The 72,089-nt window shown below is 39.3% G+C and overlaps 2 protein-coding genes across 2 annotated transcripts; one reads left to right on the top strand and one right to left on the bottom strand.

Moving 5' to 3' along the window:
- The first annotated feature begins 40,696 nt into the window (after nt 1–40,696).
- Nucleotides 40,697–42,426, top strand: LOC129808533 (uncharacterized). Its single transcript, XM_055858312.1, has 3 exons — nt 40,697–41,393; nt 41,457–41,591; nt 42,314–42,426. Exons 1-3 carry the CDS (start codon nt 40,697–40,699, stop codon nt 42,424–42,426), a joined length of 945 nt encoding a protein of 314 aa, XP_055714287.1.
- Nucleotides 42,427–43,225: 799 nt separating this feature from the next.
- Nucleotides 43,226–48,445, bottom strand: LOC129808532 (uncharacterized). The gene is made up of 3 exons (XM_055858311.1): nt 48,067–48,445; nt 47,341–47,817; nt 43,226–46,677 (listed from the first exon to the last, which is right to left on the bottom strand). Exons 1-3 carry the CDS (start codon nt 48,443–48,445, stop codon nt 43,226–43,228), a joined length of 4,308 nt encoding a protein of 1,435 aa, XP_055714286.1.
- Between the last annotated feature and the right edge of the window lie 23,644 nt (nt 48,446–72,089).

Raw genomic sequence — 72,089 nt, 5'->3', positions numbered from 1 at the left:
TATTAAATGAATTTACAATATTTTGCACTACTAATATTGAACATTATTCGCGATCTTTTCTTGGGTATCTCGGGCACTTCTGGGACAGCACACACTTTTTCCTTGGGGCGCTATGGCCTCTTCGGGGCTCCTTCCAGCGTCGGTGATGGGGTAATCGTGGGCTCCTGTGGGGCGATATGGACACTCTTAGAGTTGGGCACTGACTGACTAAATTCCTGGTCCATCGTGTGCTCTCCCATCACACAACGGGACATTTACTTCGACACGGAAGTCACACAAAATTGTTACCCTCGATTAACATATTTTGCGGCGCGAGTAATTATAGAGATAAGGAGGGAAAATTTTCAAAATTTTGAATTTACTCGCAACATCTCCCCTTACTTGGAAAAAGAAAAAAATGAAAAAAAAAGAAAAATGGAGTCACGTGGACTAAGGAAAAAAAAATGAAAATATGGGCGCCATAAAAATATAATTGAAAAACTAAAACTAGAACCGAAACCATATATTTCGAACTTCCGATTCGACTTCGATGACATCATCAGATAAAGCCTTTGGCAATTCTTCCTTTTATAGTACTCACTTGATTCCCAGTACTTTCCCAGCAAGTAGATACTTGAATTTAACCCTGGTATATGGTATAGCATCCCCCCTACCGGGTCACCTGGAATCACCACCAGCCAAACCATCAAACCTCCTCACTCACGAAATTCCGCAACCCCTTCACGAGGCACTTTGAGGAAAGGGGTAGGCTATTTGGCATAGAGGAATGCACCTGTATTGCTACTATTTCGGATCGTATGATCTTGAGTGGAACCAAGCAAACCTTGATCTTACGGAAAAATCGCATTGGAATGAATTCCAGCTTTACGTGACCAATAAGTCCTCTCCTCACAAAGTTAAGTCTAATGTCCTATTGAGATTTTAATTAAATTTTGAAATGGAATGTAATGAATGTGGCCTGTTATCTAGAACTGGATGGCTACCATCCGATGGCGTTAGACCATAGGGGCCCCGCATTGTTGATAATAAAGTTGCAGGCTCACTATGAGAAAAATGTTTAAAGAGTTCGTCTATGCGAAACTCTGATAATATTGGCAGAAATTGTCAATACTTTAAATTGACTGAGAGCGCCACCACATAGTGGGATGCTTCTTCCGTTGCCCCCTTTACTAAAGTAAAGTTGTTGCCACTGCTGTATTTGTAACTGAGTTACCAATGGGAACTTTCAAGCAGCTTCGACTGTTATATATTTTTGATTTGAAAATTTTAATAAAGTTCGATGCTAAATTTGCATTGTCTTCATGCCTGAGCATGATAACGAAGATATATTTATATATATTTAAATAGATTTTTTTTATATAGGGATTTAAATTTTTTTGTTCAAGATGGAAAAATAGAAAAATAGATACATTTTGTAATAGAAAAAACCTACTGGAGAGTGGTAAATTACAATTAATTCCGCGAAAATATGTTTCTGACATAGGCTCAAACACTCTTGACCACATCCTCGATCTAGATTGAATACTTGTGCTGGCTTTTGACAGAAATTTCTAGGGTTGGATTGGGGAAAAGACAAATGGAAGGATAGGACAGCTACCTAGTGAATGGAAAGAAGAAAGTATAAGTCAGGATACAGGAGGCACTTCCTTCCAAGAAGAAAAGAGTGATGATACCGGCCCCACTGCATCCCAAAAACCTCCATCCCAATTCCCCAGGGTACGCTTGTCCTCGTCCCTTGCGTCCCTAATTCTCACATTGAGGTCACTGTAGCGGCCGACTACAGCGAAAGGATACTCAAGACGATTTCCCTCATTAAATACATCCCAATTTTAAACCACAAGAAGATCGAGAATTATGAAGATTTCACATGTCTCAAACAAGAGATCATCTCGACGTCCAACCCTTTTCAAGGATAGATTCTGTAAAATACATTAGATTTCCCTGATCTTCATTATTGGCTTATCCTTCCGATACATAGTCATCAAATCGAAAGACGAATTACAAAACAATGAATAGAACCTCAATCCGGTTTAATGTCCTTTTTATGATACTTTCCAATTTTATTGCTATCTAAATCGCGTAACTGGTAAGTATTACCGTGCACAGAAATTACCTGGCATTTAATCCAACGAAAGAATTTATGCTGGGTTCCCTTAGCCGCGTCAGATGGTAGGAAGTTACGGCGCCAGACAAGATCTCCCACAGAGAACTGATGGTCACGTGTACGCAAATTATAATTACGCGCAGAATCTTCGTGCGCTTTACGCAAACGCGGGCCAACAGCCCCACGAGCACTCGCTAGCTCCCCCATCCGAACATCGACGGGTAAAGGTGGGTTAACATCGATTGTATCATACTGATCGCCAGAGGTAACCATATTTTGGCCGAAATTAAGATAATACGGCGAGAATTTTGATGCCTCATGGACGGATGAATTAATGGCTGCCTGAATTTCATGGAGATGTTCTGCCCATTCTTTGTGTTCGCGCTGTATGAAAGCACGTATAGATGAAATGATCGTGCGATTGACCCGTTCAGTCGGATTTGATTGCGGATGATAGTAAGGGGTTTTGTAATGCGTTACTTTACATTTTTCAAGAAAGGTTTTAAACTCCCTCGATTCGAACTGTACTTCGTTATCCGTCAATATGCAACGAGGGTAACCAAACACATTAAACACATGGTCATTAAGGACCCGTACTAACGCCGGAGTCTTAGCGTTTCGCAACGGAAACAGTAAGACAAACTTTGTAAATTTGTCTAATAGGACCAAAATGTTAGTATACCCATGGGAAGAGCGCACTAATGGACCAATATAATCCGCACTAATAAATTCCCACGGCCGTTTGGCCTCCACGTGTTTTCCCATTGATGGGGCAAGAGTGGTGTTCGGAGCTTTACAGCCTTTACACACATAACACTTCTTAATCCATTTCTTAACATCCTGCCGCATCTTGGGCCATTAACAGAACTCAGCGAGTCTGTTAAAGGTTTTGAAAAACCCAAAATGTCCTGCAACAGGTTCGTTGTGATATTTTCGCAACAAATCTTCTCTATCCTCACGTGGAACTACCAACTTCAATTTATGCTCAATAACACGCAAAGGATTTTTGATTCGACAATTTTTGTACAACCTCCCATTTTCTATACGGAACTCAGGGTGATCGCTAGGATTATCGGTAACTTGGTGAAAAGAGAAGTATACCATTTATCCTGCAGTTGAACCACCGAATTCAAATCAAAACAACGAGATAGGGCATCAGGGACTACATTTTCTCGTCCGGGCCTATGAGTGACTTCAAAGTCGTACTCTTGGAGACTTAAAATCCATCTTGCTAATCTCCCTTTAGCATCCTTTAATCTAAGTAACCAGATCAACGCTGAATGATCGGTTTCTAGATGAAACTGAGCCCCAACAAGATACTGACGAAATTTTTCAATACTGTAGATTACCCCAAGTAACTCCTTCTCGGTTGTTGTATAATTACGTTCGGCTGACGTAAACTTCCGAGACATACAAGCTATGACTCTTTCTTGGTCACCTTCACCTTGAACCAACACACCACCATATCCAAAATCGCTAGCGTCTGTTTTAACGCGAAAAGGAAGGTCATAATTAGGCGTCGCAAGAATGGGAGCTGAAGCTAAAAGTTGCTTTAAACGCGAAAACGCCTCATCCGCTTCTGTAGTCGAATTAAGATTTGTAGGCTTTCCCTTCAACAAGTTAGGTAATGGTGCGATAACTGTCGCAAAATCAGGAATGAACTTGCGATACCAGGAAAGCATCCCAATTACTTGCCTCAAACCTTTGATACTATTGGGAATAGGGAGTTGAAGGATGGCATCAACCTTTGCTGTATTCGTCGATACACCTTCAGATGAAAGATCGTACCCCAAATACGTGAGTTTCCCCACACAAAACCGGGACTTGGACAGATTAACTGTCAAATTGGCTTCCCTAAGCCTTCGAGCGACTTCCTTCAGCATAGCCACGTGAGTAGTGAAATCCTCAGTGACTATCAAAATGTCATCCAAATAGTGGTAGACATTATTTTCCAAGTCATGGCCCAAAACTACTGCCATCAACCTTGCCATGGTCATCGGGGAGTTGACGAGCCCAAATGGGGTTCGCTAAAAGCAATAAAGCTTCCTCCCAGGAAGAGCAAAAGCGGTTTTGCATTGAGATTCTGGGTCAAGAGGAATTTGGAAAAACGCCTCTGAAAGGTCAATCGAAGAAGGATACCTTGTACCGGTTAATTGTGAAAGAATGGACTCAATATGAGGTAGGGGAAAAGTATCACGGGTTGTGACTGAATTTAAACGCCGAGCGTCTAAACAGAATCTAATTCTCTTATCCTTTTTAATCCTTACGGTCACGGGATTTAACCACGGAGTTGGCTCACATTCCCTCAACACACCCAACTGAAGTAACCTATCCAGTTCTTCATCGACAGGTCCCATCAAATGCGTAGGCACAGGATAACACCTCTCGTGGACAGGACTATTATCTCCTGTATCGATAGTGTGGGTAATCTTGGAAGTACACCCAAAAGAAGTCAAGGTTGTGATAGGCAAGGACCTTATGGCTTCGTCTAAGATTATTTTCTGTTCTTGAGATAAGTGAATAAGATCTGACGATGACCCCACCTCACTAACAACCGGAGTCGTCATAGGTTTAATCATTTTCAACCCGAATGCTCTCCAAAAATTCATTCCCAATATCAATGCCGATGCCAAATCAGGGACCAACAGAGCAGAAAGAAGATGAGTCTCATTATTATACTGGAATGGAACATCTACCAATTCTTCACAATGGTGCATAACACCATCAGCAGTCCTTACAAAGACAGGATTAGAACTTAAACGGATTGAAATTTGAAATTCACTAAGAATTCCCCCCAAACCTTTCCCAAAACATGTTTGTGTTGCCCCTGTATTCATTAAAGCCACTACTTCACGATCGAAAACCTTAACCGTTAGATAGGGACGAGGATCACCTTGAAAGGGAGTTCCTTCAGAAGTATCATTGACCTCAAACACCATGGGTTCGCAGGATAACACGGAAGATTTCAAAGTGGATACATTTTCTGGACTTTCGGAAAAATCGATCATAAGCCCCCCATCCCCCCTTACCACCCCTATGTCCGCTAAATCAATTAGTGGAGGGTCTTCATTTGAACACTATTTTAACGGAACTATACTCTCTGGGGTGGAAAGATCGGTAGGATTCCCAGCGGAAGAAAAAAGATCATTACGATCTATAACATCAACACTATCATCTAATACCAACACCTGAGGTACAGAAATTGAAGATACTTTAGGAGGGATTGTCCCTCTCAATCCTCCCTTCTCGCTTCCCCCGATGATCCACAATTAGGACAATTGGGATAGGTTACATTCTCAGCACCACAACCATAACATAACAACTGAGCACGGCGTGGCTGACTACAATTTTCCACTGAATGGTAGCCCAGATAACAATTCACGCATAAGGGCGCACGTCCCGAATTTTGACGAGAATTGTTTTGGTTTCGAGGTTTGAATTGGCGAGAATTTTGGCTTGATTGAGAAGATCGAGTGGATTGGGATTTCGAAACACTTGCAACTTGGGGAACAGTTTCAACCGAATTGACTTGAACCTTCTTAGGGCGATCAGTAGCAGCGAGGAGAATATTTTGTTCGACCTTATGGAGCGCATACTCCAACTCATCAAGGGCGGTGAAGTCTCGCAATAGAATTGCATCGCGAAATTGAGGTGTTAAGTTCCTACGAACTAATTGCATTTCTGTGAATTCGTCGAGTCTTATTTCCAGTTCGCGAAACAAGGATTTCATTGCACTGATATAAACTCCTATTATTTCACCTTCCTTCTGTTTCCTCTCCTCGATCCTACGCCTGATCGTGAGGTCGCAATCTGATCTCCCAAATGTATATCTGAGGGCGAATGCAAAATCTCCCCAATTGTAAAAAAGATTACTAGCCCTATACCACTCAAGAGCATCTCCTGTTAGACAAAGGTGCAACGAGGACAAGATGGAATTTACCGAAACACCTTGGGCTGCAGCCATTTTCTCCATTTCATGAATAAATTTTTGCACCCTCATCCCTTTACTATCTCCAGAGAATTTGATTCCCCAATCTTTAATAGGAATAGGTTTATAAAATCCTGTCGTAATGTTCGGATTCCGTACCGGTGGTATAACCGTATCATCCCTTAACGGAGGTATAGGGTCATCCCGAATTCCAATGCGATCAATATGGACGCTCACTACATAACCATCACCCCCACCCAGTTGGCCAATATTATTTACTGATGGCTTTTCCTTTAGGCGGAAAGTTTGGTCTACAATAGATTGTCCTAAATTCTCATTGGATCGAGTAGCACCGCATCCTTGTGTATTTGTGGGAAATGGATTAACACTATCCTGGAATTTCACGCGGTCTAATTTTTCACTGATGAACCCATGTGTTTTCACCACCTGTGACAGAGTTCCCTCAATTTGCTGGAATCTGTTTTCTACCACACTAAAATCCTCTTTCCTCTTCGGAATTGTTCCCCCCGCACCAGCCGGAAGAGAACCTCCCGCACCTACCAAAGAACCCCCCGCACCAGGCACCGAAGAACCCCCCGCATTACCTGCATTTGAAACATAACCTCCCCCCGCACCAATTCGAGAAGAAGCATCTTTTCCCAATGACACATTCCATGCTAGCGATCCTGTAGCGCGACCACTTGGTGAAATTTCATCATTTTTCTCCACACTGGTCTCCGAAACATTAGACAGGGATTTTGTCTTTGCCAACCTTGTTAAAGGTGGGCTGCCTTGGGTACTTTTCTTCTTTGGAGATCGTATACCGAACATTTTATTCTTCAATTAATTACTAGAAATAGAAAAAAAATCCCTCAAATACTACAAAAACTTATAACACAAAACTTAACAAGAGATGAGCCACGAGGTGCAGAGAAAATTGCGCAAAATGTGCTCCAGTTGATATCTTCCGATATCAATTTTTAGAGATGTACCGTAAATTCTCTTTGTACTAACGGTGTAAGCAATTGAATTGAACTCTTATGCAACACTTTCGCTCACCTCGTGTTCACCATGTGGCCTGTGAGACACATAAAAAAAATGCCCAATTCCAATAAAACATTGGAGAAAAATTAAAAAGGGACAGATAATCCTAACCGGCTTATGTAGGTGAGATTCTTAACGTGAGCTAACTCGGAGTGCATGCAAATTCGATTTGGAGCTGAAGTTGGGAGACGCCATTCAGTTATCTTGAATAAAATTCGTGAAATTATACAAATTTTGTATTTAAACTAAAATATCAAGGATTGGGATGAACTGACAGAAAAGTGTTATATGGGTGAAATGTAGACCAGAATGTACTCTATAATTTTCCTATAGAACATGATCTCATCGATTACTCAGAAGCCAAGATAAGCGAGGTTTTTTGTTTCTTAACTCGTTTTTTCATCCAGAGTGCCCCAAGTGTTCATTTATTGAACTTCAACTAAATCAAAGAATTGTTGTATTTTGTGGGACTTTCCATTTAAACCCATATTTTAAGTGTCTCGGTGGAGTAGAGGCAGTCAAATTGGCATCTGAGTGATTTCAAAGCGTTATTATTGGAAAAATCAATTTTTTCACACTTAAACGGCAAAATCGGAGTAATAGCGTAGTCTGATCGGAAAATGATGTGTGGACGAAATGTAGAGACAAATGTGCTCTACAATTATGTTGAAGTAATCATCAAAATCGGTTCAGCCACAGTCGAGATAATTGAGGTTATGTGATATTGAAATTGGTTTTTCGACTGTGGCGCCCCTGGTGTTGGTCCCACGAAGTTCAAATATTCAAGAAAGTTGTAGCATTTGGTGGGATCTTTCGTTTAAGCCCTCATTCATCAAAATCGGTCACATAGAACCGGAGATATGATTTTTTGAATTTCGTGAACTTTTATTAGGTGAGATTCTTAACAATCTCACCTACTATAATCCTAACAAAATTTCATGTCCTCCGATCGCGCTCAAACTTGGCCAAAATGTGTTTCGCCACTTCCTGATCACGAATATATGGGGGGCTAAGTTACGTTCCCGGCCGGCCGGCCGGCCGTCCGGCCGCTCTTTGGAGCTTAATAGCTCCTAAACTAAAAAAGATATCGACTTGCGGTTTTCGGCAAAGGTTAAATATCGTATGAAAATTGCAACTTGGTGCATTGACCCCCCACCCCCCACCCCTCCTTCCGCCATTTTGAAGACCCCCCTTTTTTTGTTTTCTCAATAGCTCCGGCCCTATGGCATCGAGCGGGCTCAAATTTTAGTATGTTATAGCTGGGCCTTAGAGCTTTCCATCAATACCAAACTTAAGGTCCCCCGACCCCCCTGACCCGAGCTATAAGGGTCCAAAAAAATTTTCTTAAAATGGCCATAACTCCGGTTCTAATTGTCAGAATTTAAAAAGTGAGGGCTTTTTGGAAAGCTCTCGTGAAATGCCACTTCCTCTTCTAACATCGCAAGTTCATAAAACCACCGCTAGGGGCGCTATTATTAAAAAGAAAATTTTTAAATCTTAAAAGTTAAATAACTCAAAAATTCCTTATGCAATCGGGCTGAAATTTTAGTATGTTGTAGCCGTTGATTATACCTATCAAACAAAAAAAAAAAGCCTTAAGTCGATCCATAACCCCTGACCCGAGCTATAAGGGGTCAAAGTTCGAACATTGACCGGCCTCTATCTCCGGTTCTAATTAACATATCGACATAAATTTTACCTTTTTGGTTTCGTCTCGATGAGCACTTTCAGATGGAAGTTCAAAAAGTCACCACAGGTGGCGCTGTGATAGCGTCAAAATTCATCGAAATTCAAAGTCACTTTTCTCAAAAACGGCATTGTGCAAGTTAATGAAATTTTAGTATGTTGTAGTCCAGTCTAGGACGTTTCCAAAATGGTGCGTATGTGCGCTGTGGTTTCAATAGAACCGGAGATATGAGGGGTCAAAGTTCACAAAATTTAAAAAATCATATCTCCGGTTCTATGTGACCGATTTTGATGAATGAGGGCTTAAACGAAAGATCTCATCAAATACTACAACTTTCTAGAACATTTGAACTTCGTGGGACCAACACCAGGGGCGCCACAGTCGAAAAACCAATTTCAATATCACATAACCTCAATTATCTCGACTGTCGCTGAACCGATTTTGATGATTACTTCGACATAATTGTAGAGGACATTTGTCTCTACATTTCGTCCATACATCATTTTCCGGTCAGACTACGCTATCACTCCGATTTTGCCGTTTAAGTGTGAAAAAATTGATTTTTCCCATAATAACGCTTTGAAATCACTCAGATGCCAATTTGACTGCCTCTACTCCACCAAGACACTTAAAATAGGGTTTTAAATGGAAAGTCCCACAGAATACAACAATTCTTTGATATAGTTGAAGTTCAACAAATGACTACTTGGGGCACTCTGGATGAAAAAACGAGTTAAGAAACAAAAAACCTCGATTATCTTGGCTTCTGAGTAATCGATGAGATCATGTTCTATGGAAAAATTATAGAGAACATTCTGGTCTACATTTCACCCATATAACACTTTTCTGTCAGTTCATCCAAATCCTTGATATTTTGGTTTAAATACAAAATTTGTATAATTTCACGAATTTTATTCAAGATAACTGAATGGCGTCTCCCAACTTCAGCTCTAAATCGAATTTGCATGCACTCCGAGTTAGCTCACGTTAAGAATCTCACCTACATAAGCCGGTTAGGATTATCTGTCCCTTTTACCTTTGCCGAAAACCGCAAGTCGATATCTTTTTTAGTTTAGGAGCTATTAAGCTCCAAAGAGCGGCCGGCCGGCCAGCCGGCCGGCCGGCCGGGAACGTAAAATAGCCACATATATATTCGTGATCAGGAAGTGCTGAAACACATTTTGGCCAAGTTTGAGGTCGATCGGACGACATGAAATTTTGTTAGGATTATAGTAGGTGAGATTGTTAAGAATCTCACCTAATATGAAGAGATTTGTGTCTATCCACAAGAGCCACAAATATCTGAACCAATTATCACACGACACTTGTGCCCGAGAATCAATTTTTCCCATCCAAAGATCAATCTGCACACAAAATGCACTGGAGAGATGTGGGAAAAAATGAATTGATCGAATGCAAAAAGTGCGAAAAAAAACTTGTGATAGAGATTCCCAAATTAAAATGAGAAGGTATCAAGAGGCACACCAAAATTTTAAAGAAAACTCATCACGCAAAAGAAAATGCTTTTAAACGTGGGATCGAAAAAAGTTGGGCGCCAAATGAAACGTGGCCTCTGGCCTCCTCGTGGAAAATGAAAAAAAAGGAAAATTCTCTTCACAATCGCACTTATATTATTAAATGAATTTACAATATTTTGCACTACTAATATTGAACATTATTCGCGATCTTTTCTTGGGTATCTCGGGCACTTCTGGGACAGCACACACTTTTTCCTTGGGGCGCTATGGCCTCTTCGGGGCTCCTTCCAGCGTCGGTGATGGGGTAATCGTGGGCTCCTGTGGGGTGATATAGACACTCTTAGAGTTGGGCACTGACTGACTAAATTCCTGGTCCATCGTGTGCTCTCCCATCACACAACGGGACATTTACTTCGACACGGAAGTCACACAAAATTGTTACCCTCGATTAACAAATTTTGCGGCGCGAGTAATTATAGAGATAAGGAGGGAAAATTTTCAAAATTTTAAATTTACTCGCAACATGTCTTCCCAGCAAGGCTTCCATTAAGCGCCCAGTAGAGCGATTAAAGACAGAGGTGTCCCCCCAGCCCTACCGGAGAAAGGAAAGCGTTCGGCTCCGTGCGACATACGCGGAAACACGGATTCCAGATCAACTGGCCACTCTTCCCCAGGAAGCATCCCCCAGTTGGAGGGACTGGAAACGGACACTCTCAGCCCCTCCGGCCTTAATAAGCCCTTTGCCACCGACTCCACAACAGCGTAGTCGACAGGGACGAGCAGAGCAGGTGATAACACCTCCCCTGAGAAGCAACTGTGGATCACCGTGGCGGCGAAGCATCAGCGACACAGGGAAAGGACACCAGCCGCACAACGCGACCGTGCTATCCGCCGTTCTTATACCGGCGCTCGGAGTGGCACCAAGTACTATTCAAGGCGCATTTCCTTGCCCTTGAATACGCCATCGAGAACGGGTTCGAGCCCCGTGTGCCCTCTGGCCGGCCATTAGACCGCCCGCCACACCGCCAAGTCGAAGCCTCGACACCCTCATCAGGGGCCTCACGATCGGATGCCGACAGACAGCCGAAACCCCGTGGGCAATCGCCCAATCACCCCCGAAGAAAAAGACTCGGGCCGCCGCACCACGCAGAAAAAAAGTCACCTTTTGCTGCCAACCCGCCATCCAGAAGGGTGACTCTGGTGGAGGAGCTTCCAACCCGGATAGTGTTACCTCCCAAGTGTCCGGAAAGGCTCCCTAAGCCATTCCAGGGGAAAGAGAGGGAGGAAAGTCCCCCAGTCCTCTTTATTGTTAATTTAAAATAAATAAAGAATTATAGGAAAAGATTTGCTAATAAAGAATGAAGTAAAAATTGGAGTAACAAAGACGTCTCTTTCTTAGTAGTTCTCTGGACATCGTCGCAATTACCTTCACTCGTTTTCTTGGGTCAGGATGTTTTCTCACGAACCCAGGGTACCTACACCCTTCGTTTCGTAACAATATCATATCTGAAGTGGGAATATTAGAATTGTATAAAAGCTAAAGAAATTGTTAAAATAAATCAGAATGAAAAAGCCAGCTTAAACAAGAGTTTTACTTCACGAATCAGCGGCAGCTACTAACAAGTAAGTGCCAAATAATAAGCAGGGCTTAATTATTCTCCTGGACAGGCCTAAGTTCGGCGGCACCATCCCGAGTGCCAACAAGACATCGGCCCCAGCTAAAACTTGCCTAACAAGCGGCAGGTGCAGAGAAGCTCTCGTAGAGCTAAATTAAATAGTTGACGAAGGAGGCGCACCACAGCCAAGTCAGAAGGGCTAGAAACCCTTCAGATTCCCCGGAGAGGCAACATTCAAATTGCCATCACTCAAGTGGCGTTAATCACTCTATACTTGACATTAGAGGACGTCCTCTCTGGACGACTATTTAATTGCCGGCAACTATTTAATTGCAGCCTCCTGAGCTACGCAAAAGAGCAAGGAGACTTTCTGAACGATTTGGAAAGGCTTCTTCCTCTAGGCTAAGCTCTGCTACAAGTCAGGGCTTGGACAGAAATATTTTTGTGAACTTTTCAGTAACACTACTGCTAAAAAATCACTAAATTAATTTATGTATTAAGTGTAAAATTATATTAATTAGTAAATCAAGTGTATTGATTATTTCCAAAGAAAATAATATTTTTGTTCACTTAAGGGACGACACTATTGGATTTTATTTTATTTTAGTGCAAAAATATTTAATCCTGAAACGTGTTCAGTCGCAAATTATTTTGCATATAAATGTAGTAACCTAATCTGTGATTTTATATATTTAAAATGTATCGGAAATGCAAGAAAATCTGGAAGTATCGGATGACTTTTGAAACACTTCAGAAGTGCTAGAAAAGTTAGGGGTTCCCCTTATGAATTGAGGAAGTGTTGGAACTGATGTACAGCTTTCAATCCCTAGTATTTCCGCCTTGGATCTCTATTAGGTGAGATTCTTAACAATCTCACCTACTATAATCCTAACAAAATCTCATGTCCTCCGATTGGCCCCAAACTTTGCCAGAATGTGTTTTGACACTTCCTGATCACGAATATATGGATGGCTAAAAACCGTTCCCGTCCGTCCGTCCGTCCGCCCGGCCGGGTACGTAACTTAGCCCCCCATATATTCGTGATCAGGAAGTGGCGAAACACATTTTGGCCAAGTTTGAGCGCGATCGGAGGACATGAAATTTTGTTAGGATTATAGTAGGTGAGATTGTTAAGAATCTCACCTAATACCACAATACTCTTTGTTCATTTTTCTCATTTCGCTGATCGTTATGTATGCAAGGTTTGTGATTGAATTTACGAACGGAAAGTTTGACAATTATTGTGGAAAGCATTATCTTTCTTGGTTTGAATTCCGAGTGATAAATTATTTTATAAACCAATTACATTATCTAAATAAAAGGGACAGATAATCCTAACCGGCTTATGTAGGTGAGATTCTTAACGTGAGCTAACTCGGAGTGCATGCAAATTCGATTTAGAGCTGAAGTTGGGAGACGCCATTCAGTTATCTTGAATCAAATTCGTGAAATTATACAAATTTTGTATTTAAACCAAAATATCAAGGATTTGGATGAACTGACAGAAAAGTATTATATGGTGAAATGTAGACCAGAATGTTCTCTATAATTTTTCCATAGAACATGATCTCATCGATTACTCATTTTAAGTATCTTTGTGGAGTAGAGGCAGTCAAATCAGCATCTGAGTGATTTCAAAGCGTTATTATGGGAAAAATCAATTTTTTCACACTTAAACGGCAAAATCGGAGTGATAGCGTAGTCTGATCGGAAAATGATGTATAAACGAAATGTAGAGACAAATGTCCTGTATAATTATGTCGAAGTAACCATCAAAATCGGTTAAGCGACAGTCGGGATAATTGAGGTTATGTGATATTGAAATTGGTTTCTCGACTTGGGCGCCCCTGGTGTTGCTCTCACGAAGTTCAAATGTTCTAGAAAGTTGTAGCATTTGGTGAGATCTTTCGTTTCAGCCCCCATTCATCAAAATCGGTCACGTAGAACCGGAGATATGATTTTTTGAATTTTGTGAACTTTGACCCCTCATGTCTCCGGTTCTGTTTTAACCACAACGCACTTACGCACCATTTTGGAAACGTCATAGACTGGACTACAACATACAAAAATTTGATTAACTTGCACAATGGCGTTTTTGAGAAAAATGAGTTTGAATTTCGATGAATTTTGACTCTATCACAGCGCCACCTGTGGTGACTTTTTGAACTTCCATCTGAAAGTGCTCATCGAGACGAAACCAAAAAGGTAAAATTTATGTCGATATGTTAATTAGAACCGGAGATAGAGGCCGGTCAATGTTCGAAATTTGACCCCTTATAGCTCGGGCCAGGGGTTATGGATCGACTTAAGGTTTTTTTTGTTTGATAGGTATAATCAACGGCTACAACATACTAAAATTTCAGCCCGATGCACAATGGAATTTTTGAGGTATTTAATTTAGAAAATTGAAAAATCTTCTTTTTAAAAATAGCGCCCCTAGCGGTGGTTTTATGAACTTGCGATGTTAGAAGAGGAAGTGGCATTTCATGAGAGCTTTCCAAAAAGCCCTCACTTTTTAAATTCTGACAATTAGAACCGGAGTTATGGCCATTTTACGAAATTATTTTGGACCCTTATAGCTCGGGTCAGGGGGGTCGGGGGACCTTAATTTTGGCATTGATGGAAAGCTCTAAGGCCTAGCTATAACATACTAAAATTTGAGCCCGATCGATGCCATAGGGGCTGAGCTATTGAGAAAACAAAAAAAAATAGGGGTATTCAAAATGGCGGATGGAGGGGTGGAGGGTGGGGGGTCAATGCACCAAGTTGCAATTTTCATACGATATATAACCTTTGCCGAAAACCGCAAGTCGATATCTTTTTTAGTTTAGGAGCCATTAAGCTCCAAAGAGCGGCCGGCCGGGAACGTATATTAGCCCCCTATATATTCCTGATCAGGAAGTGCTGGAACACATTTTGGCCAAGTTTGAGGTCGATCGCAGGACATGAAATTTTGTTAGGATTATAGTAGGTGAGATTGTTAAGAATCTCACCTAATACACGTAAAACTTGATCAAATCTAAGGTTAAGCCATGTGGCTTAATTTCTTTGATTTCTCAACAAACAAGTTTAAAACAAAATTAACTAGGGCTTGAATAAAGATGGAAGAAATCGCTCCATGAAGTGTGAGGGGCGGGGCTATTACAGCATTTGATTCATTTGACATATTTATTGTTTTAATAATAAAAGGGACAGATAATCCTAACCGGCTTATGTAGGTGAGATTCTTAACGTGAGCTAACTCGGAGTGCATGCAAATTCGATTTAGAGCTGAAGTTGTGGGACGCCACTCAGTTATCTTGAATCAAATTCGTGAAATTATACAAGTTTTGTATTTGAACCAAAATGTCAAGGATTTGGATGAACTGGCACAAAAGTAATATATGGGTGAAATGTAGACCAGAATGTTCTTTATAATTTTGCCGTAGAACTTGAACTCATCGATTACTCAGAAGTCAAGATAAGCGAGGTTTTTTGTTTCTTAACTCGTTTTTTCATCCAGAGTGCCCCAAGTGTTCATTTGTTGAACTTCAACTAAATCAAAGAATTGTTGTATTTTGCGGGACTTTCCATTTAAACCCCTATTTTAAGTGTCTTGGTGGAGTAGAGGCAGTCAAATTGGCATCTGAGTGATTTCAAAGCGTTATTATGGGAAAAATCAATTTTTTCACACTTAAACGGCAAAATCGGAGTGATAGCGTAGTCTGAGCAGAAAATGATGTATGGACGAAATGTAGAGACAAATGTGCTCTATAATTATGTAGAAGTAATCATCAAAATCGGTTCAGCGACAGTCGAGATAATTGAAGTTATGTGATATTGAAATTGGTTTTTCGACTGTGGCGCCCCTGGTGTTGGTCCCACGAAGTTCAAACATTCTAGAAAGTTGTAGCATTTGGTGAGATCTTTCGTTTAAGCCCTCATTCATCAAAATCGGTCACATAGAACCGGAGATATGATTTTTTAAATTTCGTGAACTTTGACCCCTCATATCTCCGGATCTGTTTTAACCACAGCGCGCATACGCACCATTTTGGAAACGTCCTAGACTGGACTACAACATACTAAAATTTGATTAACTTGCACAATGCCGTTTTTGAGAAAAGTGACTTTGAATTTCGATGAATTTTGACGCTATCACAGCGCCACCTGTGGTGACTTTTTGAACTTCCATCTGAAAGTGCTCATCGAGACGAAACCAAAACGGTAAAATTTAGGTCGCTATGTTAATTAGAACCGGAGATAGAGGCCGGTCAATGTTCGAACTTTGACCCCTTATAGCTCGGGCCAGGGGTTATGGATCGACTTAAGGTTTTTTTTTGTTTGATAGGTATAATCAACGGCTACAACATACTAAATTTTCAGCCCGATGCACAATGGAATTTTTGAGTTATTTAACTTTTAAGATTTAAAAATTTTCTTTTTAAAAAAAGCGCCCCTAGCGGTGGTTTTATGAACTTGCGATGTTAGAAGGAGAAGTGGCATTTCACGAGAGCTTTCCAAAAAGCCCTTATTTTTTAAATTCTGACAATTAGAACCGGAGTTATGGCCATTTTAAGAAAATTTTTTTGGACCCTTATAGCTCGGGTCAGGGGGGTCGGGGGACCTTAAGTTTGATATTGATGGAAAGCTCTAAGGCCCAGCTATAACATACTAAAATTTGAGTCCGCTCGATGCCATAGGGGCGGAGCTATTGAGAAAACAAAAAAAGGGGGGTCTTCAAAATGGCGGAAGGAGGGGTGGGGGGTGGGGGTTCTATGCACAAGGTTGCAATTTTCACACGATATATAACCTTTGCCGAAAACCGCAAGTCGATATCTTTTTTAGTTTAGGAGCTATTAAGCTCCAAAGAGCGGCCGGACGGCCGGCCGGCCGGCCGGGAACGTAACTTAGCCCCCCATATATTCGTGATCGAGAAGTGGCGAAACACATTTTGGCCAAGTTTGAGCGCGATCGGAGGACATGAAATTTTGTTAGGATTATAGTAGGTGAGATTGTTAAGAATCTCACCTAATATTCTTTCACAAACAAAAAAATACTTAAATCGATCCATAACCCCTGACCCGAGCTATAAGGGGTCAAAGTTTGAATATTGACCGGCCTCTATCTCCGGTTCTAATTAACATTTTGAGCTAAATTTTACCTTTTTGGTTTCGTCTCGATGAGCACTTTCAGATGGAAGTTCAAAAAGTCACCACAGGTGGCGCTGCGATAGCCTCAAAATTCATCGAAATTCAAACTCATTTTTCTCAAAAAATCCTTTGTGCAAATTAATGGAATTTTAGAATGTTATAGTCCAGTCCAGGATGTTTCCAAAATGGGGCGTAAGTGTGCTGTGGTTATAATAGAACAGGAGATATGAGGGGTCAAAGTTCACAAAATTCAAAAAATCATATCTTCGGTTCTATTAGACCGATTTTGATGAATGAGTGCTTAAACGAAAGATCTCACCAAATGCTACAACTTTCTGGAACATTTGAACTTCGTAGGACCAACACCAGGGGCGCCACAGTCGAAAAACCAATTTCAATATCACATAACCTCAATTATTTCGACTGTCGCTGAACCGATCTTGATAATTACTTCGACATAATTGTAGAGAACGTTCGTGTCTACATCTCGTCCATACATAATTTTTCGATCAGATAATGCGATCTCTCCGATTTTGTCGTTTAGTGTGAAAAAATTGACTTTTCCCATAATAACGCTTTGAAACCACTCAGATGCCAATTTGACTACTTCTACTCGACCAAGACACTTAAAATAGGGTTTTAAATGGAAAGTCTCACAAAATACAACAATTCTTTGATATAGTTGAAGTACACCAAATGAACACTTGGGACGATCTAGTCGAAAAAACGAGTTCAGAAACAAACAACCTCGATTATCTCGGCTTCTGATTAATCGATGAACAGCAAAATTATACAGAACATTCTGGTCTACATTTCACCCATATATCACTTTTCTGTCACTCCATCCAAATCTTTGATATTTTGGTTTAAATACAAAATTTGTATAATTTCATGAATTTGATTCAAGATAATTGAATGGCGTCCCGCAACTTCAGCTCTAAATCGAATTTGCATGCGTTCCAAGTTAGCTCATGTTAAGAATCTCACCCACATAAGCCGGTTAGGATTATCTGTCCCTTTAATAGATACACCCTGTGTCATTTACAGGTAACATTTGGTCCTCCTGAGCATCGTGAAGTCAGTTTGTGCTTCAACCCAGCACCCGGGAACAGAATCTAACTGCTCAAGCATCCTACAGAAAACAATTGGGTTCCGTTAGGCTTGTCATCGAGAAGTTTCAATCCGAAAGTGCTCTTCTGCTGATGCCAACATCGAAAACGGAGATCACTTTTAAAAGAGATCTGATCAAACGGATCGAGAAAAGATTTCAAGAAATTCAGACAGCCACTATCCAGAATATCTCTGAAGAGGAAAGGGAGGCAGCTCAGACGGAGTTAATTGATTTTTTGGAGGAATGTGCTGATTTGTACTCACGAGCTTCGGCACTTCTTGCACAAATCGAAACTGCAATGACAGCTCCACCACCAGGAGCTCAAGAGAATGTCACTCTGTCCCAGCTTCTAGCACTAATGTCAAGACAACTTGATGAACAAGAAAAGCAGCGCAAGTCTGAAGAGATGAAGCTGAAGGAAATACTCAACACTCAGAAGGAGGAATTCAAGACTTATCTTGAAGAATCTCGCGTGGATTGGGGAAATATATCAGCCGGGCTAGATGGAAGTTTTACGCAGCCATCAGCAACAAAGCTTGATCCAATTCGAGTACCTAAGTTTTCCGGATCGTACGCAGGCTGGAAATCTTTCCACGATCTATTTGTGTCAATTGTGGATAGAAATATTCACCTAACAAAAGCTTAAAAGATGCATTACCTGAAGGAAGCCGTCTCTGGTGAACCTGCTCAATTGATTGAGAAATTCTGCATCTCAGATGATAACTACCAGAGGGCATGGGATCGTCTTGTCGAGAGATATGATGACAAAGTTTCAATCACGAAAGAACTCATGGACAAATTCTTCGACTTGCCAGCGACTACGAAGCCAACCATTTCATCGCTGAGGAAGATTCAAACAGATTCAACGGCCATTATAGACGCATTGGAAGCTCTGGAAATTCGTGAGAGAGACCCCTGGTTGATTCATTGTGCCTTGAAGAAACTTGACCGGGAAACCCAATGGCAATGGGCACAAGAAGAGCATGCAATCACAGCAAGTTGGGATGACTTCTACAAGTTCATGAGCAAGCGCTGTCGGGCACTGGAACATTGTACATTGGACGTATCCTCAACACCATATCGTCGGTTGCCTCAATAACTGTGCTAACTGCATCTGCTTTGTGTCTGCATTCATTGCAAACGCCGCGCAGCGATGCGTTGCTTACAACGAATGCTGACACAAAGCAAATGCAGTTAGTACAGTTGCTGAGGCAACCGACGATATCCAGCCACCAGTAAGAGTAAGTTTAGTGGTAATGTTAAAAAAGCTTCAAGTTGTGCAGCAGGGGCTGCTGAAAATTGTACTTATTGTAATGAGGGATCTCATAGATTATTCAGATGCAAAAAGTTTTGAAGTCACCCTGCCAGCACAAGATTAGAGGTAGTTCAAAAATTAAAGATTTGTCAGAATTATTTGTCAGATTTTCATAATATTCAAGTTTGCGAATATCCTACTTGTCAATTGTGTAAAAAGTCTCATAACAAATTGATTCATGATGCTTTTCCCGCTGCTTCAGCATATGCTGTTGTAGCAAACCCTGTCTCTGATAGCACTGTCGCCACTTCGTCAGTCTCAAGACCGGATGGAGGTTTGATTTCTGGGCCATGGGGGACAAACCATCTACTGCACTAGCTTGTTCAGATTCATTAGGTGGAGTTAATTCAAACGTTTTGCTTGCCACAGCATTGATCTCTGTACTTGACAAATATGGCAATAAACAAACATGTCGAATGGTGCTTGATCCTGCTTCTCAAGTGAATATTATTTCTTCACGTCTTTGCCACTCATTGATGCTCCCATGTCAGCTATCACGATTTGCAGTGGATGGAGTGAATGAGTCCACTCAATTATGTAGACAAGAAACACAGGTGAAGGTGATGTACCAAGTCGATGATGTGGAAATGTGTCAAGCGGTCGATTGTTTGGTTATGTGAAAGGTCACCATGGATCAACCAAACTGGATATTGGACAAGAATTCTCTCCCGATTCCCAAACACTTCAAACTAGCTGATCCTTAGTGGAATGTGAAAGGGAGAATCGACCACTTGATAGGGGGAGCCCTTGCATGGAGTTATCTGGGATCTGGGAGTCATTAAACACTCTTTGGGAGAAGGTTTACCATTCCTGCATGATAGTGTGTTTGGTTGGCTTATAGCCGGGCCCTGTTTCAAGATTCCTCCAAAACCAGTGTCTTGTCAGCTCACTACTATGGTCTCCATTGATAAATCTGTTCGCAAATTTTGGGAGTTGGAAGACATTCCAAAGAAAGTCAACACCACAGAAGAAAATGAATTGGCAGAACAATCTTTTGCTACTTCATGTGAGAGGAATCAAGAGGGAAGGTATAAAGTCCAGCTACCACTACATGATGAAATTATCAATTTAAAGACAAACCATTCCACAGCAGTTCGACAACTTCAGTATCTTGATCGAAGGCTTGGAAAAGATCCAGCCTTGAAAGAAGCTTATGCTGAAATATTCCAAGAATATCAGAAGCTAAACATCATTGAGCCAGTTCCAGCCGACGAAATGTTGTTTCCAGACAGGCAGGTTTATTCTATGCCACATCACTGTGTAGTGAAGGAGAATTCTCGAACCACAAAGGTACGTCCGGTGTTGTATATGGATATATGTGTGTGTGTATGATCGATGTACCTTGCACTCAATCAATTAATAAACGAGTATTGCACCGACCGTCAATGGATAAAGTTGTTTCATTAAAGTGCGATCCCGACATGGCGACCGTGACTGTGATGTGAAAAAGTGTAAAAATTTTACAAAATGTGCACCGGTAGATACCACAGACGCCGTGTACAGATCAACGACGATGATGTTCAAGTTTCTGTAAAGAATCCACTGGAGCAATGTGATCTTTCCAAGATCAAAGACTTCGTTAATCTGGAATATCTGGAGATCATCATAACAGTGGTACTGGTTATCCTAATTATTGGGGTGATGTATCATCTCTTCAGGAAATGGAGAGCAAACATCCATAAAAGAGCTACTAGACAAGTGATGCTGAGGACTCTTGGCAACAAATCCAGGGAGTCACTAGCAGAGACTGCAGCATAGGTTGACGACCGAGCGAAAAAGTACAATTCTGCACAACGGAGAAATATTGGAAAAACAACAGAGCAACGTCCTAGCAGTGGACTTTAATCCGACACCCAGAAAGTGTGCAGAGTACATCGCTTCGCAGAACCAAGCAGAGTCATCAAGTTGAAACATCAAGTACAGAGTCCATAAAGAGGAATGCACCAAGCAGAAGTTGCTGAATTTACACCACCATCGAGTTTGCTGCCAGCAACCGCAACCAGAGACGTAATGCTGAATTTGCTGAGTACACGAGGCAGAGCGACCCAGGCAGGAACGCATTTTTGAGTAAGGTCATAAACAATAACAGTGAATGGGTTAGGTCAGGAATAAAAAAAAAACAATTATATGCAATTTTAATGGATGAATTATCAAGATTAGAGGACATTTTTACTGAATTAGAAAAACTTTTAACAAATTTAAAGAAAAATGGTCCAAATCGTAAATATTCTTCTGAATATGCTTCAAGTAAAAGAACATATGTAGAAAATTTACATGAAAATTTCAAAACATCATATAATAAATTATTAAAACTTTTAAAACCAGATCAATTAGAAATATTTGCTGAAAAAGGATTTAAAGAAGAAAAAATTGCAAAGGAAATATTCGATATACTTAATGAAATTCAAAAGAAAACACAAGATACAATTGAAGAAAATTTAGAAATTCAAGTCGAAGCAATACAAGAACAAACTACAGAGATGGCGACATTTGATATTAAGACAGCCTCTCATATCATTCCGGATTTTGACGGCGAATCTGATAAAATCCTTTATTTCTTGTCAGCCGTTAAGTATTACAATGATACTCTTGCTGAAGCAAGTAAAGTCCTTTTGATGAATTTAGTCATAAATATCAAAATAAAAGGAAAGGCTAAAAATTCTATTTCTGGTCAAAATATCAGGACATATGCTGAATTACACAAAGCAATGTCAGATCGGTTTGAGTGTCGTAAAACCGTTGCGACTCTCACTCAAGAACTCTCTCAATCAAAACAAGGAAATAGTTCAGTGACTGAATATGCGGAAAAAATTGAAAAACTTTCATTTGAACTATCTAAAATTCAAATTCTGGCCCAGAACGGTGAAAATTCTAGTATTATTCGAGCAATTAATGATACTGTAGCTGCTAGCTCATTCAAGAATGGTTTAAGAACTGATCTAAAAACGGTTGTTTTAGCGGCACGCGCTGAAACATTTGCAGAAAATGTTTCAATTGCTCATGAAGCCGAATCATCTTTGCCCAAAAATACAAACCTGGTAAATTTTGTAAATTCTAATGGATCGCACAAGCAAAATTCTCGTGGGTCACGTGGACAATCTGGTCGAGGAAATCGCGGAAGAGGAAACTCCCGTGGAAATATGCGAGGAAACACAAATTCTCAGCAGAGAGATAATAATTATCAGAGTAGAGGAAGCCATAGTAATCGAAGAAACTATCGTAATGGACGAGGAAATAGATATTTTCGTGGTCAAAATCGTGTGTACGTAGCACAAGAAGCATCAACGCAAGGAGTTGCGATGTCTTGCCCACACGGATGCAATCATGGGTCTCAAGGGGGAAACGTGGTAGCCCCTGGCCCAGTTCAGCAGCAGCCGGGGGCAATGCGTCAAAATACTCATCAGTTTTGGCAGTAAATGTTGCATCAAGCAATTTTATCAAAATTTTTATTCCACAAATTGGGTCAATATGCACGTTATTAGTCGATTCCGGAGCAGATATTTCTCTTTTCAAAATCGATAAGTTACAAAATTTACGTAGAGAAATTAAAAATGATTCAATAAATTTCACAGGAGTTGGTCAGGAAAATTTTAGTTCTTTGGGAACCTTTGAAATAACTCTAAACCTAACAAATAATTACCACGTGCATCATAAATTTCATCTCATCAGTAATAATTTTTCAATTCCTTTCGATGGAATTCTCGGTAGGGATTTTCTCAAATTTTTCCAATACAGTATTGATTACTATAGTTACTTATTGCATTTAAATTTACAGGAAGAAACTTTATCTATACCACTTTATGACAGAGTGGATGAAGGAACAATCATTTTACCCTCAAGAAGTGAAGTAGTTAGAAGGGTAGATGCTGTTATAACAGAAGATTCTGTCATAATAGGGGAAGAAGTTGCACCAGGAGTGTTCTCGTCGAGTTCCATTGTCAACAACATTCCAGTCGTATCATTTCTAAATACTACCGAAAAAGATGTGATTTTACGAAACTATTCGCCAAAGGTAGTACCATTGCAATTATACCACGTAGCTTGTTCAAAAACAGGCACTGAAAATTTAGATGAACAAAGAATTACTAATTTGTTTAACGAATTAAATTTTGATAATGTACCTTCATATGCCCTTGAATCAATTCAAGAGATTTGTGTACATTTCAATGATATTTTCTGTTTGCCAGGAGATAAAGTAACATTCAACAATTTTTACAAGCAATCAATAAAATGTTCGCAAACGGAACCAGTCTATGTAAAAAACTATCGTATTCCTCACGCGCAATCCGATGAAATTCAGAAACAGGTCACAAAAATGTTACATGATGGTATAATCGAACCGTCCACATCTCCCTACAATTCACCAATTGTTCTCGTACCAAAGAAATCCGAAAATGATGAGAAAAAGTGGAGATTAGTAGTGGATTACCGAAAAGTAAACAATAGCATTATTGCTGATAAATTTCCACTACCCAGGATTGATGAGATTTTGGACCAGCTTGGTAGAGCCAAATTTTTTACAATATTGGATCTCCAAGCAGGCTTCCACCAAATATTAATAAATCCAGATGATCATTCAAGGGAAATCACAGCCTTCACAGCATGCCAAGGGCATTTTCAGTTCACTAGGCTTCCCTTTGGACTAAAAATTAGTCCTAACAGTTTTCAAAGAATGATGTCATTAGCAATGTCTGGATTATCTCCTGAGTCCACTTTTCTCTACATTGATGACCTTGTTGTTTTTGGTGCCAGTTTGGCCCACCATAATTCCAATTTAATAAAGGTATTCAATAGATTACGACAATTCAATTTAAAATTAAATCCCAACAAATGTAAATTTCTACAAAATGAAGTCGTATATCTAGGACATCGTTTGACTCCTAATGGAGTTTTACCTGACTCTTCCAAATTTAACGTAGTTCACAACTACCCAGTCCCAAAGAATCCCGATGATGTCCGACGATTCGTAGCTTTCGCGAATTACTATCGCAAATTTATCAAAAATTTTGCTGAAAAGGCTACTCCTTTAAATAATTTACTACGAAAGAAAACAAAATTTTTGTGGGATAGTACCTGTCAAAGTGCTTTTGATAGTTTAAAAGCAGACCTTACTAGTCCTAGGGTATTAAAATACCCAGATTTCACAAAGCCTTTTCTTCTCACGACCGACGCTTCAGATATTGCAGCTTCAGCAATTCTCTCGCAAGGTGAAATAGGTGAAGATTTGCCTATTGCATATGCAAGCAAAGCTTTCACCAAGGGAGAGAAAAATAAGTCAACAATAGAAAAAGAATTGACTGCGATACACTGGGGTGTCAAGCACTTTCGTCCCTATTTATTTGGAAGAAGTTTCAAAATTATAACTGATCATAAGCCCCTTGTTTACCTTTTCAATATGAAAAACCCTTCATCGAAACTTATGAGGGTGCGTCTCGATTTAGAGGAATATGATTTTACGATTATGCATAGGCCGGGAAAAGACAATGGAAATGCAGATGCGGTAAGTCGCATTGAAATTGATTCGGATACACTAAAATCTCTCACAATTCTGCCTGTACAGACACGTGGTATGGCACGTAAAGAAAAAGAGCAAAATATTCAAAATCTTCTTGAAAGTATAGATTTTTCAGATCAACTTGAGCCTGATCAACTCAAAGTGCATGAAGTTTCTAAACTTTCTGAAATTTTGAATTGTCCTGAATTAATTTTTTATAATTCACCCTCCGATCCATCTCAAAGCACAAACGGTGGTAAAAGCGCGCTAAAGAAATACAACACATCTATGTATACAGTAAAAATATCAGCCAATTACACAGAGCTTGCACTAGAGCAAGATCTTCTTATTGCTGATCAATCTTGTAAAGATTTAAAAATCAGAGAGCTCTCGTTGTCTTTGAATAGCTTAATTTTTCAGCATTTCACTGTTGAAACTTTCAAGACAATTGCAAATAAAAAGCTGCAGCATTTATCAATTCTTCTGTATACTCCACCTATTCTTATAACTGATAAAAGTGCTATTAAAGATATTTTGAATCATAACCATATTAGCCCTCTTGGAGGACATGTGGGTCAAAACAGACTTCTTAAAAAATTAATGGAGCTGTATAGATGGAGAGGAATGGGAAAGGACATCGCTGAGTATATCAAATCTTGTGAATCGTGTCAGCGTAATAAAAGTAGCGTGTTGACTAAGGAACCGATGGTACTAACTAGTACTCCTCAAAGTAGTTTCGATATAGTATCAATAGATACTATAGGGCCATTCATTCGATCAAATCGAGGAAATAGGTACGCGTTAACAATGCAATGCGATTTGACGAAATTTATTTGCATTGTAGCAATACCTGATAAAGAGGCCAATACTCTCGCTAGAGCATTAACGGAAAATTAAATACTAAAATATGGAATTATGAAATGCAACAAAAGTGACATGGGAACAGAATTTTTAAATGAAGTATTCCATAGAGTTTGTGAAATGCTTCAAATAAATCAAGTAAATTCCACCCCGTATCACCATCAAACTCTAGGAGGTATCGAACGAAATCATAAAACATTGAATGAATATCTAAGATCCTATATCAATGAACATGGAGATGATTGGGACAGTTGGCTCTCATATTTTGAGTTTTGTTATAATACTACGCCTATTGTTCATAATTATTCACCATTTCAGCTGATATACGGAAAGAAAGCTCGACTACCACAAAATATAACGAATGATAATGTACAACCAATTTACAATTTTGACTTATATTCCGCTGAATTACAGCATAAATTACAAAATTCGTGGAATTTTGTCAGAAAAACTTTAGATAAAGACAAGATTGTATCTAAAAAATACTATGATAGAAATAAGAATCCTATTAATTTCTCAGTTAATGATCTTGTCTTACTAAAAAACTTTAATAATAAGAAATTGGAATCTCTATACCAAGGACCATTCAGGATAATAGACAGAATGGGAGTCAATTCAAAGATTATGAATTTAAAAAATGGTAAAATAAAAATGGTACATAATAACTTACTAAAATTATATTATTCTAATCAATAAAAGAAAAGCATAAACTTAAAAAAAAATTTGAAAAAAAAAATAATAATATAATAGTATAATATAATATAATAGTTATGACAAATCTATATTCATTAAATCAAATTTTTACTCTTATTCACCTCTAATATTATTATATATATGAAATTTTATATAAAAAAAAGAAGATTTGAGTCTATTAAAATTATATGGGTAATAAAAAAAAAACAAAATGTTATAAAAAAAAATATCAAAAAAAAAATTATAAATAATCTTTTTTTTCCCCTTTTTGGGGGGAGGTGTTGTATATGGATATATGTGTGTGTGTATGATCGATGTACCTTGCACTCAATCAATTAATAAACGAGTATTGCACCGACCGTCAATGGATAAAGTTGTTTCATTAAAGTGCGATCCCGACACCGGTATTCAATGCTAGCTCTAAAGCTAGTTCAAGAATCAGTCTCAATGACTGCCTTCACATTGGGCCAGTTGTACAACCATCATTGGTCTCAACCTTGTGGAAGTTCAGGCTCCATCCAGTAGCATTAACCTGCGACATTACAAAAATGTATTTGCAGATCCTGTTACATGAACCACACAAAGATCTTCAACGATTTGTGTTGAAAGAGGGAGATGAAATAAAAGACTTTCTCTTCCGCACTGTGTGCTTCGGAGTAGCTTCATCTCCATTTCTCGCAACACGAGTTCTAAATCAATTGGCTAATGATGAGGGTGGAAATTTTCCATTGGCTGCAGAAGTTATCCGACAAAATTTCTATATAGATGATTGTCTAGTGTCAGGAACTTCAGTTGATCAGGTGATGGCCATCAAGCAGCAACTCAAAGATATTTTCAGTCGTGCGGGAATGAGTTTGTCGAAATTTAGATCAAATTCAGCAAACATAGTTGCTTCAGAGTCCCAAGACACATCTGATGAAATGATTCTTTTAGAAGAAGAGTAAAAGGCACTCGGGATCATTTGGCATCCAAAATCATATATCTTCCAATTCCGCGTTTCCAAAAACTTGATCCAAGGGGAGGTGAGCAAGCTTCATATCTTATCAACAATTGCTAGAGTGTACGACCTGTGTGGACTGATTGGACCAGTCATTGTTACTGCAAAGTTGATACTCCAGGACACATGGAGTCGAGAATTATCGTGGCAAGAGGAAGTTCCCAACGATTTGAAGGAACAATGGGAAAATTTCATGGAGGATCTGCCAGAAATTGAGAAGTTACGTATCCCCCGATGGGAATCAGATTATATTGATGTAGTGAAGAGAGAGCTTCACATGTTTTGTGATGCAAGCATGGTAGCTTATGGAGCAGTCATATATCTGGTGTGTACTGATGGAAATGGAGCCAAATCATCTCACATGTGAGCATCAAAATCTCGTTTGGTACCTTTGGATTCAGAGACTCGAACTAGGAAATTTACAATCCCTAAAGCTGAGCTCTGTGGAGCATTGTTAGGAGTGGAATTGATGAATGTAGTGCCTGAATCATTGCAAATAAAGGATTGTTTTTATTGCCCATGTAGCAAAATAACAGGAAATAACGTTATTCTTATGTGTTCGAATTCGGACGAATAACACCTTACTGACATCAAGGCTCCGGGTATGGAGAATAGCTCGATGATATTCAAAACGTAATTTTTCCAAAGAAACTAACGTCATGAAATTTCACTTACATAAATATAAAATTTTTACTTACACTCATGTAACGCAATCATTATGTTAGTTTTGTATTTCTTTAGCTTTTTTTTAAGTTCACCGCCTGATGGCGTTGTGTGAAATTATACTAATATAACAAAATGTATTATTATACAAATAATAATGTCTTAGCTAGTAGAATATTATCTTGTCATGGCTATATTATAATTGTGGAGAATTACCTGTGGTAAACAATAATTTCTCTGTGATAGGATTCTGTGATATCTAATACCCTCTTCTTCCTGCCCAGTTTACCTATAAATATATTGTGGTGTTATAAATCTGTCAGGGACTGTGTGTTTCTTGGGCTTCCTTCTACCGTTTGTGATATTCACGTACCTGGAAATATATATTCCTTTAGTAAATGTCTTCAACAGTGATCCGGAACGTAGGCGGCTGGATTTTCCAGAAGACGTTTCCTCGATGACCGCCAAATGCCCTTCACCAAATCCACTGAGGCAGTGAAACACACTTTTCACCTTCACCAATTATTTTATTTACAAGTATTCTCCTCTTAGATTTCACTGAACACGTTTAACTCTACGTCACGTAAATTTTTCTGTAGTTTGAACTAATATTTAATTTATAATTCACAAAATAAACTTATAACTTTCTCTCCTCACGTCTCTTTTCAAAATCAAGTCTTACGTAATGCCCAGACTGGTTCCCGCTCATTCCCCTACTTTCTTTCCAGCTGATCTTTTTCACCACTTTTTCCTTCTTCTCTCTCCCTCCATACATGTTCAAAATCCAACCGTCTTTTGTCTCTTATTTTTAAGAGATCTCCAATCAATGGAAATTCTATACAATAATAATAATCTTTGTCATGGATAGAACATTATTTGCAGTCATTCAATCGAATAATTATTATTTCCCATCACAATCATCGCAATATTTTATGGTCTTTATATATTAAAGAGAACATGCCAATACCTTCCCACCGTAGAGAATTTGTTAATACATCCCTAAAAACATCTCCGCAGCAGAAAAATATTTTTAAAATAATTTTTCAGTGGCAAAAATATTGAAATTTACTCAATTTTTTTTAGGATCAATTCTAAAATATCCTAAACCCTTAAGAATACCTATATTTGATAAAAACTAGCTGAAGATGGTGTAAGTAATCGAGGATGATTGTCATGGAATTCACATTGTAGAAATTTCAATGGCTGTTCTATGTCACACCCCATGAAAAAATGGATCGTCGGACAGTCCACCGACATGTCTGAGGACAATTCCTTCAGATATATTCGACATGGTAAAAATCACATTTAAATATATTTTCATTTCAGTAATACAAATCTACAGTAGTTTAAATATTTCAGTAGTATGAATGATTGTATTTTCACTACTGAACTTGTAAAACTCCTTTAGTGAAAACAATTATTTTATATTGTGATATATGTTAAGATATTGCTGGTGTAAAAAAGAATGTTTATGATATTAAGAAAATTATTTCAACATAAAAGAAACATTGATCACTTCATTTACACAACTAAATAAAAATTATGTTTTAACCCTCTAACAGTGTTTTCTTTAATATCCAAAAAAATAGTTAAATAATTTTGTCTAGGGTAATTAATGGCCCACTAAACTCAAAAATACCATCAATTCTTCATTATCTCTTTCCGTTTGGGCGCCAGGTGAGAATAGGTAAAGACCGCCTGGAGGCGTTCACATCGGTTTAAGGCATAAAAAGACTGAAATATTTTAATTGAAAAATAGTGACAAATAGTAAAATAAATGAATTTTAAACGTTTTTTATGGATGAATGTTGTATGATTATCCAAGAAATGATAATTTTTAGGAAAAAACGTTTATAATTTTTATAATTAGACGTTAATGAAGCTCAAGATGTTTCAATAAGACTAATTTTTACCGAATAGGTCACAGATCAGCTATGAAAACGTCACTTTCTTGTATAATTTAAAGGTCCTTTGAAATACATTGCTCATCTTCTGGTTTTAATTCACGATCTGGGGCATTAAAGGACGAATTAAGAATTCATCATCACTGCTGAAGTCTGCTTCCTTATCAATTTTACTTAATTCGCAGAAATCGACCATTTTACTCATTCTGGACAGTCTTCGTGTAATCTGAATTGTTTTCATTATTAATATCTTGGAAATTAATAATATATTTTACTAAAACAACCAAAACAATTAAATAAAAAAATCGGTAATTTTTGAAAATTTTACCCTTGAACGGATAAGACCGCCCACAGGAGTCTTCCTTTTTTTCTTCTAAAACTCTTACTTCTAGTTCTTTCACACTTATCAATTGAAATATACAAACTAGAAGAACATATCTTTCAGAAAATAAGATTCTTACTACAGTTAGATTACTTTAAAACAATCTTTTTGCATTTCAAAACGCAACATGTCGCGAGCGACATTAGCATCGAACAGACTAGGCCATTGCTCTTTTAATCGATTTTCAAAGAAGCAATGGAGAAGTGAATTTGACACCTTCATTGTTTTCGATTAGAGAACTCACTGAGAACAGCGCCATCCAGTGTAAGTAAAATGTACAAGGCGGGAAATATTTTCAGTTGTTCAAAACAATGTAGTTCACATTATTCACCTGTATTTTATACTAAACTTTAATTTCACTAATGCCTAGACTCATTTTAAATACATTTGAAAAGTTTTCACAAGAGTTTTATGAGTAAAATTTCCTTTGTTTTGATTTTTCCTGGCATCAGCTGATTTCGATGGTGGTCGATGAAATTTCGAACAATGAATTCAAATAAAGAATGTCAACGGACTATGTGATATGGAATTGTCAAGAAAAAGCAATTGACCGGGCAATTGCTTTTTGCTTTTTGTTCAATGTATTTAAATTTGGCTAATTTTACTAAAATATCATTTCCTTTTTACAGAATATTGTCTCAGAGAACGGAATAAGATCAAATTGATGCAAAAATTGATTTGATGCCTCAATTTTTTCAATATTTTTTCCTCGTGTAAAAAAGCAAGGAAGGAGTAAAAAAGCAATGACCATGAAAAAAAGCCCAGTCTGTTCGATGTGATTTTGTTGTTTTTTCTCTGCCCTGTCACACATAACTGAAGATTGTAAGCAAACGAAAGGTCAAAATGAGTTCAACTTCAGAAAATAAGTTAGTAAGACTATAACTGAGGACACTGTAGATATTTCAACTTCAAATAAGTAATATTATCGCAGTAAATGTGATTTATAGAATGACTGCCTGGAGGCGGTCTTACCCGTTAGAGGGTTAAATATATTTTTCCAGGAAGCCAATTTTTTAATGTTTTATTGTTTTGTATCAATCAACTCTGTCTACACATTGAAGCTGGTTTCATCAAAAATTTCAAAAATGTTTGAAAGAAAAATTCCTATTTTTGACAAGTTTGATAGAAATAGGTGTGGAAACCGGTGAGCGTCGGGTAAGAAGAAGCAAAGAAAATTCTCAAATTCTTCCCAAAGCTTTCGGCTCAGACTTCAAGCCTTCCTCAGTGGCTGGGGCGGGAAAGGGCACTATTTATTCATCAATTCATTTTACAATTATTTCACTACTTACTCAAATTTTTAGTCTTTTCTTGCTTTGTCAAATGGTCTTTTTTGTTCACAGGGCATGGGATTTGGGGCTCTGCACTTAATTTTCTACTTATTTTTTGATAGAAAAAGTTTGATAGAAAATTTGTTGTTTCACTGCTGAAAAAAAGCAAGAAAAGTGTTTTTGAAAGTTTCTGGTATAGTATTTAGCGCATTTTTGTGGAATTAAAAAAAAAAAAAAAGAACGAAGGAAGAGTGTTTTTTAGATGTCGTTTTTATTTAATAAATTTTGATCTAGTTTTAAAGGAATATTTTCAATGATTTTTCTCTAGAAATTTCCGGAAGTTAACGCATCGGTGTTTTCTTGAAGTCTTCTTCAGTACATTTGCTCCGTGCTTCATGGTTTATAACATGGATGGAAAAGAGGAAGTTGCCGGACCCTCTGGCATCTTTATTATATACATTCCGGAATGCGCGAATACGATCTCAAAACTTTGTCTTTATTTTATCTAAAAATATTGTGTGATATTTACAGTTTGCTGTGAGGAAAGTTGTTTTAACTGCTCGAACTCCAAGAGAGAGCAGTTTTCACAATCGACTTTTTTTTTCAACTTTACAAAATTCTAGCTGCTAAACGGTAAGAGATATTGACTTCCGGTCTTCGGTGACCCCCCACAATGTCAATACCTTCTATCGAACTAACTTACCCAAATTACACCCCACCCCTTCATGCGCTCCCTATCCCTCAAAAATAGGCAAAAAATTTTGTTTTTCTAATTTTAAAAATAATTGGCCCTGATGATTTCCTTCATTTTTGGATATGTTATGGAGGTAGTCCAGCTGAACATTTCGTCCTTAGACACCTATCACCGGAAAAATCGCCATCTTGAATTATTCAAGGTCAAAGGTCAACCAGCCTGGAGGGCCTAATTTCCAATGGATTTGGACAAATTTGGACATTTTTGAAAGATCTTTTAATTCTGAACCCGACTGCATCGGTCACTACCGGTGATGGATCGGGAAAGTAACGGTAATAGTCCTATTTAAAAAAAAACTGTTTCGCAATCTTCAGTCTTTTGACCCATTTAAAAAATCAACGGTAAGAGATATCAACTTCCGGTCTTCGGTGACCCCTCCTCAAATGACATTATCTTGAAAGTAATCTCTTTGGTTTTACCCCCTCCCCCTTCATGCGCTCCCTATCCCTCAAAAATAGGCAAAAATGAGGTTTTTCTAATTTAAAAAAAAAATTGGCCCTGACGATTTTATTCATTTTTGGATATGTTATGGAGGTAGTCCAGCTGAACATTTCGTCCTTAGACACCTATCACCGGAAAAATCGCCATCTTGAATTATTCAAGGTCAAAAGTCAACCAGCCTGGAGGCCCTAATTTTCAACGGATTTAGACAAATTTGGACATTTTTGAAAGATCTTTTAATTCTGAACCCGACTGCATCGGTCACAACCGGTGATGGATCGGGAAAGTAACGGTAATAGTCCTATTTAAAAAAAAAAACAGTTTTTCGCAATTTTCAGTCTTTTGACCCATTTAAAAAATCAACGGTAAGAGATATCAACTTCCGGTCTTCGGTGACCCCACCTCAAATGACATTACCTCGAACGTAATTTTTTTGTTTTTACCCCCTCCCCCTTCATACGCTCCCTATCCCTCAAAAATAGGCAAAAAATGAGGTTTTTCTAATTTTAAAAAAAATTGGCCCTGACGATTTCCTTCATTTTTGGATATGTTATGGAGGTAGTCCAGCTGAACATTTCGTCCTTAGACACCTATCACCGGAAAAATCGCCATCTTGAATTATTCAAGGTCAAAGGTCAACTACCCTAGAGGGCCTAATTTTCAACGGATTTGGACAAATTTGGACATTTTTGAAAGATCTTTTAATTCTGAACCCGACTGCATCGGTCACAATCGGTGATGGATCGGGAAAGTAACGGTAATATATTTATTTTAAAAATACTGTTTTTCGCACTTTTTCAGTCTTTTGACCCATATAAAATTTAAACGGTAAGAGATATCAACTTCCAGTCTTCGGTGACCCCACCTCAAATGACATTATCTTGAAAGTAATCTCTTTGGTTTTACGGCCCCCTTCATGCGCTCCCCATCCCCCAAAAATATGCAAAAAATGAGGTTTTACTAATTTTAAAAAAAATTGGCCCTGACGATTTCCTTCATTTTTGGATATGTTATGGAGGTAGTCCAGCTGAACATTTCGTCCTTAGACACCTATCACCGGAAAAATCGCCATCTTGAATTATTCAAGGTCAAAAGTCAACCAGCCTGGAGGGCCTAATTTTCAACGGATTTGGACAAATTTGGACATTTTTGAAAGATCTTTTAATTCTGAACCCGACTGCATCGGTCACAACCGGTGATGGATCGGGAAAGTAACGGTAATAGTCCTATTTAAAAAAAAAAACAGTTTTTCGCAATTTTCAGTCTTTTGACCCATTTAAAAAATCAACGGTAAGAGATATCAACTTCCGGTCTTCGGTGACCCCACCTCAAATGACATTACCTCGAACGTAATTTTTTTGTTTTTACCCCCTCCCCCTTCATACGCTCCCTATCCCCCAAAAATAGGCAAAAAATGAGGTTTTTCTAATTTTAAAAAAAATTGGCCCTGACGATTTCCTTCATTTTTGGATATGTTATGGAGGTAGTCCAGCTGAACATTTCGTCCTTAGACACCTATCACCGGAAAAATCGCCATCTTGAATTATTCAAGGTCAAAGGTCAACTACCCTAGAGGGCCTAATTTTCAACGGATTTGGACAAATTTGGACATTTTTGAAAGATCTTTCAATTCTGAACCCGACTACATCGGTCACCACCGGTGATCTATCGGGAAGTAACAGTAATAGTCCTATTTTAAAAAATACTGTTTTTCGCAATTTTCAGTCTTTTGACCCATATAAAATTTAAACGGCAAAAGATATCAACTTCCGGTCTTCGGTGACCCCTCCTCAAATGACATTATCTTGAAAGTAATCTCTTTGGTTTTACCCCCTCCCCCTTCATGCGCTCCCTATCCCTCAAAAATAGGCAAAAAATGAGGTTTTTCTAATTTTAAAAAAAAAAAATTGGCCCTGACGATTTCCTTCATTTTTGGATATGTTATGGAGGTAGTCCAGCTGAACATTTCGTCCTTAGACACCTATCACCGGAAAAATCGCCATCTTGAATTATTCAAGGTCAAAGGTCAACTACCCTAGAGGGCCTAATTTTCAACGAATTTGGACAAATTTGGACATTTTTGAAAGATCTTTTAATTCTGAACCCGACTGCATCGGTCACAATCGGTGATGGATCGGGAAAGTAACGGTAATATATTTATTTTAAAAATACTGTTTTTCGCACTTTTTCAGTCTTTTGACCCATATAAAATTTAAACGGTAAGAGATATCAACTTCCAGTCTTCGGTGACCCCACCTCAAATGACATTATCTTGAAAGTAATCTCTTTGGTTTTACGGCCCCCTTCATGCGCTCCCCATCCCCCAAAAATATGCAAAAAATGAGGTTTTACTAATTTTAAAAAAAATTGGCCCTGACGATTTCCTTCATTTTTGGATATGTTATGGAGGTAGTCCAGCTGAACATTTCGTCCTTAGACACCTATCACCGGAAAAATCGCCATCTTGAATTATTCAAGGTCAAAAGTCAACCAGCCTGGAGGGCCTAATTTTCAACGGATTTGGACAAATTTGGACATTTTTGAAAGATCTTTTAATTCTGAACCCGACTGCATCGGTCACAACCGGTGATGGATCGGGAAAGTAACGGTAATAGTCCTATTTAAAAAAAAAAACAGTTTTTCGCAATTTTCAGTCTTTTGACCCATTTAAAAAATCAACGGTAAGAGATATCAACTTCCGGTCTTCGGTGACCCCACCTCAAATGACATTACCTCGAACGTAATTTTTTTGTTTTTACCCCCTCCCCCTTCATACGCTCCCTATCCCCCAAAAATAGGCAAAAAATGAGGTTTTTCTAATTTTAAAAAAAATTGGCCCTGACGATTTCCTTCATTTTTGGATATGTTATGGAGGTAGTCCAGCTGAACATTTCGTCCTTAGACACCTATCACCGGAAAAATCGCCATCTTGAATTATTCAAGGTCAAAGGTCAACTACCCTAGAGGGCCTAATTTTCAACGGATTTGGACAAATTTGGACATTTTTGAAAGATCTTTCAATTCTGAACCCGACTACATCGGTCACCACCGGTGATCTATCGGGAAGTAACAGTAATAGTCCTATTTTAAAAAATACTGTTTTTCGCAATTTTCAGTCTTTTGACCCATATAAAATTTAAACGGCAAAAGATATCAACTTCCGGTCTTCGGTGACCCCTCCTCAAATGACATTATCTTGAAAGTAATCTCTTTGGTTTTACCCCCTCCCCCTTCATGCGCTCCCTATCCCTCAAAAATAGGCAAAAAATGAGGTTTTTCTAATTTTAAAAAAAAAAAATTGGCCCTGACGATTTCCTTCATTTTTGGATATGTTATGGAGGTAGTCCAGCTGAACATTTCGTCCTTAGACACCTATCACCGGAAAAATCGCCATCTTGAATTATTCAAGGTCAAAGGTCAACTACCCTAGAGGGCCTAATTTTCAACGAATTTGGACAAATTTGGACATTTTTGAAAGATCTTTTAATTCTGAACCCGACTGCATCGGTCACAATCGGTGATGGATCGGGAAAGTAACGGTAATATATTTATTTTAAAAATACTGTTTCTCGCACTTTTTCAGTCTTTTGACCCATATAAAATTTAAACGGTAAGAGATATCAACTTCCGGTCTTCGGTGACCCCTCCTCAAATTACATTATCTTGAAAGTAATCTCTTTGGTTTTACCCCCTCCCCCTTCATGCGCTCCCTATCCCTCAAAAATATGCAAAAATGAGGTTTTTCTAATTTTAAAAGAAATTGGCCCTGACGATTTCCTTCATTTTTTGGATATGTTATGGAGGTAGTCCATCTGAACATTTCGTCCTTAGACACCTATCACCGGAAAAATCGCCATCTTGAATTATTCAAGGTTGAAGCTTAATTTTCACCCGATTTGTTTAATTAATTAATTAAAAGATTAATGATTTTGTGAAGCCCTCTTCTTGAACAATTTTCAACTTCAAGATGGTTTTGTGGTGATTTATAGTCAAATTTAATTCGACAATAATTTTCTATACATCAGAATGCTTGCGAAAAGGTATATAAGGCAGAGCTCTTTCTCGGGAGTTCGAGCAGCTCGCAAAGCCTCGGACGCTTTGCCACCCCTTTTCGTAATAATCTCAAAAACACTCTCAATAGACAAATCTCAGTAACTACTCGGAGAAGTAAATTCGTAACTAGGACCCTCATCGCAAGTATAGCAAAAGAGCTGTCAATGTTCCTGTTCCTGATCATAAGTCCTTCTCCTAAACCAGATCCCTATCCACAAGTTTTTCACCAATCTTGCTGAAATTCTGAAGATTCACTTTTCAAAAATTCACAAATTCACTTTTCCGGGTAACTTCTGGGATTCTATTGTTGAAAGTGTATTCGAGATTATTGCAAAAAAAAAGTTTTCCCACAGCACACTTTGATTTAGACAATATATAGAAGAAAATAATAATACAGTTTTGAGGTTATGTTTGCGCATTTTGGGATTTGGGATGGAAGTGAAAATTACGTTGATGGTCTCCCGATCGATTTAAAGAATAATTTCAACATTTATGTATGGTTCACATAAGTTTTAAAAATATTTTCTCAGTTATCTTTAGGGAATTTGTTCTAAAATATATATTTCATATTTTTAGAAAATGACAAAAACCAACAAATGAGGCTGTTAGAGTGATCGGAGCCCGGTGTCTTAGATGAGCAAAATTGTAGTCCTAAGTGTTACCTATCGTCTGGTGTCAATAATTTTTTTTTTAATATTTTGTTTAGTTTATTTTATACAAATTTTTAAAACATCTCTTTAAGACAATTTTTTGGAAATTTTTAGAGAAACTCCAATTTTACACCCTGAAAGAGTGGTTGTACAAAGTTTTTGTAATAATCAAAATTGAAGCACATGTAATGACCTTTCCAACGAACATACGCGTTTTAAGTTCTGTTTACCAGAACTTGAGATATAACGAATAATGTAAGGTAAAGCAGAAAAAAATAAAAAAGTATGAATTAAAAATAATTGATAGGTGATTGAGCAAAACTAAAAGCATGTTCTTAATCAGGGGACTCGACTCTATCAAACGTGCCATGTGAGACCACTGAAGCAAAAACATTGTTGCATAGTGTAATGAGACGCAGCATTTTTGTGTAGATAATTTTAAAATTATTACATTAAATAGATTGAAAATCTAAAATTTATGAGAATTTTTATTACATTAAGTGTATATTTTCAAAAAAGAAATATTTTTTTATATAATGCTTTTTGTTTATCTAAACAAAATGATAAGTTTGTGACCGCAAATTTAATAAAAATATCTAAATCTTTGAAATATCTATCATTTCTGTAATATTTGGAAGTAAAATCATTAGGCATATTTGGCAGCTGGATTTCTTCACTAGTTTATTCAGGTGCAAAAATCCACTAAATAACTCTGAAAATCCCCATGATTTTATATACACCGAAATTCCTGTGAAAATATTCAATGGATAAATCTGTAGAATATCCCAAAGAAAATAGAGGACTAATTCCTTGGAATTGTCCGGTACTGACTGATTCTCATACCGTGTTATTTGCTATAGGGTTGTCATAATAATAGTACGTACAGCGCCATCGGGTGGTAAACTTCAGCGAGAGCCAAAACTAATTGAGTCACTTCGTATCATGAACGTCAGAAAAATGTTATATTTTCTGAAGTTCAATTCTAAAAAATTACGTTTTGAATATGATCGAGCTATTCTCCATTCCGGAACCACGACGTTAACATCGTCTTGAGTTTCCGAATTAATTTCTTCTACCTTAATTTTACTTGAAATAACAGCGAAACAAATTAAAACTCAACTTTGATAAATGCAAAAGAACTTCAAAAGTGGAGAATAGCGTTTTTCTTATTAAAAACAAAAATTCCCTAGAAGAAATTCTATCATGAAAGTTTCCTTGCAGAGAAATTACCATAAATTAAATCGTGGAGGAAATGTGTCATAAAAACGTAAGTTTTGCACTAAAAATTACAATTTTTTCCTCAATTGTGTCACAGTATTCACGGGTGCTTCTGCTTTCAATTATGCTTCAACAGTTAAAATATCATATTCCAAGAAGCAAATAGGCATAAAATAGCTTTAATTTGTTTCTAATCAATGTTTTTTCACGCTATTTTTCCAATTTTAGTTCTTAAAGCAAAATTGAAGAAGAAGAAGAATTGTGTAATTTAACAATGCAAAACTTACATTTTCATTACTTAATTTTTTCCAGTAGAGATGATTGGAAGAATTTATGTCACAAAAACGGAACTTTTGCAGCCAGAAAGTAATAATTAAGTGCAGTGCCCACAGATTGCTTTTTCTTTCAATTATGCTTTAACCATCAAAAGTGCATATTCCAAGAAGCAAGATAATAAAAAATTGTTTGGATTTGGTGCTAATCAACGCTATTTTCCACTCTTTTTTCTCTAGATATGCATTTTTAATTGCTGAAGGAAAACTTAAGAAGAAGAAGAATCATGTAAATTAGCAATTCAAAGATTATGTTTTCCTGACATCATTTTTCTAATTAGGAAAAAACAAAACTTTCCTGTAATAATGCTTTCGAAACAATTAAATTTTTGTTTTTTACGTTATTAACTAACATGTTAATAACATAAAATGTATGTTGTTGGAGTGATTCATGCTGGAAGTAACTTTAATAACATACAAATTGCAGTTTCATTACGTTAAGTTCCAATAATCGTAAGAAAATGTTTGCTGGGTGGTCACATGCCACGGTTGTTTTATATCAACTTTTGTCAACATCACCCAAACAAGAAGTATTTGTTAAAAATCGAGTCAAGAAGATACTCAAAGGTTCCTGCAACAGTCAATGGGGTCATGTCCCAACTAATGAAAATCCAGCGGATTTGATTTCAAGAGGGTCCACTGCAAAGAAAATTCTTGACAGTCCATTATGGTGGAATGGACCAGTGTGGTTATGTAGGGACCGCAGCTGTTGGCCCCCAGAATTTTCCCCAAGAAGTATCGAAGAGTCAAATCAAATCAATGGATGCTCATTGCAGGTGACTTTGTCAAAAACCCAGAAGAGAGACGATGAGAAGGATGATGATCATTTTTGTCACACGTTGCTGCAGAATATTAGCACGTTCACACGAATGTAGAGAACATTGGCATGGTGTGTAAGAGCGTGTCAGCTGTTTAAGAAGAGAAACCAGAGAGTCACTCGTAGTGCAAATAAACTCACACGACGCTCTCTGTCGACGTCGGAGCTTCAGTTTGGAGAAGGGGCATCTAAAAATGAAATTTGAATTTTCAACGGTAATTTCAAAGGAAACCAGTATGAGGATGAACTTTGAACCAGTTCTCACAAAGAAGCCCACAAGACAAGAAAAGGAAGTTAGTTGCTACCCTAAAAATTAAAGAAAAAACAAAATATTTTAAAGTGCAGTCCCTAAATCCGATGCCCTGTGAACCCCCAGACCCCCTGACAAAGCTAGGAAATCTCAAGATTTGAGTAAGTTGTAAAAATTGATGCATGATACAGAACGAAAATAAAACAGGCTCTGTGCCGTCCAGCCACTGAGGAAGGCTTGGAGTCCGAGCCGAAAGCTTTGGGAAGAATTTGCATGTTTTTCTGAGCTACCCTACACCCCCGACGCTCACCGGTTCTCATATCAAATTGCACACAAACATCATCTCGAACTCTTGCACGCTGGTCCCTAGCTTGTGCTTTCGTCATTGAGACTCCAATACTGGATTATTAATGGAAGAAACATCGTGCGAAAAGTGATTAGAGAGTGTGTCGTGTGCAAACGAGTGAAACCACCATCCCCTGAACAGTCCACCATCCCCTGAACATGGGGGAGCTACCCTTCCCAAGAGTTAGTAATATTAAACCGTTTCCTACCACAGGAGTGGATTTTACTGGAGCTATTATGATTCGTAGAGCACCTGGAGGTAATAGTTTGGAAAAAGCTTATGTCGTGGTGTTTGTGTGCATGAGTGTCAAAACTGTGCACCTGGAGCTGGTAACCTCACTCTCAGCTGAAAGTTTTATCGCTGTATTGAGACGATTCGTAGCTCGCAGAGGAATTGCTCAGGAGATGTACAATGATAACGGCACCAACTTTGTAGGAGCTGACAAGGAACTTGCACGACTGCTCCAGGCCCACATCTTTCAAGAGAAAGTTGAAAATTTTGCTGCTGAATTAAGGATCAAGTGGAATTTCAATTCACCTTCAGCCCCTCATCAGGGCGGATTATGGGAAGCAGCGGTCCGATCATTCAAGCACCACTTCAGGCGAGTAGTTGGAGAAACTACATTGACCTTCGAAGACATGACAACAGTCCTAGCCCAAATAGAGGCTGTTTTAAATAGCAGGCCTCTCGTGACACTTACAGAAGACTCACAGGATCCTGTCGCACTGACACCTGGACATTTTTTGATCGGGGTCCCTCCAATTCAATTGCCAGATCCAATGGTGACAGATCTCACCCTCAGCCGACTTGACCATTGGCAGTACATTCAACGCGTCCAACAACATTTTGCTCAAAGTTGGAAAAGAGAATATCTCTCAAGTCTTCAAATTAGACAAAAATGGACTCAACGTCATGCAGATTTGAAGATCGGAGATGTGGTATTGTTTCTGGATGACGGAGCTGCTGCTACATACTGGCCATTGGGAGTGATTGAAGATGAGCATCCAGGACGGGATGATGTGGTCAGAGTGGCGACAGTGCAAACAGGGAAAGGTATTTATAAAAGACCCGTCACGAAACTTGTGAAATTATTAAAGGAAAGCGAAACTAATGAAAATTCAAATCTTGAAATTTATTCAGTTCACATTACATTGAAGTTATATATTGGGTTAAAAAAAAAGTAAATTTACAGCAGGGTGAAAAATAATAATCTTTAATGTTGAAGTTCATATTGCTAGAAACTTTACTAAATTGAATTATGTTAAAACCAAAACAAATTTAAGACATTGTACGGTGCCACTGAGAGGAGGAGTTATGTACATGGATAATTCCAAAATTTGTCCACATTAGTTTGTATGATGGGATTGTGCATTATTGCAGATCATTAGTTCAATGATAAGAGAAGTAGTCATTTTTTTGTGTGCTCCAGACCAGTTTGTTGTGGGAAACAGTTCGCTTAATTTCCGCCTCTCAGAGATTTTTCAGAAAATAAGTTTGGAATTGGAAAAAAACTTTTTTTTTGTCTCAGTGACACCTTTTCCACATTAAGAGGTATTTGAGAATTTGTAGTTAAGTGAGTGAGGTGATATCCTTCACAGGAATCAATCATGGTGAGGATTTACCTGAGAATTAGACAAAGAACTCCTGAGTTCCAAAGCCCTGACTTTTCCCCAAATAATTGTGGTAATTGTACCTGAGAATTAGACAAAGAACTCCTGAGTTCCAAAGCCCTGACTTTTCCCCAAATAATTGTGGTAATTGTACCTGAGAATTAGACAAAGAACTCCTGAGTTCCAAAGCCCTGACTTTTCCCCAAATAATTGTGGTAATTGTACCTGTTGAGGAAAGAAATACAAGCCTGGTTATCCTGGCGAAGGAGGATCAATAAAAATTTTCCTCCTCAATGTTCTGCTGCGCAGCTTTTGCCTCGAAAGACTTCCACTCGTTGGGCTGGATTCCACGAGGTTCACTCACAGTCCTTTTCTTTCACCTTTTTCTCGTGAAATGGCACTTCTGGATCACCACTCAGGACACTTCTCACTCACGAACGACAATAAAACACTTTGGTGCAGTCGCGAAAGATATTTATTAATTTTATTCAATAAATTAAAGAAATTTGTGGCAGAGCGAAAATTACACACAATCATTTGAACTTGCAGAAAAAAAGAAGAGGGAAAAACAGTCCGTTATGGAGAGGGGAAAAAATAATCAATTGACACATTAGACGAGTCACCCAATAAATAATCATGGGTGGAAATTTCCATGGACAAATTTAGGATATGTCTTTTTCGCGTGAACATACTCCCCCTCTTGAGCGACTGCAAATATTGAACTTAATTGAATTTACAATGTTTAATTCATGTTTGCAAAGCTAAACTTAGAACTAGAATAAGTTCTCACAATAATAAATGGATTCAATCATCCTTTAATTCCGAAAGTAAAGGGACTAGTTTAGTAATGGGCCTTTTATATTCACCCTTGGCAGTTTTCACTGTAGCCACCCTTACCAATCCGTCAACCCTCGGATGAACTTCCCTCACAACACCAAGTGGCCAATGAGTTGTGGCACTATCGGTTTCAATTAAAAGTACAACGCTTCCAACCTTTAAATTTTTGTGCTTTTTATCCCACTTGCTGCGGATTTGCAGTGTTGAAAGGTATTCTTTCTTCCAGCGAGCAGCAAAATCTTACTGGATGCGTTGGCATAATTGCCATCTACTCAATTTATTCATGGCCAAGTGGCCTACAGAAGGATCAGGCAGTTGTAAAGGAGGAATTCCAATTAAGAAATTGCCTGGTGTCAAAATGACAGGATCTTCACTGTCTTCGGAAATACTTACGAGAGGCCGACTGTTCAAAATGGCCTCAATTTGAGCCAAGACCGTTACCATCTCTTCATAAGTAAGCAGAGCTTGCCCGACCGTGCGACGAAAGTGGTGTTTGAAAGAACGAACGGCGGATTCCCATAATCCTCCATGCGAAGGAGCAGCAGGGGCATTGAAATGCCACTGAATGGACAGTGATGAAGTAAAGTTTGTAATTCGTTCTTGGGATGCATGGTGACTGAGTAGGGTCTTTAGCTCGTTATCTGAGCCAACAAAATTTGTCCCATTATCGCTGAACATTTGATTGGGAATTCCGCGACGGGCTACGAACCTTCTCAGTGCCGCAATAAATGACTCTGTTGACAATGATGTCACCAATTCTAAGTGTACGGCCTTTACACTCATGCATACGAATACTACTACGTACGCTTTTTCCAAGGACTTGCCTCTGGGCAAACGTCTAATCATTATGTGGCCCGTGAAGTCCACCCCAGTGGCCACAAAGGGTCGGATATGAGATACTCTACATGCGGGAAGCTCCCCCATGAGCTGTTCGCAAGACGGAGGTTTGACCTTTTTGCAAACAACGCATTCACGGAAAACCCTTCGGACCAGGTTTCGACCACGAATTGGCCAGTATTTTTGGCGTAAATGGGAAAGGACAAGTTGCGGACCTGCGTGCATCAGAGTGACATGCTCTCTAACGGCAATGAGATGGGAAATTTTTGCATTTGGCAAAATTTTGGGATGCCTTACATCGTAGGGTTCATTAGAATAATGAAGTCTTCCCCCCACCCTCAATACCCCATCAGAATCCAGAAATGGACGGAGTTTTCTGATGTATTTCAATTTGTTGTTAGAGTCGAGGGTGTTTTTAGCCACTGCATTTACCACTTCAGGCATTTCCTCGTGCTGTGCCCATTTGATGAGCAAAGTCTCAGCCTTGCAAATTTCACTAACTGTTAGTGGTGATTGTTGCGCTATCTTAAGAGATCGTGTCACACGTCGATGAGACTTGAAGAAGTCAGAAGCTCTGATGCACCACGCAAGCGTCCGGACAATACGCGTGAATGTTCCAATACCACAAACTAAATGTTCGTAAATTGAACGAAATTTTTGTGATTCTGTTTCTCCCCCTTTGGGAATGGAACTTTCCACAAAGCATAACGCTTGAGGAGAACGCATGTGAAATGACGAAATAGAGAACACTGGGGGCCAGTTTTCCCTCTTAAGGCACAACCACTTGGGTCCAGACCACCATAAGTCGCTCGATAATAAATCTTTGGCGCTTGTGCCTCGCGAGATGAGGTCTGCCGGGTTCTCATGCGTTGACACATAATTCCATTGGTGGGTTTTTGAATGTGACAAAATGATTTTGGTCCGGTTGCGGACGAATACGTCTTGTTTAGGTTTGGGTTGATGGATCTGACACAAAACTACAGCTGAATCAGTCCAGAAATTGCAATTATCAATTGCCAGTGACTGTGAAATTGAGATCATGAGATCCACAGCCAAAACTGCAGCACAAAGCTCAGCCTTTGGGATAGTGAGTTTAGGCATGGAATTTTTCTTTTTGTCAAGTGGAGAGATTCGAGACTTTGACGAAACAAGTCTAGAAAATCTTTCTCCTGACTCGCTGATTGTTACGAGAAAAACCACCGCACCATACGCGACCCCACTGGCATCCGAGAACGCATGGAGTTCTCTGCCAACCACCCGGTCAAATTTGGAATACCACCGTGGGATTTTCAGTTCTTCAATGTTTGGCAGATCAGAAATGAATTCCCCCCACCTTTCCCTCACACTCTGGGATACTTCGTCCCTCCAGTCAAGCTCTTCAATCCATGTTGCTTGCATTATTAATTTTGCTCTGGTCAGAATGGGACCAACAAAGCCACATGGGTCATAAATACGCGCAATAGTGGATAGAATGTGGTGTTTAGTTGGGAGAGCTTGATCAGCCAAATTGGAAACACGAAACTGAAAACAGTCTTGACTTGGTAGCCAAACAATTCCAAGGGTTTTGGTTTCGAAACTCAAATTGACTTCCTCATTAGTAGAAGAGGAAACCTCCGATTCCATCACAGCAGAGCTGTTGGATTGAAATTTGGACAATTCCATGCCTGCCAAGAGAAATAGGGACTTCAATTCTTCTTTAATTTTCAAAACCTCATCAACGGTGGGTGCTGACAACAAACAGTCATCAACATAGGTATTCTCGTGAATGACTTTAGCTGCAGCTGGGTATCGATTACCTTCGTCTTCTGCCAACTGCATGAGAACCCTAGTTGCCAAAAATGGAGAGCTGGCAACCCCAAAACAAACCCGTGTAAATCGAAAATCTTCGATTTCATTGTCGAGTCTGATCACGAATCTTTGCAGGTCTCTATGGGAAGGGTGAAGCTCAACTTGCAAATACATTTTAACAATGTCGCAAGTTAATGCATATTTATGCATCCTAAATCTCCAAAGGATTGAAATCAGAAGGGGCTGAACGATAGGTCCCACATGCAAGCAGTCATTGAGACTCACACCTGACGCTGTGACGGAACTTGCATTAAATACTGGTCTAACTTTGGTGGACAACGCATTTTCCCTAATCACGCAGTGATGTGGCATGTAATATTTTGGTATTGAAGGAGCAAACAATTGGTTTGCAGGGACCCGTTCAATAATTCCCAACTGTAAATACTCACGAAATACAGTTAAGTATAATTCCTTGAGAGTCAAGTTCTTATCAAGTCGGCGTTCAAGGTGCGAAAATTGACGCAATGCTTGATTGCGATTGGAATGTAAGACCTGAATGTTCTCATTGAGAGGAAGTTGAGCTTGATATCTCCCTTCTTTAGTTCGAGTGACAGTTGTGTCAAAGGATTTCTCCGCCTCAGCTTTCTCAAATGATTTGACGTCCTCTTTGGGGATATCTTCGATTTCCCAGAACTGTTTCATGGTTTTATCGAGTGAAGCTAAGGTGGTGACGTTGCAAGAGACGGGTTGAGGTGGTGAGACCTTAAAACAAGGACCTACTACTAACCATCCGAAAACGCTATTGAGCAGACGCGGTTGGCCCTCTCCCAATTCATACTTGTCGACACCGAAATAATCCCAAGAATTTGCCCCACCTATCAAAAGATCTATACGTTGGCAGTGGTTCCAATGGGGATCTGCTAACTTAAGATGAGATGGGATCTTGATCTTGGCATCATTGACCTCCCAATTGGGGTGGTCTGTAGTCACACGTGGCATGACTAGACAGTCAAGAGACTGGCTCATGAGAATATTGTTAATCTCATATTCAAGTTTGACTTGAGTCTCTTGTTTGCACAATTGTGTGCTGTCATTTATTCCATTGATGGAAAAACGAGAAATCTTACATGGGAGCTTCAACAGTTGGCACAAATTGGTGCTAATGATATTAACCTATGAAGCTGGATCCAAAAGAACTCGACAGAAATGTTTCTGATTGTTTTGACCTAACACCGTTACCACAGCAGTGGCAAAAAGCACGTTGGATTGAACTCCCCCGTTAGTAGTTAAACACGTGGGTGTTGTGGAGGAAGTTAATTTATCCGCAGAATGAATCATGGGATTCAAAGCCAACTGACTGGAGATGGAGGCGACAGTGTCTGGGATCGAATTTTGAGTTGTAACGCAAAGGGCGGATCCTGATTGGTCAGAATCACCGGAAGATGCTGAAGGCTTGAATGCTTCGTGCAACAACTTATTGTGAGGCTTATTACAAGTTTTACAAAATGGGTAACTACACTGATCAATAGGATGAGAATCAGAAAGACAATTTTGGCAAATATTTAGCTGACGAACTACTTCCAATCTTTTTTTCCATGTGTGACTCAAAAAAAGTTTGCACCGATACAATTTATGGGGAGATTCTTTACAATAAGAACAATTGGGTTGAATCCCTGATACCAGTGTAGATGCTTTCTTTTTGGGTGGAAACTAAGGTTTTTGTGACTTACTCGGCCCTGGTTCAGGAGTGTCCTCAGAGGGTCCTGTGTGCTCTAATGCGCGACATCTTTTGTTCAGGAACCGGTCGAAATCTTCCCAGGTGGTGTTGGATATATCGTGATTCTCTTGCGCCCAAAGCCACTTAGTTTCTCTGTCAAATTTCCTCAGTATCCAATGGATGAGCCATGGATCTCGTTGAGTAATGTTCATCCCTTCGAATGCGTCAATTGCTGATGAAGTGTTAGATTGGATACGCCTGATACTTGCAACATTGGGCTGAGTAATTGACGGCTGGTCCAAAAACTGATCCATCAGCGCGCACATTATGGAAAGTTTGTCATCGTACCTCTCTTTGAGACGATTCCAAGCTCTTGCGTAATTGTCATCTGAGATGCTGAATTTGCTGATGAGTTGCTCAGCCTCTCCCTTGACAGCATTTTTGAGGTAGTTCATCTTCTGCGCTTTAGTCAACGATGGATTGCTGTCGACTATGGATATGAACATATCATGGAATGTTCTCCATGAAGCATAATATCCCGAAAATTCAGGGACCTTAATTGGCTCCAATTTTGCAGAAGATTGCGTCGCAAAACTTGTTTCATTTTCTATTGAAGCATTCAGAAGTTCTTGTCTGTATTATTCCAAATAAGAACGGAAATTATTGTTCTGAGCTTCCAGAATTTCTTTCAGCTTCCTTTCCTCTGAAGTTCTTTGGAGTTTTTGCTCCTCCAACTGACTTGCCATGAGGCTAAGAAGTCTATTGAGGGAAGAGGAATCTCCATCCAATTGTGGCGTCAAATGTTCTTTAGAATCCTCAATTGTGGTTATGAGAACCGAGATCCTTTCATAAGTTTGCATGCATTCTTCCAAAAATGCCAAGAGTTCTAAATTCTCAGCTTCAATTTGTTCAGCAGTGGCGCACTCTTGAATAATTGAATTCTGCACTTCTTGGAACTTTTTCTCGATTCTGTCCACCAACTCTCTTTGAGTTTTCAGCTCCGATTTAGCGTTAGGCTCAGTTAACAGCTGCGGATCATTCTCATACCTCTCAATGTTCCTCTTGAGGGTTGTCAATTGACCTTTGTACGAGGCACGAGATGACGTTTTGTGCGGCATGTCGCTGGCTGAAGTTCCACTGACTCCAACGGTGCTCGGCAGGACCAATAAAAGTGGTGAGGATTTACCTGAGAATTAGACAAAGAACTCCTGAGTTCCAAAGCCCTGACTTTTCCCCAAATAATTGTGGTAATTGTACCTGAGAATTAGACAAAGAACTCCTGAGTTCCAAAGCCCTGACTTTTCCCCAAATAATTGTGGTAATTGTACCTGAGAATTAGACAAAGAACTCCTGAGTTCCAAAGCCCTGACTTTTCCCCAAATAATTGTGGTAATTGTACCTGTTGAGGAAAGAAATACAAGCCTGGTTATCCTGGCGAAGGAGGATCAATAAAAATTTTCCTCCTCAATGTTCTGCTGCGCAGCTTTTGCCTCGAAAGACTTCCACTCGTTGGGCTGGATTCCACGAGGTTCACTCACAGTCCTTTTCTTTCACCTTTTTCTCGTGAAATGGCACTTCTGGATCACCACTCAGGACACTTCTCACTCACGAACGACAATAAAACACTTTGGTGCAGTCGCGAAAGATATTTATTAATTTTATTCAATAAATTAAAGAAATTTGTGGCAGAGCGAAAATTACACACAATCATTTGAACTTGCAGAAAAAAAGAAGAGGGGAAAAAAAGTCCGTTATGGAGAGGGGAAAAAATAATCAATTGACACATTAGACGAGTCACCCAATAAATAATCATGGGTGGAAATTTCCATGGACAAATTTAGGATATGTCTTTTTCGCGTGAACAAATCATCATCGTCAAAGGTCTTCCCAGTGAGTGGAGTGCATGTGGATTGCACGCGGGCACTCTTTGTGAAATCCGGAAGGGCAACATTTGGCCTCCAAGCCGCATTAGAAGGCTCTTATTAATTTCTTAATTTTACCCGTATCATTACAGGTTAGTCCCATCATTAGGGAAACATTGTTGTTCGCGCCAACGCACATTTCAATGACCGTTGCAATTTAAATTTAGGCACGAAAGAAGTTTAGGCGAGTTAAAAAAGAGATCAGCAATCAATATAAAAAACTAAATCCAGAAACAATCAACTCCCTCCCAACTCCCAACAATTAGCGGGCAATTAGTGACCAGCTGATCTCTTATATAATCAGGTCAATGACCATTTCTCTCTCTTATCATTTTTGCATAGTCAAAGTAGCCACACAAGATTCATCAGTTTGCCGTGCAGAATTCCCATGATATAAGTCCATATAAAATCAGTGAATTAATTAGAACTTTATTGAAGTAATTTGTTAAATAAAGGTTGTTAATTTGAAGTGATCAATTGTGAGTTTTTTCTCGTGGATAATTGAGAAGGTGGAAGTGATAGAGTGGAGAATTCTTCTGCTAGTGTCCTGCTCTCTTTGTCTCAAGCACTGTAGTATCACATCGAGCGACCATACCCGCTGAAGGGAACCTGAAAATTTTGTTCCATCGACTCCGGATTGGGCATATAGCATTTCTAATCCACTTTTATGCTATAGCAGGTATTATATACACTCATTCATCACTTCATGCATATGCTTCATAGAGCTTAGGCAGCCTCATATACATTTTTTCCATCTCTTCATTATATATTTTAAGGTATTTAATTGTCGCTCTAATACTTCATCTGAAAGAATTCACGCATCTCATACAACTTTTTCGTCTCATTTAATTGAAGGTAAATTATCTTGAATACTGCCCAATTGTGTGCTCCATCAATTGGAAATTGTTACTAATTGCGTTCACATACGTATTTATAGGTTAGTCTTCTTTAGGACAAATATATTGAAACTCCATCAAGTGGATTTTATTTAATAGATACACCCTGTGTCGATAAACCTGCTTAGCAGTCTACTTGTGAACAAGTGATTCTGTGTGCTCCTGATTTATAATCAATTTCCTGTGGTAACATCACCGTGAGTGGTAAGAACTGTGGGAGTGAGTGCGCCTCTGTTCAGTGTAACCATCGGTGGTGTGGGATTATTCTGAGACTGCTCCGCTCTCGTGAAATCGCGATCTTTCTTCGCGGCTTCTCCGGTATGTGTTAGTGAGAGGCCGAATTACCGTTGCGACTTTGATCGAGCTGAGTGTTATGTGTGAAGTCTACACGGCTCGATCTTGCATAAGTCTCGGCGATTTTCTGGCATCACAGACACACTGCGCAATGAAGCATATGCTTCACGAGTGCTGCATGGGCGGAGCAAGTCTCGGTGCATGTTTGCACACAGGGTTGTAATTGGGGGCATTTGCTTGCAGGTAATCATGAATTTCAATGATGGGAAAAAAAACTCTGAGAACTCGGCGCCAAGAGGCAGGGGCGAGAAGAAAACCGAGGACCCCACTGCTGGTTTTATTGGGGGTAACTCTGGCGGTGGTTCAAATCCTACACCCCACACCCCAGCTGTAATCCAGACGGCTGAGGATGGCAACAACACTGGATATCTCTTGACAGCTGCCGAGGAAGACGATCTGCTGCAAATTGACAGCGATCTGGAATCCATCGGCACTGAAAAATCGTATGGGTTAACGGCTCTTATGAAGGAGGAGCTGCCACCCATTCACGAAGAAGACATTGCCATGAGCAATGACAATCCCAAGTCTGTGCCCTTGCCAAAAAAGACCAGAGGACAACTACGCAAGGAGCAACGCCGCAAGGCGAAGGCGAAGAGAGAGAGGGAAGCGGCTGCTAGCGCCACCGCAAAATCAGTTCCCGCGGGTTCGGCGGCTGCGAGAAGCAATCGGCCTCCACCAGTGGGGCTGATAAAGTCAAGCCTTTTGGCAGGGTCAGGGGCACTGGGAATGAACACCTCCGCACCGAGGACATTGCTACCCCTGGAAAACGGCCTAGGCATCAGGAGACCACTCCTCCGGGCTGTCCCAGGAAGAAGGTTGCAAAAAAAAAGTACGCCACCTCAAAGGAGCGCAGCCGAGAGGGTTGCGGAGAACCTTAAAGTGGAGATTATCAATACCGGCACCGCCACCGGGATCACGAAGAACATATCCGAGAGCATTCTCGCTCACCTGCGAGGAAGATTGAGGGCAGAGATGAGTCGCGGAGTTAGCCCGAGGTTCTCAGGCTTTAGGCTGGAGGCGGGTGCACTGTGCATACTTTGCTATGACGCTATGGCCCGCGACTGGCTCGTCAGAGAAACCTCGGCTATTTTGGTACCATCTGATCACAACCTACAGGTGGTGAATCAATCGGAGCTGAGGAGGACAAGGGTCGCTGTCTTCATCCCCGGCCCCGTTGAAAACCCCACTGCAGTGCTCGCTCTTATAGCGGCACAAAACGGGTTGGATACTAAGCGCTGGACGGTGATCCGCGCGGAGAAAAGGGAAGGGGGTCAGCTGATCTTCGTCACCATTGATGAAGTATCGGCTGAGATCATCCGGAACAAAGGTGGCCGAATCTTTTATGATTTCGGCACACTCAGGGTGAGGATCCCGAAATCCCATGATAACGGCCACGAGACCGGTGATGTATAGATTGTAGATTGATGATTAAATTCCAGAGAAGGGATGCAGCCATTTTGAGCGGGTAGTGAGCTCTGCATGCCTAAGTATTTAAATCCCTTAACTCGATTCCATTTTCCGCTTTGATCCAAAAGTTGAGTAAATCACTTAACCGGGTAACTTGAAAATCCTTAAAGTTTATGGTGTCCTGTCCAAATATACTACGTCTAAGCGCAGATAGCACTGGACAATCTCCCAGAAAGTGCTCCACTGTTTCATATAAAATTTTGCACCATCTGCACTCCGGACTGTCGGTAAGGCCCATCTTAAATAGATGGGCATTCAGCCAGTGTCCCGTAAGCAGTCAAACGATAATTCTTGTAGATTTCCTAGGAAATTCCAATAATTGCCCAAAAATGTCTATTGAATTGGTAATCAGAGCCTTTGTGGATCTGCAGACATTTAAGTTTTTCCAATATTTCTCGTGTTCTTTAAGGACAATGTTCTTTAATTCATCATTCTTCGTTTCCTTGCGTATTCCTATCACAGGTTCAGGCCCTATGAAAGTACTTTCCCTACCGAGTTTCGATAGCCTATCCGCAATCTCGTTTCCCAGGATATCTGCGTGTCCTGGGACCCAGAACAAAATAATTCTATTATGTGCTGAGAGTTTGCTGAGATAATTTCTTGCTTCCTTTATCAATAATGAATCAGTTGATCCCTCTACAATTGCTCTCAAAGCCCTCTTGATGTCCGATGCAATGCAGATGTCCTTGTTTTCTAGTCCATGATCCAGAAGGCAAAACAATGCTGACACCACAGCAAAGATTTCTGCAGTGAAAGCTGTTGCAAATTGCCTCAGACTAGTGGATTCCTCTATATTTTGGTTGGTCCATACAAACCCCGCACCAGACTTCCCACCTTTCTCTGAGACATCCGTGAAAACTTTAACGTCACATCTAGCGACCAGATCAAGGTTATATTGGTAGTCTGTCGTATTGATCTCAGAACACAGAACAATGTTGGGGTCATTGCACCATTCTGCCGGACATGTGGAGTCACTTGTCATTGCTAGAATGGGATATTTACGTGTCATATGATTTAGTATACAAGAATGTCCAGTTATAGTTCCTCTGAGATTCCATAAGCCTCCGTTTTCTAATCTTAAAGCTCCTTTAACTGCCTCCCCTTTTATAAAGATATGCAGGGGGGTTAAGTTAAGTATTAGTTCCAAGGCATCAGTTGGAGTAGACCTTAAAGCTCCGCAGATAGCGAGACACGCATGTCGTTGGAGCCTATTAAGGGCGTCTATAGTGCATTTGAGATTGACCCTAGGCCACCAAATGACTGACGCATAAGTGAGAATTGGTCGTACCATCTGAGTGTATATGAAGTGTGCCATTTTCGGCGACATGCCCCAATTCTTACCTATTATCTGTCTACATTGCCAAAAGCAGCGTAAAGTCTTGTTAAGTTTTTCATCCAAATGTTTCTTCACATCAGTTTCTTGTCTAAAATTACTCCTAAGTATTTTACTTCATCCTTCAGAGCAACACTTTTGCCATAGAGAATCGGCAGAGTAGTTGCTTTGAATGATCTTTTCCTAGTGAATAAGACCAGGTTGGTCTTCTCGGGGTTAACATTCAATCCCGAGTTATTACACCATTGTTCCACTACTCTAAAAGCCTGTTCCATTCTATTGCAAATAGTATGGTAGTCAATACCTGTTAAGACTATTGCAATATCATCTGCGTATCCTATTGTATAAAATTTTTTATCGTTTAGCTTCTCCAACAATTCCTCAACAGCGAGGCTCCAAAAGAGTGGCGACAAGATACCACCCTGAGGACAACCCCGTTTTACTGAAGCAAAAATATTTTGTTCAGCCACTGTGACCCTGACTACCCTATTACTCAAAAGAGCTGTCAACCAGGATCTTACAGTTCCATTTATTCCCTTTTATCTAAAGAAATGTCAATAATTCTATGATTAATTTTGTCGAAAGCTCCCTCAATGTCAAGGAAAGCACCCAAACAAAACTCTCCAAATGTCAGCGATTTTTCAGTTGTGCCAACCACACAGTGAAGCGCACTTTCAACTGACCTGCCAGTCCGGTAGGCATGTTGATATTCGCTCAGTGGCTTTTCAGTTAATATTTCCTCTTTCAAATATATCTCACATACTTTCTCCAATAACTTAAGAAGAAAGGAAGTAAGACTAATGGGTCTAAATGATTTAGGTTCACTATAATTTGCCTTCCCTGGTTTCGGAATAAAAATTACCCTAGCCTGTCTCCAAGTTTTAGGAATGTATCCATGTGCAATACACGCTCGAAAAATCTCTGTCAGACACTCACACATCGAGATCCTCGAACGTGAGGGACGTTGGAACAACGCCGGAAAGACAGCATCCACCCCTGCAGACTTGAAAGGTTTGAAACTCTTCATAGCTCTTTCAAGTCTAGCAGTAGTCACCAGTCCATCCGCAACAGTCCAATCGTTTCCCGATAGTATGTGTTCATGTTCAGCATGATTTTCCGTTCCAATAATACAATCAGGAAAATGTGCCTTTACAAGGCACTCCATAGTTTCCTTTTCATCAACGCAAAAAGATCCATCATTTTTGTAGGAAAATAAATACAATACAAATACAATACAATACAATTTTTCCTTAATGCGCTCATGAATCTTGGGCCATCACTTGAGAATATTTTTTTTAGTCTGGCTACTTCGCCAATAGAGTTAATATTCCCACAGAATCTCTTCCAGGATTCCGATTTCGCGATTTTAATTTCTTTCCTGAAAATTTTCTTACCATCCTTTAAAATATCATAAGCTAAACAAGAGTCAATTTTCCTAGTTAAATTTTGCATTCTTCTGAGAATTTTCTTCATGCTTTCAAGAGTGTCGTTCCACCAAGGGTTTTTGTACCTAGTTTTGGACAATGTTGAGCATGACTCCTCAAAAGACTGTATCATAGAGTCTGTCGAAAATTTTACCCTATCATCGATATCTGACACAGATCTGACAGGGGATCGAGTCCTACTATTAAGTTTTTCTTCCAGCATTTTATCATACTTACTCCAATTTGTTCTCTTTGGATTCCTAAAATTACTCTCTTCACCGACAGTGCAATAAATAGAGAAAATGATCCATTTATGGTCTGAAAGGGTGATTTCCTGAGAAACATGCCAATTTGTTATGAAGGGTAGAAGACTGAAACTACATAACGTAAGATCTATTACTTCTTTCCTGTTTTTAATAACAAACGTTGGTGCCTCACCTACATTTACAATTCCCAATTTCTTTGAAACTAAAAAATCCAATAAACAATTTCCCCTGTGGTTAGTATCAGAGCTACCCCATACAATATTGTGTGAGTTAGCATCTGTTCCTATAATTAGATCTAAATTTTTTCCCTCGCAGTAATTCACAAGCTTCTCCATTTCCGGAGAGGGAGGGGGCACTTCAGAATCAAATGGAAGGTACAGCGACGAAATCAGAATCGCACGTCGTTGTCCCTTCAGATCCAGGTCCACCCGGATGGTAGTGATGTCTCTCCCGCTGAATTGAGGAAGAAGAATCGCATTTACACTTTTAGAAACAAAAATGCATGTACGTATCCTCACATCACTCCTCTCAGAGTGGCTAAAAATCTTACCATTTTGTGTATTTATTCCATTTACTTTTCCTTTATGAATCCGTGGCTCTTGTAAGAGGGCAATGCAATTGCTGAGAAGGGAGATCTTTTGACTCATGAGAACCATCGCCCCACCACTCCTATGCATATTGCCCTGTAAAAAAGTTAAATTATTGTTCTTCTGTTTCCATTTTGTTGTCATCTTGAGTGATGCCTTTTGTCTCCTTAAACCTCACAGAAGCCACTCCAACTCCACAAAGGATGTGTAGTTGTCTGGACTCCAGAAATTCCTTTTCCTCTGAACATGAAGGATAGATGAACCATCCTCATGATCTGTAACGTTTCTGAACATCCATCTATCCGTGTTTATTCCGGGATTGAGTTTGGAAATGAGTGGCAGCAGTTTGTTCAGTGCCAGTCTCGGCTCTGGAACAAATATCGTGGCCGGAAACATTTCCTTTAGGTAATTTTCCTCTAGCAGAATTAGCTCAGAACCCTCCAGAGAAAAAAGGGACAGATAATCCTAACCGGCTTATGTAGGTGAGATTCTTAACGTGAGCTAAATCGGAGTGCATGCAAATTCGATTTAGAGCTGAAATTGTGAGTCGCCATTCAGTTATCTTGAATCAAATTCGTGAAATTATACAAGTTTTGTATTTGAACCAAAATATGAAGGATTTGGATGAACTGGCACAAAAGTGATATATGGGTGAAATGTAGACCAGAATGTACTCTATAATTTTCCTATAGAACATGATCTCATCGATTACTCAGAAGCCAAGATAAGCGAGGTTTTTTGTTTCTTAACTTGTTTTTTCATCCAGAGTGCCCCAAGTAGTCATTTGTTGAACTTCAACTATATCAAAGAATTGTTGTATTTTGTGGGAATTTCCATTTAAAACCATATTTTAAGTGTCTTTGTGGAGTAGAGGCAGTCAAATTGGCATCTGAGTGATTTCAAAGCGTTATTATGGGAAAAATCAATTTTTTTCACACTTAAACGGCAAAATCGGAGTGATAGCGTAGTCTGAGCGGAAAATGATGTATGGACAAAATGTAGAGATAAATGTCCTCTATAATTATGTCAAAGTAATCATCAAAATCGGTTTAGCGACAGTCGAGATAATTGAGGTTATGTGATATTGAAATTGGTTTTTCGACTGTGGCGCCCCTGGTGTTGGTTCCATGAAGTTCAAATATTTTAGAAAGTTGTAGTATTTGGTGAGATCTTTCGTTTAAGCCCTCATTCATCAAAGTCGGTCACATAGAACCGGAGATATGATTTTTTGAATTTTGTGAACTTTGACCCCTCATATCTCCGGTTCTGTTTTAACCACAGCGCACTCACGCACCATTTTGGAAACGTCCTAGACTGGACTACAACATACTAAAATTTCATTAACTTGCACAATGCCGTTTTTGAGAAAAGTGACTTTGAATTTCGATGAATTTTGACGCTATCACAGCGCCACCTGTGGTGACTTTTTGAACTTCCATCTGAAAGTGCTCATCGAGACGAAAGCAAAAAGGTAAAATTTAGGTCGCTATGTTAGTTAGAACCGGAGATAGAGGCCGGTCAATGCTCGAACTTTGACCCCTTATAGCTCGGGTCAGGGGTTATGGATCGACTTAAGGTTATTTTTGTTTGATAGGTATAATCAACGGCTACAACATACTGAAATTTCAGCCCGATGCACAATGGAATTTTTGAGTTATTTAACTTATAAAATTTAAAAATTTTCTTTTTAATAATAGCGCCCCTAGCGGTGGTTTTATGAACTTGCGATGTTAGAAGGGGAAGTGGCATCTCACGAGAGCTTTCCAAAAAGCCATCACTTTTTAAATTCTGACAATTAGAACCGGAGTTATGGCCATTTTAAGAATTTTTATTTGGACCCTTATAGCTCGGGTCAGGGGGGTCAGGGGACCTTAAGTTTGGTATTGATGGAAAGCCCTAAGGCCCAGCTATAACATACTAAAATTTGAGCCCGCTCGATGCCATAGGGGCGGAGCTATTGAGAAAACAAAAAAAGGGGGGTCTTCAAAATGGCGGAAGGAGGGGTGGGGGGTGGGGGATCAATGCACCAAGTTGCAATTTTCACCCGATATATAGCCTTTGCCGAAAACCGCAAGTCGATATCCTTTTTAGTTTAGGAGCTATTAAGCTCCAAAGAGCGGCCGGCCGGCCGGCCGGCCGGGAACGTAAAATAGCCACATATATATTCGTGATCAGGAAGTGGCGAAACACATTTTGGCCAAGTTTGAGGTCGATCGGACGACATGAAATTTTGTTAGGATTATAGTAGGTGAGATTGTTAAGAATCTCACCTAATACTCTTAAAAGAGCTTTTAATCCAAAAGTGTGTCAGAGCATCTCCACAGACCACACAGTAATCATCCATGGTCAGAAAGTTACCGGTAATGATGGGCGGATTCTCTGCGTTGTCCTCGAGGCAAATCTTAACAACAGCGTTTTGGAGCTGGGTAGCGAGAAGTTTTACCTCTGAATTAGTAATTAAATCCATAGGGTTTTGTTTGCGGATATATATCTTAAGAGATTCCAATGCAATATCTTTACCAATGCAATATCTCTTCTTTGCAAGAGATATTGCTTTTTGTTTTTTTTCTTGGGTTTTTCGGTAGAAATGTTGCCGTCAGAACGATCAGCACGAGTACTTTTATTACCCTCCTCATCCTTCGGCCGCTTTTGAACATCCTTTTGATTCCTTCCTGATTCGGCAGGAACATTGAGAGAGGATGAAGTTGCCTTGGCATGTCTATCATTTTTTCCATTTTTCTGATTGTCATTTGTCCCTCTTAATTTAGAAGTAGAAGAAGAAGAAGAATGTTGTCTGAGACGACCTCTTAATTCTTCCAACTCCCCTAAGAGAGAATCCGTGCTCTTATCAGTCCCTTGTGTCCGTGGAGAGGTAGCCGAGACACTTTTCGCCGGAGTACTGTCGAAGCGCTTATTTCTCTCTTGGCGCTTCATTGCTCGCAGCTCTTTCTTCCAGTCTCTCTCCTTATCTCTCCACTCTTTCTTTTCATTATCATCCATAGATTTATATGGTTTTTTAGGTCGGGGCTTAATTTCAAAAGGCTTCCTGGATTCTTCAGCTGACGGAGAAGCTAGGTCAGGATCCAGGTTCGGATCTCCTGCAACCACTGTACCTTCACTGTCAGCCCCAACAGAATCCTGGGAGAGCCCATCGAGCCCGTCCAAACTGATGACAGTTTCGCCATCAGATTGAGCATTTGCAGCCATCTCCCTTTGTCTTGAGCTGTAAGACATGCGTTATTTGATATTTAAGATAGAAAAATTCATATAACATCCTGTCGAATCATAAAAGGGATAAATGATAGGACTCACACCGTATTTCTGAGACGGTAAACAAATCCAAAGGCGGGCTTTTCCACTGCAGAGAGAGAGAGAGCCGCTCCTGTAGAATGCTATTGTAGCTGTTTAACGGATGTTCTCCTCAAACTCTTCTCAAGAAAAAACTTTTCAATCTCCAGAAAGAAGGTGAAAACTCGTTCCTGCACACAATCCCACAGCTTCGTCAGGATATCACTTAACACTGCTCCCACGCACTCACTACGCACACAAGGAAACCTTGATGAAAAGCGTTTAAATCAAATTTTTCAACGCACGAAGGTGGCGCACAACTACTCACAGCGACTTGACAGTTCGCTCCCCCGGTGATGTATAAGTAAATTAATAAATAATGAATCATACAAGTAAAATTGTTTGTATTCAAGCGAACCTGCACCATTGCCGCGCAGCCATGTCCTGCATGGATGAGAAGCTTGCGGTGGCGCAGGCTTGCATCGGACTATTCCAAGAACCCTGGACGGTTCGTAATAAAGTTAAAGGGGTTGGAACTACGCGCGGCAATCTGTATTTCAGTAGCCGCGGGAATAACAAAGTTAGGGCGTGCGTCTATGTCTCTAAAGAAACCAACGCTATGTTCCTTTCTCAATACTCCACTGGAGATCTAGCGGCAGTAAAAATAGAGGTTGAGACTGCTCATGGAAGGGTTGAGATGATTTTGGCCTCTGTCTATCTGCCATATGACGCACCTGATCCGCCCCCATCTCGGGAATTAGCGGATCTGGTTGCGGCGTGTGAAAGGAACTCATGGGGGCTTCTCGTGGGGGCGGATGCTAATGCTCACCACATAGCTTGGGGCAGCACTGGTGTCAATGCACGTGGGGAGTCTCTCCTGGGATTTATCTGCACAAACCAACTAGAAATTTTAAATGTTGGTGACAAACCTACCTTTGTCGATAGACGTAGAAGGGAGGTTATTGACATAACACTCGGTACGAGACTCGCGGCTGAGCTAACTACTGGTTGGCACGTGTCGGATTGTCTGACTATGTCTGATCATAGGACGATTTATTTTGACATTTGGCCCCAACCAACTGACCGAAATCATTCCGCAATCCTCGGAAAACGAACTGGTTAGTATTTAATCAGTCCCATTCTGAGAACTGGCGAGGAGATGGGCAATTGCCTAGGGACGCTGTAAGCATTGAAAACTCGGTTGAAAAACTGAATTCGGCATTGCTCTCGGCGTATGAAAAGGCGTGTCCACTCTCAATAAGTTTAAATAACAATAAAAGTAAACCGTTGCCTAGGGAACTCTGCCTTTTAAAACAGAGAACAAGAAAATCTGTTAATAGAGCCCAAAATACGATGCTGGATCGCGACTGGGAAGAAGCGGCCGCTCGTAAAAGGGAATATAAAATAGCATTAAGAAAATGGAAAAGGGAGAATTGGAGAGAATTTTGTGGACAAATCATGGCTGTGAAAGAAGCGGCCAGGATTAAGAAGCTTCTATCCAAGGATCCCTCAGAATGGCTAGGCGTGTTAAGAGCACCCAGCGGAATCCACACAGATTCTGCAAATCAAGTCACGCGTTTGCAGCTTGAAACACACTTTCCGAACTGTCAGATCGATAGTACGGAAACAGCACATATACGACCTAAGCTATATTCGGGGAACCAACGTGATTGGGGAAAGTCTTCAGAGATTGTCACATCTGAAAGTGTCACATGGGCAATCAGCAGCTTTTCACCATACAACACAGCAGGTACAGATGGCATTTTTCCGGCTTTGCTCCAGCAGGCTGCGGAGACCATTACCGTGCCGTTTGTGAACCTTTTTAGGGCGTGTCTTGCCATCGGGTATGTACCGCACACTTGGAGGCGAGTGCGAGTAGTTTATTCCAAAACCAGGTAAGAGCAATTACGAGGACCCTAAGTCCTTCAGACCTATTAGTCTGACATCGTTCTTGCTAAAAACCCTGGAGAAGCTTTGTGATAGGTATATTAGGAGTCGGATTCTTGTGAAGAATCCGTTGAATCCTATGCAACATGCCTATCAAAGAGGAAAGTCAACAGAATCGGCTCTTCACCAATTGGTAAGCCGTATCGAGAAATCGCTTAGCGACAAAGAAATTGCTCTCGTTGCTTTCCTGGACATTGAGGGAGCCTTCAATAAGGTCAACTCTACGGTTCTGGCTCGAGCGATGAGAGAGTTTAAACTAGGTCAAACCCTAGAAAGATTTACCACTAGTTTAGTTGGAAACCGCATTGTGGAAGCGGAGGTACACGGCGCACAACTGTCGGCAGCTGTGAGCAGCGGCTGCCCTCAGGGAGGTGTACTGTCTCCCCTTCTATGGTCCGTGGTGGTTGATAGCTTGCTAGTGCAACTTAACTCAGCGAACTTTTATACACAAGGTTACGCTGATGATGTCTGCATTGTCATACGGGGGAAATTTCTATCTACACTGTGTGATCTTATGCAGAGGGCATTAAGCATCGTTGAGGGCTGGTGTTGTTCCTGCGGTCTCACGGTTAATTCCGAAAAGACTGCTCTCATCGCCTTCACGAAGAAGTACAAGCTGGAGGGGTATAGGGCACCCAAATTCTTTGGGAAGGAACTTACTCTGCAGAAAGAAGTAAAATACCTTGGTATTTTACTTGACCAAAGACTCACATGGAAGAAACATCTGGAGGACCGAATTGCTTCGGCCACTAGATCGCTCTTCTCTTGTCGACGTCTACTCGGCAGGTCCTGGGGTCTGTCGCCGAAGATTATACTATGGATGTTCCGAGCCATAGTTAGACCACTGATCTCATATGGTGCTGTGGTATGGTGGCCAAGAGTCGATTTTAAAAATTCGACTCTGACGCTACAGAAGCTCCAGAGATTAGCCTGCATTTCAATCACAGGATCCATCCGGACAGCCCTCACCGCGGCGCTGGAGGTCTTGTTGAGCTCGCCTCCGCTTCCGCTTTATATAAAGGCTGAGGCGGGTAAGGCAGCAGTAAGACTGCGTTCTGCAGGAACGTGGAAGGTCGGGTGCCACCCAGCGGGACATGTTAAAATCATGGACGCAATGGTAAAAAGGCACCCTGACCTTCTAATGAGGGACGATTTCCATCTTGAGGATAGACTTCCTCAAAAGAATCTAAAAACTGTGCTAAACACGAGAGATGAGTGGAGAGACTAGGAAGGGGACATCAATGAACCCGGTGCGGTTGCACTCTTCACAGACGGCTCACGGTTGGACGGCTCCTCTGGAGCCGGGTACCACTGTCCGGAACTCGGAATTGGTGGGTCTGTGCCACTTGGCCGGTATATTACACTATACCAGGCCGAGGTCACAGCAATCCTAATTGGGGTGCAGACTCTGACTGAATCTGGGGTTTCTGGCAGGAAAATTAACATATTTTCTGATAGCAGAGCTGCTTTGCTCTCCATATCGGGAAACAAATCTCGCTGGGCACTGTGGTATTGCGGGTAATGAAGAGGCTGACCGCCTCGCAGTGGCAGGAGTGAAGACCGAATTCATCGGTCCCGAGCCTGCCGTGGGAGTGTCACCCCTAATGAAGAAAACCATCATTGGGGAGGATTTACTCGCACAACATCAAGCGATCTGGACGGCTACAAGCAATTGTCGCGTGTCCAGACTGTTCATGCCACTTGTGGACAGGAAAAGGACAGAGTACCTGGTGAGCAGTAACCGCTGCAAAGCGCGGAAGTTTGCTGATCTTCTTACCGGACACTGTCTAAATTAAAGGTTGATCAAGTTTGAAGACACGTGTTTGGTCCGAAGAGTTTTGGACCAATTGCGTGAGTGTGCCATTTCTTAGCAACGGAAATACCTCCAGGAATTTTGAAATAATCGCAAAAAATGTTTCTTGGAGTATTACATCTCCATTCTTTTTATCCAACGGAATTTCTGAGAAAACTTCTCTTTTCTGAGCTACAGAATATCAGTGGAAATTTTCGGAGGGAAGCTCCGTCCGGACGCGGCAACACAATCTGTGGAGTCTTCAACCCTAAGATCAAAAAACTCACTCTTCTACCAGAGCTTTCGACACGCTCCGTGTCTTCCTCAGTGGTCGAGTGATGTCAAAGATCACTGGGTTTCGTTATTTGGGGGATCGTGTAACCTTGGCGGGAGGGTTCCAGGGTGCTCACACAAAGACCTCGGAGACACAGCACCAGACACTTCAATCATCAGGAGACAACTGAACTTCCACTGAGGCTGAACGGCAAATTTCCACCACTACAGAATATCTTTTAGATTTTAAGTTAGGTTTCTCAAATTCAATTTAGCGTTTGACAAAAATAAAATTTTTCTTTGTACATCGATAATAGCATTGAGGTCTCTCAAAATGTCCCAGCCAATCAATCCATCGAAATAATTGTGAAAGGAGAATGGTCAAATCCGGTCCCGGAATCGCCACGAACGGGACCTATGTCATTGGATAGACATTAGTATAGGTAACAACTTTTGTTCTGGGATCAATGTTCTAAACCATGGAGGAACAGTTCTAGAGCATAAAAACTATTTTTTACAATGATGAAGGATGATCAAAAGTATATGGGCGCTAATTCATCTTCATACAAACATTAGAGTAGACGCATTTTGGAGATATTGATATAAGGTTGAGAAAAATGCCGGGACCCAGGACGATAAACGCTGGGAGTCCTTGTAAAAAAGGCCTTTATCCTTCCGAAAAATCGTTGTTTTGACAACTAAATTACACAAGAACTGCTAAAGTGATCTTGATGAAATTCGGTATAGGGTCACTGCATGACTTAGAGTTTTTATCCATGCATATCACCCCCTCCCCCCACCCTCCATTCTGATAGCCCCCATACAAAATGGGGGCACTTTACCTTATAACTCCTTTCTAAGAGGAGGTAGAAAGCTGATATTCAACAAGGCAACAAAACTTATGGAAGACTTTTCAACCATGCATGTTAACCCGCTCCTCCACCACTCCTTCTACTAATCCTATACAAAATGAGAGCATTTTGACCTCCTTTCTGAGAAGAAGTAGTTGTTTGTAAAAGAATGAAAAAAATGAATAACTAATAACGTTAACAATAATTTTCTAGATTTTATATACATTATAGACATCTAGTCGAATTACGGCTTTCTGCCTCCTCTTAGATAGGACTTATAAGGTAAAATCGTCTTATTTTGTATGGGGGCTACCAGAAGGGGTGATGGAGAAAGAGTTTGGTCAGTATGGTTAAAAAGTCTTCTTTAAGCCTTGTTCCCATGCTGTATTTCAACTTCCTATCTTTTCTCAGAAAGGAGTTATAAGGTGAAATGCTCTCATTTTGTATGAGGGCTACCAGAAAGGGGGACAGAGGAGAGAGATATTATACATGGTTTAAAAGTCTTCCCTAAGCTTTGTTCCCTTGTAGAATTTCAGCTTTCTACCTCCTCTTAGAAAGGAGTTATAAGGTAAAGCGCCCCCATTTTGTATGGGGGCTATCAGAATGGCCCTATACCGAATTTCATCAAGATCACTTTAGCAGTTCTTGTGTAATTCGTTGTCAAAACAGCGATTTTTCGGAAGGATAAAGGCCATTTTAGAAGGACTCCCAACGTTTATCGCCCTGGGTCCCGGCAATTTTTCAATCTTATATCAGTACCTACAAAATGCGCCTACTCTCGTTTGTGGCGATTCCGGGACCAGCGCCCATATAGTTTTGACCATTCTCCTTTGTGGACAAAAAAAAGTTTAAGGCAATTCAGCGCCACCAAATTCAGTAAAAGATGGGATCTCTACAGATGATCCAATTTTATGAGTTCCAAGAATTGTTTTCACAATCGTTGAACACAGGGATTTCTTCGTCAGATTCTGATGTATTGAAGACTACAGGCAGCTTCGCGATCTCTTTGAACAGAGGAGTCACTGCAAGAGATAGGTGGGTTTGAGCTGTAGAAGGCGTCGGTGGTGACCGTTGTAGTAGACTGCTTTTCTTGAAGGGACTTGCAGCTTCTAAATTGGCTGCACAGGATGGTTCTGCGACTCCTAAATCGGCTATGCAGGAAGGTTCAGCGGATTTCACTTCACCACAGTAAGATTTGCTCTTCACTCTCACTTCTTTGACTAGCACATTTTTTCCGCGTAAATTAAAACTATAGTGCGATTCATGGAATATTCACACACGTGAAACATTGTGCTTTTGCTGGACACGGCACCACTGAAGCGAAATGAAAAGTCGTTGGTGAAGTTTTCGCGGTTTATTGAGTAGAACTGAACCAAATTACAATGGGTCGCGAACATTTTATTAAGTCGCGGCACTTCTTGTATAAAAATAACAATAAATTTAATATAAATGATAAAGAGAGGAAGAGTAAAGGCGTCAAAGCAGGAAAAGTGCATTCTAAAAGTTAAGCATTTTGGAACTTTTCCTGTTTTGCAACAATCTTCGAAAATAGACTCACTATGTAGAGAGGGAGAGAGAGTGAAAGGGAGAGTGAGAGAGTGCAATATATATGGGAAAAGCTTTTCAATTCAATTCAATTCAATTCAAATTTATTTAAATCAACTGTTTGCGGCTGCCGACCGACTTCACAACCGGTCTCCCCAGGTAAACGGCAGAAACCCTGGTTCACTGACCGTATAAGCCATAGAGATATATACATATTAAATTCAATAGATCAAGAAACAAAGCTTTAGTGAAGTGACCGCGACTAATCTCACTTAGTTTAGGAAGGGAAATCGGAGACAGGTCCGCACAGCAGTCGAAGGTAGAACGGCAACAGGCTCTAATAGAGCACGTTATGTTGCCGTCGAGCTCGGCGATGTGACGCCGCAGGGAAGAAAAAAAACGTCACCCCAAAGTGAACAATTTTAGTATGAAAAGTTAGGTTAGTTAGGGAGAGAGAGAGAGAGAACGAGCGAGAGAAAGAAAGAAAAACAGCAAAGTATAAAAAAATGGGCCGATGGAGGAGAGGATAAGATGGCAAGATATTATTAAGGTATGGCAAGAAGCATCTATAAGTTGGAAAGTGACCCGCACCCAGTGAGACAAAAAGAAACCCAGGACGATGGACGTGCATAACGGCAAAAAATGGCAAGCACAGTTTTATAGCTAGAGGAATATAATAGGATAATAAAGAGAAAAATTAATAGAGTCGTGGAGGCATATTTCTTTACAATGAAGTTGTGGGCAAAGGAAAGGCAGAAGGCCCGAAGGAAATCCCACAGAATCAGAAATCGCCTGCAAGACCATAGATAAGCAAAAACGAAACAAAAAGCGAAAAAAAAAGATAAATAAAATCGCAAATAAAAGAGTGATATAAAAGAGCTATGCCGCCATCGTACCAAGCCCACAAGTAAGCACCAAGAACGAGTCAGAATACCCAACAAAACAGAAGCTCAAGTGCGGGAAGCGCGACATTCGCTCCATATTAGAGAGGATAGCCTACCAAGAAAGCAACCTCTGGATAACAGCCGACTTTTCATAGACATCGGAAGCGCATTATATAGAGTAGGACCACAGTCTAGAAAGAGATAGTCATCCCATGGTATAACTCGAGACGCCACCACCTGTCGGCGTATCGACCTTCGAGATTTGACAATTCTTTTCCAGCGCAAAATTGCCTTTCCGCCGTTTCCCGCTTCTCCCTACTTGTTTCATTTTTCCTTAGTTGCCTCTCGGCAGTTGCATGGAATGGGTGGATATTGCTGCGTGCACTGCCGACGGCAATACACACACCTCACAATGCACACAATGCGCACACTAAGCCACCTCGCACTGAGCGATCAGGCGAGAGGAAGCGTGTGAATGTATGAATAAAATATTTTCTGTGAGAAGGATTTCATTGTTTCTCATTCTCACTCATTTAGTGTCTCATGAGATTATTGATTTTTCTATGTGAAGATGTAACATTCATCATCCTATGCGGATTTCATTTGATTCTTTTTCCGTATGAGAATTAAAAGAAAATAGTAATTTTTATCGTAAGAAATGTTTTACTCTCAGCAAATAAAAAAAATTAACCACTCTCTCAGGAGATAAACCAATATTGCAGCTAGAAAACACATCATATTTATCAATAAAAACGCACCATATTAATTAATCAATGAAATATTTTATTTCGTTAAGTAAAATACCTGACGTTGAAAAGAAGTCGTTTTTTTTTATAAAACTACATTGATTTACATACCCTTGTGCTTATATTTCCTTTAACGACAATATTTCATTATTTCTCTGCAATAATATTTTCTGATTTCTCGAAATATCTATCGACACTTCTAAAAATCTTCGCTGAATAAATTCTTAAAAAAAAAAAATAGAAAAAACATAACATAGGTATAGAGCTAGTGGGGCTATTGAAAGGCTGCAACAAATTCGGACAATATTTATTTAAAAAGTACTGAAATATGGGAAAAATGCAACTAAAGACAGGAAGTAGATATCTCTCACCGTTAAGCCTCTGTAACCATAAGAAACAATTTAAAAAAATAAATATTTCCGGCAGAACTAAGTTTCTGGGATTGAAAAAAAAATATGATTTTTTTTTGACGGTGTAAGGGAAAGTTTATGGGAAAAACTAATTTTTTGTGATATAAAATTTCTTTTTCAATCACTAAAATTTAGTTTTTTTCTACAGATTTTCTCTCAAACCATTTTGCGTGCTCACCTAAAAGACAAGAAATAATTTTCGAGATTAAGGAAATAATTCGATTCGACGCCACAAAAATGGCAATTTTTGTGGCGATTAGTGTCGACGTCGACATGTTCAGCTGGACTACATCCAAAACATATACAAAAATGAACAAAGTCACCACGGCCAATTTTGAGAAAAATTAGAAAAAGTTCATTTTTGGCATATTTCAGTAGGATAGGGCACACATGAAAGGGAAATAAGAAAAAGAATAACATTATTTTCGAGATTATGTCATTTGGGGAAGGTCATGGAAGACCGAGAGGTCGATATCTCTTACAGTTTGAATTTTATATGGGTTAGAAAACTGAAAAAATGCCAAAAAACATCATTTTTAAAATAAAGCTATTCGTTACTCTACAGATCCATCCCAGATTGTGACCGATGCAATTTAGAAGCAAGATATTTAAAAAAAAAAAACAGTAAATTTGACGAAATCCGTTAAAAAAGCCCTGCAGGGTGGTTGACCTTGACCTTGAATAATCCAAAATGGTGATGTAACCGGTATGTGTTGATGGATTAATGTTCTGCTGGATTAAGTACAAAACATATCCAAAAATGAACGAAATCTTCAGGGCCAATTTTGAGATAGGTTGAATAAACCTATCTCAAAATTGGCCTATGGAGGGGATAGAAGGGATGACAGGGTGATTTAGGTAAGTTGGTTCGCTAGAGAATATTGACTTGTGGGAGTTGAGGGCTGTGATCGAAGATCGGAAGTCGATATCTCTTCACGTTTGGAAGCTAAGACGGTGAGCAATTCCAAAAAAAAAATTGAATTGTGGAAAATGCTCTCTCGTGAAGCCCGAGCAGTTTAAAATAAAAGTTCACCTGAAATCAACTTGGTAAGTTTCCCTTTTCAAGAGTGTTTAATTATTTCTATGCATTAAGAGTTTCTGATTCAACGAGTTCAGGAATTAACACTTTAAGGACGATTGGAACACCGGTGTCCCATAAAGAAAATGAATTTTCCTAACTACCAAAAGCTATTTTTTTCTTATGTTTGTAAGTAATTGCAAAGTAGAAGGTTGAATGAATCTAGGATATTTTTTACAAGTCTCCAGCAATTTTCTATAAAATAAGTATTTAAGCTCAAAAATGGCGAATTTTTAAATTCTCATACTGAAAATTGATTTCAATTATTTTTTATACTTCCAATTTTTTTTAAGCAAAACCCTTTTGGAAAAAAACTACAATACTCAAACATAATAGCCGTACTCACTATGGCGCTGTTATCTTGTAATATCGTTATCTCGTTATGTTCTCGTAATGTATTTTATAAATGAAAAATTATAACAAGATAACAGATTACGGAGATTACGAGATAACAACGCCATAGTGAGTACGGCTAATATTTTTCATTAGACTGAAAATGATTATTCATTGGTATTGTCAGAAAATTGATTTAAGTTTTTGGGCTATTTTTGTTCCTATCGCTCGTAGAGGCAAAAAATACACCGAATCAGACTCTGTTAGACTTTACAAGGTTAGATGTAAAAGTTTCATTTTCATTGTTGATTTTCTGTTCGTAAAAAGTGTCTCGTCCTTAAAGGGTTAAGGCTAATAGTGATATAAGAGGTTGCCTAATAAATTATCTAACAAGGGGAGGAACCCAACTGTCTCCCGCGGATCGGGACGAAATTTGGCATGTAAGTAGGGTCCATATAGAAAGTTAACCAGCCACTGGCTTTTTACTGTGCGGCCATTAGAAGTAGTCATTGTGACCATTCATAGTCATGAATTTCTTATATATGAAAGATTCTTTTAACATTTGTTGCTATTTTTCTTTGACCTGAAAATGCGTTTTAATGATGTTAAAGCTTGGTTTGTGATTACTGATGAACGTCAGAACCCTTTCATGCGATACACCTTCATGGTAATGTCATAGGTCATCCGAGTAAACATTATACTTTTTCAAGGAAAATAATATTTTTAATATCAGCGAATTTTTCTTTCTGGATTATTTAAAAATGGCGAATGGGAGAAATTTCTTATTCTTCTGTTCCTTCTTTTCCTCTTTAAATTTTACTGCTGCCGGATTTCTTTTACTTTCTGGTAAGATCCACATTGCATACTTTTTCGTCTTCATTTTTTTTATTACAAAAATATTTGTTTTTTGTTCATATGTCTGCCATTTTTTATTCGATTTTGATGAGTAAGTAGTCGTTAGCTTTATAACATACCCAAAAATCATAAAAATCGGAAAATTACAACTGTCAAATTTTCAAGGTAAAAAATACTTCTTCGGCTGAATTAACGTTTGACTACATTAACAGCGAATTACATTAAAATTATGTGGTTAGTTTTGTCTATATGAGTTTTAATTTACTTTTTAAAATTCTACTTTGAAATGTTTGGAAAATATTAAAAGAAAACAATAATATAGTTAGTCTGAATTTTTCAAAAATACACATTTTCTATACAATATAAAAATATTGGATTTTTTTTATCATAAGTAATCATTATCATCAACATGTAATATAAAATTTTTGCACAATTTCAGGAAGAACACAATTTATTAAAAAAAATATATAAGAAAATTTTGATACCTTGTATTCTCCTACTCTATCTTTTATTTATTCGAACAATGCAATATATAGATATTAGACTTCCTTGAATATTAATGGAAATTACGAAAGATTGTTGCAGTTATATTTTTATTCAATTAACGGGATACTACTTTATTAGAAAAAAAAGAATTTCACGATATGCTACTTTAGGTGATTTAGGACGGAAGATATGATCTTCTAGTTGCATTTGGTTTTCTGTCTATAACTGCAAAACTACTTGACCAAACATAAACATTAATATTTATATGAAAATGAAACGTCTCGATCCGCTCTATAATTTTGTAGAATATTCAAACATCGTCAAACCTCCTCTAGTAGCGCTAAAATCGCGTTGAAAGTTTTGACCTTGAAAATTTGACAGTTGTAATTTTCCGATTTTTATGATTTTTGTGTATGTTATAAAGCTCATTGGGACCTTCCTAACGACTACTTACTCATCAAAATCAAATAAAAAATGGCAGACATATGAATAAAAAACAAACATTTTTGTAATAAAAAAAATGAAGACGAAAAAGTATGCAATGTGGATCTTACCAGAAAGAAAAAGAAATCCGGCTGCAGTAAAATTTAAAGAGGAAAAGAAGGAACAGAATAATAAGAAATTTTCCCATTCGCTATTTTTAAACAATCTGAAAGAAAAATTTGCTGATATTAAAAATATTATTTTCCTTGAAAAAGTATAATGTTTACTCGGATGACCTATGACATTACCATGAAGGTGTATCGCATGAAAGGGTTCTGACGTTCATCAGTAATCACAAACCAAGCTTTAACATCATTAAAACGCATTTTCAGGTCAAAGAAAAATAGCAACAAATGTTAAAAGAATCTTTCATATATAAGAAATTCATGACTATGAATGGTCACAATGACTACTTCTAATGGCCGCACAGTAAAAAGCCAGTGGCTGGTTAACTTTCTATATGGACCCTACTTACATGCCAAATTTCGTCCCGATCCGCGGGAGACAGTTGGGTTCCTCCCCTTGTTAGATAATTTATTAGGCAACCTCTTATATCACTATTAGCCTTAACCCTTTAAGGACGAGACACTTTTTACGAACAGAAAATCAACAATGAAAATGAAACTTTTACATCTAACCTTGTAAAGTCTAACAGAGTCTGATTCGGTGTATTTTTTGCCTCTACGAGCGATAGGAACAAAAATAGCCCAAAAACTTAAATCAATTTTCTGACAATACCAATGAATAATAATTTTCAGTCTAATGAAAAATATTAGCCGTACTCACTATGGCGTTGTTATCTCGTAATCTCCGTAATCTGTTATCTTGTTATAATTTTTCATTTATAAAATACATTACGAGAACATAACGAGATAACGATATTACAAGATAACAGCGCCATAGTGAGTACGGCTATTATGTTTGAGTATTGTAGTTTTTTTCCAAAAGGGTTTTGCTTAAAAAAAATTGGAAGTATAAAAATAATTGAAATCAATTTTCAGTATGAGAATTTAAAAATTCGCCATTTTTGAGCTTAAATACTTATTTTATAGAAAATTGCTGGAGACTTGTAAAAAATATCCTAGATTCATTCAACCTTCTACTTTGCAATTACTTACAAACATAAGAAAAAAATAGCTTTTGGTAGTTAGGAAAATTCATTTTCTTTATGGGACACCGGTGTTCCAATCGTCCTTAAAGTGTTAATTCCTGAACTCGTTGAATCAGAAACTCTTACTGCTGAATGTTGAAGCGAAGAATAACTTCAGTTGAACCTCAGATTAGCGTTAATCTAGAGTTAAAATTAAGCTAGGTTTAAATATTTTTTCGTATGCAGAAACGAGGAATAGTGCTTTGGCGTAAGCTATTTTTGTCATACGGCAACCCCATATTTTGGCATTTCTGGCATGCCAGAAAATGTCAATTCGTCAATGTTTTCGTTCGATTTAGCAAGATTCCACGGCTTTTTCTCGTTATTTGGTAATCTTGAACCACCAGACTTGCTAAAAATTCTCTAAAATAAAATAGGAATCAATATTGTGG

Source organism: Phlebotomus papatasi, chromosome 4, assembly GCF_024763615.1.
Source record: "Phlebotomus papatasi isolate M1 chromosome 4, Ppap_2.1, whole genome shotgun sequence".
NCBI classification, from domain to species: Eukaryota; Metazoa; Arthropoda; class Insecta; order Diptera; family Psychodidae; genus Phlebotomus; species Phlebotomus papatasi.
Note: the sequence above shows the minus strand (reverse complement) of the source record. Positions and strands in the feature narration are given on the sequence as shown.

Excerpts from the sequence above, each read along its gene's own strand:
- LOC129808533 (XM_055858312.1), top strand. The coding sequence starts at position 40,697 with ATGGGGGAGCTACCCTTCCCAAGAGTTAGTAATATTAAACCGTTTCCT. Across the intron at positions 41,394-41,456 it reads CCAACAACATTTTGCTCAAA|ATTTGAAGATCGGAGATGTG; the intron begins GTTGGAAAAGAG and ends AACGTCATGCAG. Across the intron at positions 41,592-42,313 it reads GACAGTGCAAACAGGGAAAG|ACAAAGAACTCCTGAGTTCC; the intron begins GTATTTATAAAA and ends CCTGAGAATTAG.
- LOC129808532 (XM_055858311.1), bottom strand. The coding sequence starts at position 48,445 with ATGCCGCACAAAACGTCATCTCGTGCCTCGTACAAAGGTCAATTGACA. Across the intron at positions 47,818-48,066 it reads ACTTCTTAGCCTCATGGCAA|TCGACAGCAATCCATCGTTG; the intron begins GTCAGTTGGAGG and ends TCATATCCATAG. Across the intron at positions 46,678-47,340 it reads CACTCCTGAACCAGGGCCGA|AGACTCAAGTCAAACTTGAA; the intron begins GTAAGTCACAAA and ends TGTGCAAACAAG.